This window comes from Carassius auratus, chromosome 34 (genome assembly GCF_003368295.1).
Source record: "Carassius auratus strain Wakin chromosome 34, ASM336829v1, whole genome shotgun sequence".
Classification (NCBI taxonomy): domain Eukaryota; kingdom Metazoa; phylum Chordata; class Actinopteri; order Cypriniformes; family Cyprinidae; genus Carassius; species Carassius auratus.
Genome location: NC_039276.1, coordinates 6,705,172 through 6,777,260, shown reverse-complemented (window position 1 = coordinate 6,777,260; position 72,089 = coordinate 6,705,172). Strand labels below are relative to the sequence as shown.

The window sequence follows — 72,089 nt, the reverse complement described above, 5'->3', positions numbered from 1 at the left end:
TCAAAACAATCATACCGATAGCATCTTTTTTTTTTATTAGTTCATGACAAACGTATTCATTAACCAGTCATTGTGCTTGCATCCCTCTTTGCCAAGCACTTCCTTTAATGTTCCTCTTCTTCCTTATACAGATCATCTCCACATTTCTGTTTCTAGATAATTGTGTAGAGTTATCAGATGCATTTTAATTAATTGGCCAAAAAACTAACTTTTCACAAAAAAAAAAAAAAAAAAAACCAACAACAACTCACTTTTTTTGATCCAAACACAAAATGACCAGCTAACATTGACTAATCATTTCGGCAGCACATGTGAAAATGTCAATGAGTACTAGTCAGGTGAAATCACTATTATACTAATTAGATTGTAAGAGAAAACTGATTACTTCCAATCATTGTGCTCATGTTAGCAGTGTGGTTACCTCCAAAGAAACACAGGTAATCACATGCAAGGAAATTGCTACAAAGAATAACGCACCTGAAAGAACCATTTACCAGATCATCAAGACCACCCATGTGTAGGGAAGGGAGTGGGCACTCATAATTCTGCCCAAAAAAACTACCATGAATAAAGAATGGCATCAAAACGCCCTGCAAAAGAGACTTCTTCCAACAATCCATGAGCAATTTGGTGATGATCCGTGCATTTTCCAGCATGATGGGGCACCATTTCACAAAGCAAGAGTGATAAAGAATTGAAAGTGAAGTGACATTCAGCCATGTAAGGTGATCCATACTCAGAATTCATGCTCTGCATTTAACCCATCCAAAGTGCACACACACACACAGAGAGAGCAGTGAACACACACCCGGAGCAGTGGGCAGGCATTTATGGTTTTGGCTCAGAAGCTAATATCCAGCATCCCAAAGCGAATTGCAGAGGTTATGAAGAACAAGGATCAACATTGTAAAAAAACGAATTATATTTGTTTGCCAATAAAAGCCTTTAAAACTTATGATATGCTTATCATTGTTTTCCAGTATACCATAGAGAGTCACATGATCCTTCAGAAATCATTTTATCATGCTGATTTGGTGTTCAAGTAATATTTCTTATCAATGTTGTATACACTTGTGTTGGTAAATATTTCAGGACTGAAAAAAAAAATTCAAAAAGATAAGCATTTATTTGAAACTGAAATGTTTTGTAACAACGCAAGTCTTTACTATCACTTTTAATTAATTAAATGCACCAATTTAACTTCTTTAAAAAAAAAAAAAATTAACAGTAGTCAGTCACTTCCATTTTTTTTTTTTTATAGTGTGGAAAACCACATAAAAGTCACCAGAAAAAATGTACTTCTGTAAAATGTTCATTTTGGAACTGTGATTATTAAGGAGGTCTGATATGATGGCTTTTGATTAAAGGCTGAAACGCAGATTTTTGCTGATTGAGTAAATTAGTTATTTATAATATGAATAGGCATACCAGTATGCAATTTGCCTGTCTAAATAACAATAAATAATTAATCTGAAGTTTTTTGCATAGGATGTGAATGCTGTACAGTAGGTGGCATGACTCATAACTTTTGCATGACATATTTTTCTTCAGTGTACCACAGATCATAATCCTTCGGGCATCCCTGGGGTGTGCCAGCGGTGAGTTTGGAGAGAGAAAGGATGGAGCAGCAGTGATAGAAACCGAAAAAGTGAACAACATGCAGTAGTTGTGTAGATGACAGACTTTGAGTGTCTGATGGCCGGCCAAAATGAAACGTCCCTGTCAGAGGCTTGTGGCTCCAAAGTGAGTTCTGGTTAATTGGGTTGTCCAGCCACTCTGATAGTGGCTGCTTTACCCAGCACTCCTGGGAACCATACCCCTGCCCCTTTCACTCTACACCATGCCAAAAAAGGGGAACGAAATAAGAAAGCAGCGAATATCTGGCCTTCAAGTCTTTGTGGATAAAATTAGAGATCCTCTTCCCTCGCCTCTCTCAGTGTTTGCCGTCTCTCTCTCTCCATTTTCCAAAAAGAATCCTGCATCAGCATTCCGTTCACCTTGCTGGGGGGTTTAATGTGTCTTTATGTATGTGTATCAGAGAGCAGGGGACATTCAACCAGCAGACACCTCAGCATGAAGCATTTACAGAGCAAGTTTCAGTCTCAGTCATGTGTGCGCGTGTAAAGGGTGAAACGAACCATTAAATCTATAGCCAGGTCGCTAGCAGGACTACTAGATTAAGCACCACTGTCCACAGTAAATAGTCACAGAAGGCAAAACTCAACAGAGATGACATTGCAACAAAATTGCTATACAAAGCCCAAAGTCCTACTAAACCCTGCAGTGCTGCCCTTCATTTTCTACTCTACCGAATCTCCTTATACTGAATAGGGATTTTAACATTTCTTTCTGTAGTTCTGAGGCAAAAACTAATTGGGAAAACACACATGCAATTCCATTTCCAAATGATGAAATTATTGCTAAATGAATTGCTTAATTCTTGCAAAAAGTCTGTTTACACAAATATGCTCAGAACTTTATAGTCCTTTTAGAGGCCAAAAAAAACAAAAAACAAACACAATCAGTCCAGTCCACTGACTATTGAATCAATAGTTTTACTGCAAAAACAAGCCAGTAACTACACAGACTTAGGTCTCACGAACCAAACAATTAAAAAAGTAAGCTGAAGCTCATAAGATTAGGCTCATGAGAATAATTTGTTCAGGAATCAGTTGGACTACATTGTTTGCACTTTGATTCACTAAGAAATAAAGGCTCATAAAATTTATTCACTTGAAAATCAGTTGGACTAAAAACAACATACAGTGAACCAGCGAATGTGTTATAAACCAGTGCGACCAATGATTCATTTTTAAAGAGTCATTCACACAGGAAATTTATTTATTTATTATGCAATGTTTGGTTCTGATTCACTTAAAAGAACCAACTCACGAGAGTCATTCAAACATCATTTAAGTTCCTGGTATTAAAAAGCATGAAAAAAAAAAAAGTTCTCTGCTTCCAACTCTACTATCTACAGAAGAATGAGCTTGCTTCAAAGACCATTCACTGGGGAAATTGCTCAGTATCACTTCCAGGTAAAACAGAGCTAAAAACAGACTTTCACAGAGAAAAATAACTCCGCAGACACAGACAAAGAGAGCATCTCTCTCCTCAAGTTGAACGACAGTCCTTGCTCAGCACATGGCTCACCTCTCCTGGAGTCAATCAGCCAGCCAAGGTCAATTGCCTATCCCCCTTTCCTCTCATTCAGTGCTTTATGTGCCTTTACGGCCGACTTTATTTCTCCTCTGCACCAAGGTGACTGCTGGTCCACAGAGACTGGCATAAACTGCTGGCCAACGTTAGAGATCAGCAGACGCAGCGCTGGCCTGACCCTGTAATTCAGTCTCATCATTTCCCTTTCCACCTTTGGTCATTTCATTTTCATATTTATTCAATCTTTAAATCATGCTATTGCTTCTTGCTTCACTTTCCCATTTATTTTCACTTCATGTTTCTCCATTTTACTCTCATAAATAGCATAAGCATTCACTTTTCTCTTAAGCACTTTCTTTTCAGTGTCTTTTTCCTTCCCTCTAAATCTTTCATTTGCACTCACATTTCCCTTTTCTTCTATTTCCCCTCTCCCTGATGTCTCCTTACAAGATGCAAAATCACCTATAACCGCTCATATCCATAAGCGCTTCATTAGTGGGGACAAAATGTGTCTGTTGCGTGCAGCACAATCAAAATCTAGCTCTAAGAGGGAATACAAACATTTAATTACACAGTAATGACATAACTGTGGGACTTTTGAGAAACGGATTGCCTTAAGTTATGTTATTTTTATTATGTAATGCCAAGGTAATTAAAACAAAATTGCAGTGTTATAAATGCCCATTTAAATAATTAAATAATAAAAATAGCTAGTTTTTCTAATTACCAATAACTGTGCAAATGTGTCATCACAGTCTGTGAAACAGGAATGAAGACATGTAGTATAATAAAGTAATTATTATTTTTTGCTTGTTTTGCTATCACCAGTCTGTAAAAAGGGTCCACAAATAAACTTAATTAAAAGACACGTACCAGTAAAATATTCAGCGCCAATCCATTCATCCACATATTTGACTGTTCTTCTGTTATTTACTTACACACATTAGCGAATCAAGATTAAGTCCAATTGTGTACCACAGTCATTTTGAAACAGTCAGTATCGCTAAAAGCCTTCCTGTAATTACATTGTAAATGCAGATTAGCAGTGAATATTTTAAAAAAGGATTACAGAGAAAGAATGCGAGGCATACAGAGAAACTGGCCCTTCAGCAGTCCCTCAAAAGAAAGAAAAACATGAAACGCTCATTAGAGGGAGGTGCATATCCTTTATAGCCAAGAACACGAGTCTGTAATTATTCTTTTATTTGTTAAGCTCATTATTCAGGAGTTCGGAAAAAGCAAAAGGGGAGGAGGGTGGGGTTTAAATAAGGAGAAACAGCTCACTTAGATGTCAGCGACCTCAGAGGGAACAACAAGGGGCAAAAATGACAAGAAATTGGGGATGCACAATTAATTCGGTACAATTGCTTTTAATTCCACGCGCTTCAGTAATGCGTGCGTTTTAGCAAAGATTAGGCCTATATCCATTGTCACACTAATTTCCTTTCTAATTTTCCTTTTGTAGCATGCACAAGAAAAGGGACGAAAGAAGTTGAAAGGAAGAATTGAAGCAGACGGAGGGAGAAGCCTGGAGAGCAGGATGACTCGGTATTAAACGATTGGTAATGTCAATCAGAGCCAATGTTTCGTTTTCTCCATCTCTGTCCTCAAGCAGAAGAAAATCCTCGGAATGGCACTTATTAACAGCCCCTCTGCTGTTCTTAATTGTAGGCTGACAAAGCCTGTCTTTGGTTTTGCGAAAGAGGGACAAAAGCAGCTCTCAAACATCACAGTCACGGACGTCTGAATAGCTCATGTACATCTGAATAGCACTTTGTATAATGAGTCAGAGCACTGAACGTTATGAATTTTGTCAGAGCGGAGAGGTTGAACTTGAGTTTGCGTGAAACAATAGCAAGTTGCTGTTTGCCACTGTACTGTTTATTGCCTGCTTGGCTGTCACTCTTTCACCTGTGTCACTTTAAAGTTAACAGAACTATTATTAAACTTAACTGTTCATCTCAACTCTGACTTTGGTAAAATGGACTACAATCTGCAAATCTGAAAATTTTAGCTAATGATTAGCTGGAATGTTTAAATTACATCAAACGGCAGTGTTGGCTATGACTTTTGGCACTTTTTAACTTGTTATTTTCCCAGACACGAATGAGACCTAAATTGTGTGGTTTGTCAAGAAGATATTCAGTTTTAAAGCAACTGTGTTGCAAAGTTTGCATGGTAAAAAAAAGCTGGGGGGGATGGGAAATCCCACAAACATTGAAATAGAGACCAGAGCCATATGAGGGGATCACTATGACTAGGGCCACCTAGCAACCACTCAGAATACCCTAGCAATTTCATGAAAACCTCCCAAAATCATGTTGGCTTTACTTTCATTCAATAAAACAAACAAAGTTTCAACACAAGTCTCATTTGACAGCACTTGTGTCACAGTGCATTTTATTTATTTATTTTTATTTTTTTGGTTTGCACATAAAAAAAAAGCTAATTACATTGAAAATTCCCTTACAAACCTTTATGTAGTCCTTAGCAAAATATTAATCTAAGTGCTAACATTAAATCCTTAAAAAATAGCACCATTTACTTGTGCCTCAACATACTCTGTATTATTATTAAAGAAATAATACTACATACGAATGTGGCCAGCCACGCCAAAGTGTCTCTGTTTTGGTCCATCTACACTGAAACACAACCCAGCAGTTTTTAAATAAAATGGGGTTTTAAACACACAAACACACACACACACACACACACACACACACACACACACGTGTAAACTCAGAAGAGAAATTTTTTTGGGAACAGAGTAAATCAAAAGTTACACAGAGATGCCCAAAAACAGACAGGTGTTGTCATGCTGTAATCATTCTACTGCCTCTCTTAGCTCAAAACAGTTCGATTCCAGCACATTCTCTTCAAGGTGAGATTGCTCTCGTTTCAATACATCACTGCTGAACTTGTGAAAATGGGAATCAAGAAAACAGCCACAGTACGTGGGGTCGATCTAACAATTACTGCTGTACTAGATAAAGAGAAAGCATCCCTAGCCAGCAGAGCTGCGCAGTCCGAGGTTAAATGATTTGAACTTCTGACTTAACGTGTAACTGACCAAGAAAGGAAAATAGCCGACTTCTTTCTGATGTGATTCTCTTGGACCAGGGATGCCCAACCCTGCTCCTGTTGATAGACTGCCTTGCAAAGATTAGCTCCAATCCTAATCAAACACACCTCAAGCAACTAATTAAGGTCTTCAGGCTCACTTAAAAATCAAAGGCAGGTGTGTTTGATTAGGGTTGGAGCCAAACTTTGCAGGACAGTCGATTGCAAGGAGCAGGGTTGGGCACCCCTGTCTTAGACACTCAGCGTATGGGAAAAGCTATTGTCAGAATAAATGTTTTGTCTGCAAATCATTTTGCGTTATGAATTACATATGAGTTGCCATGTCCTTTTACCCACGGTTTGAATACTGATAGCAGTTCAGTAATGCGTCAAAGCAACAAAAGATTGTAAACACAGCACGTGAATACAAATTCACACAAGAAAGGCAACATTATAAACACACTTCACATTCCTTCTGTATCTCTCCTTTATGGACACTGTGCGGTATCTGTAAGTGTTAAAATCCATGCTTTATAAAGGCATTTCACACTTCTTATTGGCACTAACTGTAACACAATTCTGCTTAGTAACTGCTAAAAGAGCATGTAATTTAATTAATTCTAGATGCTGAGAGGGGGAAAAAGGTAGTTTGATGAGAGTAAAAGAGGATTTTCTAGTGTTTTTTAAATTTTTATCATTATTATTTATTAATTGTTGGTCTTTGTACAGTTGTGTTTGTATATTATTAAATAGAGAAGCATGTATATAAATATGTGTTACATAAAGTATGTTCTATGTTTACATAATTATACATGGAAGAGCACATTTAGTGTTAATGTTGGGCAACAGAGTAATAATATATCAAAAATACGTGCCTCCGTGTGTCAGTTCCAGCTTATCAAGATATTTAATGCAACACATTCTGTGTGAACAAGACAAACATCATAAGAAGTTATCTTGCTAAAGAATTTTTAAAAAGGACAGTCGTTTTTCATTTACTTACCTTCACATTGTTTCTCCCACTGTGCAACACGAAAGAAAAATCTGTGTTGCTATATACAATGAAAGTAAATTTGACAGGATGTTTCTTTTTGGGTGAACTATTCCTTTAAAAAGACATCCCTGTGCCTCATAAAAATCTATCAAAGGAGCCAGAGGGCAGCTTTTGTTGGTTAAATCAGTGTAGAAATCTATGACAAGTCGAAGAGCTAGAGATAGAGTGACAGAACGAATAAGCAATGCGTTTTGAGCCAGCAGCGGGTCTACTATGATCAAATCCTCAAACAAATCATTGAATTCCCATTAGCCTCTGGAAGGATGAGGCGGCGCATGTACAGCAGCAGCAGCAGTCAGTCAGTGCAGCTCCATTGAGAGAAAGACACTCAGAGCCAGAGCAGAGAGCAGCACGCTGCGCAAGAAACCGCCTTCGCTTGGCAGGAGTTGGCGCTCCTAACAGAATCAAAGGCTTCTTTTCTTCCCATTGAGACACACGGGCTCAGGGGTTAGCCTGCCTTTCTTGGACCAATACATTTTTGTGAGACAATGGGTTATTACTGTGTGGGCAGGAGTTTGTAGTACTGTGGCCTCTCATTTTGATGAAATAAAAAAGGAGTGCGAGATGCTGTGCTTCGCCTGCGACGATAAAAGTAAATACCCTTGTTTGTTGATAGGGCTTCCTGTCTGTGCCACATCGTGAAAACATTTACATGAACTGTGCACTTGAGATGTGGCTACCTGAAAATAAATATGCAATGCTTTACAAACCAGTCTGTTATATCATAAGCCACAGACGGAGTTGCATTTTATAAAGGTTTAAGTAAACAACAGCATTAAAAAAGCAGCAATTAAAAAGCATTCCATTAGGGAAGACAGCAAACTCAAAATGCATTTAACAGACTGGTGAAACTTTTCCAGGAAGCAAGGGGGAAAAAGAGGGAAGATTCCCGTGGGATACTTTGGCCTCATATGGGACCTGTCAATCAAAAGCTTGAATGAAACCTTGAGAGGTGAGCTAAGATAACATACTTTCCCCACAGTCATCAAAAACTGAATATTCACATTCACAAATAAATACTAACAAAGAAATGTAAAGGCTTGATAAAAATATTACATTATAATAACCTAATATTTAACAAAATAATGCCTTACCTTAATTTAAACATGAACTTGAGCAAGGTTCTTTATGCAATCTACATAATAATAATAATAAAATGGTGTTAATCTAGTTCAGTTTGGCTAATATTTTTCTCAATATTAAGAGTATTATATGAAGAGAAACTAGTGTACACTATATTATTCACTTATCATGCTTGTTACACAGCTCCATTGTAACAGGGAATCTATCCAAGAAAAAGATCAGATAGCGAGAAGGAGAGTTAAATTGCTGAACGATTAATTTTATTCAGCAGCCAGTCTCATTGACGGGATTTAATCCAAAACTAAGCCGATTAACAAACTGATATTTGTGATCCTGCTATTCCCTACAAGTCTTGCTACTGGCACGGCTTCCTAAATGTCATGGAAGAAACTGATTTAAATTCACAGCCGTCTTCAGACAGACTGGAGCGGTAATCGATACAGACCACAATAATGAGGAATACAGCCAACTACACAACAGCACACTGCAGTGGTCAGATCTCTCATCATCATCATCATTAACCCTTTCATCAACTCTGCAATCAGCACTTCAAGATTTGCCCAAATTATTACCTGTAACTGATGAGATACAACAATAACTCCCAAAAATGAACATATTATTGACATATATATATATATATATATATATATATACATATATATATATATATATATATATATATATATATATACATTTTATTAAATTAAATTTATGCATTTAGCATATGCTTTTAGACAAAGCAATTTACAGTGCATTCAGGCTATCAATTTTTACCTATCATATATATATATATATATATATATATATATATATATATATATATATATATATAATGTTAGATAATAAGTAGTTATTCATACTATTAAACTATGTATTTATGCAATGACTAAAACTGTCATGGATATGAAAAATGTATACTGTGTGTTATATGCCAAACTTATATTTTTACCTTTACATGTTCTTTTATAATGCAGCCTTGCCGTGACAAATCTATTTTTACAAGTACTAAAATGTCACGTCTCCATATTAATATTGGCTCATAAAGCCTGCATACACAATAATCATAGACAAACTGGAAACATTTAGCCTACAACAGTTTTAGATTAAGCATACCATGTCAAACCACTACAGAACATTTTGAACTATACACAACAACAGTTCAGTCAGTGTAAAACAATTTCAGTTAAAATGGTTGTTATTTTTGCTAAGGTTAATGTTCTTTACACCCACATTTTCAAAACAGTTGTTCATGAAACTTAAAAAGAATGTTCCACACAAAAGAGGTTTTGCTACTGTAAAAGAAAACAATCTGGAGCTATACAGTAGGCTATACCATTTATTTTCAAAATAAATGTGTTATTTATGTACTTTTAATTACTGTAACTTTGCAGAATATCCTACAATGGTGCTGTTGTTGTTTTACCTGTAAACCCATTAAAATCGCTTTCCCTTCAGGCTTTTTAATTTATTTAGTCTAAAATAACAATTGGACCAGTATCTCCTCCGGCAGCGCAGGGGAGCACAGAAGCGAATGGCTTTGGCAATGACACCGATATCAGTACCGAACCATAAGAACTGATTCGTGTTTTTTTTTTGTGATGGAGGATCGGTCGCTATATACAGCATCATTTATACTACTAAATCAATATTGAGGTTTCATACTGACATACACATACATTCAGTGTGTGTGTGTGTGGGGAGGGGGTTTCATATGCCTTGCTTAAATTATTTGCATTTTAATTTATATTACATGGAACTATTGTTTTAATAACATTGTTTTTATGTTTTAAATTTGACATTATTTGCATGCATATACATAAAAACTATAATGTCAAAGTACACACACACAGAGAGAGAGAGAGAGATTGTGATTCAGACTATCTCGGTTCATATACTACCACCATGTGGAGATCTGAACACCACACTAATGTGTTTTCAGGTTATTAAGTCATAAAACAGTAAATCTGCCAATCGTGTTATGTGTTTTATTTTGTCATAAAGCTATTTGCCCTTCAAATACGAGAAGTCTGTTTAGCTGAGCAAACTTTCAATGAAAACACATTCGAAACAGACCACGAGTTTCCCACTAAAATTACACAATAAAACATCTTACATAAAACACTGTTTTTGCATGTCTACATCGAAAAATGTGAAAGGTAAGAAATGAAATATGGTGCATTTGATTGCACGCTGACATTTAAAGTTTAAGTTCTTTTCAGCCCCCGAAAAGTCAACTATAAAGCAGTCACACGCACAGTTTCGACTCGAGGCAACAGAAGTGACTTTTCACATGCATGGGGAGTAATGACCACTCAAAGTCTTTCTCAAACAGTGCACGGGCTGAGAATGACAAAACAAACGTCCAGTGAGACTTGAATGCCTCTTTCACTGCCACTTCAACAGTGCCATTCTGCTCTATCAGTGCCGAACACCACTGCTCCAACTGTATGCCAGCCTATTTCACACCATCACACATAAAGACTCTATGCATGAAACCTATGCATCAGTCTTGGTGAATGAATGGCACTCATTTACCATCACGCAACGCACATATACTTCAGAATTTTATTGTTAAGAGAGATTAACAGGGACCAAAATGGTTCCTCGCACTAGAGGATGGGTACTGCGAGAAGCTTCCACAAAAAGTAAGCAGAGCTTATGGGGTGTGTGCACGAGACGCATAAACACCAACAGAAGATGGTCAGTCGTTTACTCACCTTGCTGCGAGTCGCTCAGACGGACCGCCACAGAAGTGAGAAGAAACCCGAGGCAACACAGAGAAGATGCCAGCTTCATGTTTGAAGTTGCCCGTGTATTTCACATGTCCAACACCATATCCTTTTATTTTAAATGTCTCAAGACAGGAACGCAAGTGCGGTGGAGTGACTTCTCAAGTGCTGCTGTTGCGTGACAGAGTAAATAACGTAATAATACGTCCCGTTTAAATGGTAAAATAGTCCTCGGGAAAGAGTGTAAAAGTTCAGGTGCGAGAAATTCGCTGTACGGTACTTTGACAGGATCTCGACGCAAGGCTCATGCCATTACTTCAGACGCTCATCAGCGCTGCGACGGCACAAAGCATAAAACACGCCCCCAGCGAACAACGCACCTCCCTCCGCTAATCTAATTGGTCCAAAGTCTGTATAATTAGGAAAGTGCCCGGCCTCCCACCCTCAGCGTACGTTTTTCATTGGCTCAAGAGGCGCTCGCTTCTAAATACACCTGTCTTGATCTGCATACGGCGTCTTCTTTAACAGGGCGTTTGTTCTAATTTCAGGAGGTTTAAAAACACCTATCATGAATTGTCAGAGAATGCATGACGTCGTTATTTCGAATAAAGCTCATAGCCTACAGAATCTGTGTGTAGTAGCCTACACTTAATAAAATATATTTAAAAAAAAGTATAGTACTTCCACGGGTTACCATCACGGTACAATGGTAGCACCTGTTTTTTTTTGTTTATTTATTTATTTATTTATTTTTATAAAATACACTTTTCGTTTATTTGTAAATATGGTAAATATATAAACCATACAAGCTATGTACCTTTTAATGTCAGATTTCAATAAATTTACACGTGTTGTCCATGACTTGTTTTGTTTCATTTAGATTTTTTTTTTTTAAAGAAAATAACAATATATAGTCCTTGCACTCAAAAAGAGCAAATATTTACTTCATTAAATATTTTAGTGCATAATCATGCACACTGTCTACAGAAGTTTTGCGACTTTTAAAGATTAAATGACTCCTCAAGAGCTGGAAATATTCTTGAAATTGGCTGATATTTTACAGGTTTCTATTACTCCAGGAGCCATTCCATGTTATTAATGAAAGGAACCATATTATGAAGTTTTTCAGAGAAAATCTAGCATTATTAATTAGTAGTCCCAGAGTTGGTTGAGAAACCATAGGTCAGTTTAGGTTGGAAAACTCCTGGTTCGGCCCACTAAGCTACCATCTGACACTCAGCCAGGTCCCTTCAATGACACACTCCACGCTCACCCCTGCTATCAAGACAAGGGCAGTCAGATGCAATAATAAGCATCTGGTATGCTTCACACACACACCCTCGTGTAAACTGGTCACACAGCCACACTACTCAAGAGCAAAAGAAAGATACAATAACAAAGTTTGGATATTTTATTATTTTGTGTTGACTAAAACTGCTGATGTTTTAGTGCACCTCAATATACATTTGTTAATATTACACATCTCCGAAGGATTGTACAAAACTGAAACATTATATCCAGCCCACAGATGTATACATACATACATACACACACATATATATATATATATATATATATATAGAGAGAGAGAGAGAGAGAGAGAGAGAGAGAGAGAGAGAGAGAGAGAGAGAGTCATATTATACAAAGTGTATGCATATACACACATACATACAAGTACATATATGCATGTGTGTATAAAGTAATTTTATAGATTTTACATAACCGTGCTGTTTGGTGATTACAAGAAACCAGGAACTGGTCGACCTAACATATCTTATTAACATTTTCACTGCATCCTTATTCCTGTAAACTATTTTCATGCTTTTCACAGTCAGTGTGACAGCTCATTCTGATGGTGTGTGTCATAGCTGCATAGTTACTGTAGTTCTGACCTTTCACCACAGGAGGGAGTCATCACCACACCTCTGGGGTTACCGAGGGTCAGAGCCAGCAGGAGATCAAGCTGTTTCCACCCAACCAAATGACATGGGCTTTTTTTCCTTCTTATCATTATATGCAGACGACAAGCTCTTTTAAAGAAGTAACTAAGTTTTCAATTTGAATAAACATTATAAACCATCGGCTGTCACTTAACAAGACTCTTTCCTGTTCTCATCTGTCAGCTCGAGCCCAAACAACACAATTAAGCGACAAAATATTTGAATGGGCTTTTTTGTTCCTTTAATAAATCTCTCAGAATGGTATGTATGACAATATCTTCCAGATGCTCTCAATCGCATAATTCATTCTCCGGATTAGGAGAGTGAATAGCAGAGGTTTCGCTGGTTGGCAAAAACACCCTTGATGCCGGGTGTAGAGCTAATCTAATACATGACTCCATGATTTGTTTAATGGATGAGAGTTAGCTGTGCAAGGACCGCAAATAAAACCTGAGCCTCCAGAGGCCCTTCCATGCATAATGATTCCAGACACACAATATCCAAGTAATGAAGCGGCTTTATCAAACTAGGCAGAGCTTATTTCCACCTAGTGTCCTTCTCTCCCCTGCCATCGCCCATTACACTTCCTGCATTCAAACGGCATTGACGCTCAACAGCCTGCCACAAAAGACCAACAGCAACGTATACCAGAGAATTGGGCTAGTTAATTCAGGGAAAAACTTAAAAGATTTACATTCTGGAAATACTATTTCCTGACAGACTATCAGAATCACTAGAGATTATATCAGACTGAATGTATTATAGCTACATGGTTCAGAGCACAAACTGAACTAAAATAATAACTCAGGTGTTAGTTATCAAAGCAAAAGAAAAGCAGTCCTATTAAAGTATCAATCCATGTAAAAACTCATTGCATCACATAAAACAATGTCTTTTAAATATAGGCTGCACATGAAGCGGGGTTAAACTCCATATAGCAATATGTTTGCATTTAATTTCATGTCTGAACAAAATTTCACTCTTTACAGGAATAGTTCAAAATTAAAATGTACTGAAATGTAACTCACCTTCAGGCCTTTATCGATTATTTCTTTATCGAAACAGATTTCAATTTAGCATTACATCACTTTGCTTACCAATGGACCCTCTACAATGAATGGGTGCCGTCAAAATGAGAGTTCATACAGCTGATAAAAATATTGCAATAATCCACAAGTTGTACACACGAGTCCAGTCCAATTATTAAAATTCCTTGAAGCCAATGTTGCGTGTTTGTAATAAACAGATCTATCAAGATATTTTAAACTTCAAACTGTTAAAAAGTTGTCTCATCTGAATCAGGAGAGAAAAATGCACAGATCAAACACAATTTACAACCATTCTAAACAATTGTGGATCTGTGGATTTTGATGTAAGAGAACAACAGGGACTTTTTCACTGGAAACATCATTTTGGATTATTATTATGGATTATGGACTAAAATGACAGTTTAAAGTTAAAAAGTAATTTGTTTCTCACTTCACAAGATGGTTATTGATGGACTGGAGTGGTGCGGACTACTTGTGGATTATTTTTTATTATTTATTTTTTTTCAGACGTTCGAACTCTCATTCTGACGGCACCCATTCACTGCAGATGATCAAGTGATCTTGGATGACCTGAGGGTAAGTAAACTTTCAGCATTTTTTTTTTTTTTATTGTTGGATAAACTACTTCTAGTATATCAAGTAAACTCTATAGAGTGCTATGGTTGTGTTTAATTTCCTGTTTAAACACACATTTGACTCTTTAACTGAACTGAATCGGTCTTCAATGAACTGCAGAGAACAAATGATCCATTTTAGAGAAAATAACACAGACACAGAATTACATTTACTATCTCAGGCCATAATCAAGATCAATACATCACACTGTACAAATTACCAACTTATGACATAATTATGCACTTTTGAATGAGTCTGCATTCAGTTATCTAAATCTGCTTTAAAGTTTGATGATCTGTTCCTTTTTTAATGGCCCGGAGTCAATTGACAAATTGTTGTCTTTAGGCAGCTTAGATCTGGAGTCGCTGAGCAATGAGAAGCATTAGTGAAAAACCCACACACCATTACGTGTCCACTGCCATCACTAACCACCCTCATCAGAACGTAGAAGAGGATTCAGTGACTGTGTAATTGTTTTCCATTCGGTGAATGCTCTCTGCTACCATCCCATTGCGAGAGATTTCTAACTCAGGTTCACACAGTTTTCATCGGTGCAGACTTTTCATAACAAACATCTACCCACAAAAGCACATACAGAGACATATGAATGTATCACAGTGTGAACAAGAGAGTGAGAGTCTTTGTTTAGCTAAGAGCTGATTACTAATAGCAGCCTGTGTGAAGATGTTGTCAACTGGGTTTAAGTTACTCATACATTTCACTGGGACATCTCATATGACTAGAGTGGAGTTAGATTTCAACAGAGAATGGAATCATAGGCTAACAGACTGATGAAATATAATTGTAATGATGCGTACGCCTTCTCATAAAATTTAAGTGGGCTTTAACAGCGATCTTGAGACTCCAGACCATTAAGATGATGGCAAGCATTTGCTATAGGATGCTGCCGTCTTCAGGACCACAGAGGCACTACAGGGAGTGTGATAAATGTGGCTCAAAGTCAGTAGAAGATGAGACAGTCCACAGATAAATACTTAACATTTAAAGAACACTAATTTAGTGTACTTTCCACTGTTAAAATGTTTTACATCCCCAAAAAAAAAGAGATATAGTTACTTCGAAAATATGTATAAAAAATGATTAAGACTCCATATCAAGTCATAGCAATGATAAAAAAATAAAAATAAAAAAAAAATGTGTAGGTTTTAAGAATAATTCACCCCCCACCCCCCAAAAAAAGAAGAAGAAGAAAAAAAGGAAAGGTTGAGAATTTCTGGCCAGAAGCAATGGTTTAAAGTTAAAATTCATGTTACAATGAACAAACAAACTCATCTACATCTTGGATGGCCTAAAAGTGAGTACATTTTAATTTTAGGTGACATTTTATTAAAACGATGTGTTCAGGGAACCATAACACTAAGTCAACTTATATTTTATAAAGAAATTATATTAAAAAAAAAAAAGTTTACATGACATGACATACTAACAACATAAATACAGAGACATGATGCACAGCAAATAAATATGATATTTTATCCTTATCCACTCGCAAAAGAAATCTAAAGAAATTTCTAAAAGCTAAGCCCCAAAATCTTGCTCTGTGCCTAAGCTCTGAAATCTCATTTTAAGCATTTCATTTAGACATAAATAAATATGCTGTGACATGTTTGACATCATATATGCAAAAAACAAAACAAAAAAACAAAACAAAAAAAAAACATTATTTCTAAATAAGTTTTCATCAACTTATTTGCACATAAAGGATAGAAAATTATGGAACTTAGACTAATTTACCTTTTATTAAATAATTTTCAATAATATATAAATATTTAACTTTGATCTCAAATTTCAGTGATTTTCACACATAGGCGATCTACTTCAGAAAAATAGTGCAATTAATTATATGGACAATTTTTTATTTTGTCTTCCTTGCAAAACAAATAGCAGCAAACACTAAAGATTCCAATAAAATATTGGGACAATGTAGACCCTTTAACATCAACAGATCATGTACCCACCTTTTTATATGCCACTGCTTTGAAAACTCCCTTTTTGAGCCTTTATTTTTTTGTATGAGAGTGAGTAAATACTGACAGAACTGTCTTTTTGGATGTTCCTTCAAAACACTATGTGCTTCCATCTTGTTTTTTGAAATGATGACATCTGCTGGACACTTGGGAACAAAACATTCCACCAGTTTGGTAATGAAAAAAGAAAAGAAAAGGCTTCTGCCACTTGGAGGCAGCATCAGTCTTGGGTAAACTGAGTGTTAGTACATGGCTTCAGCTTGTGTGAAAACATGCACTCTGCATTTTGAGCAGACACAAAAATTGTACAGTGCGAAAGACAGACACAAGTAAACAACGAAAGTTCAATTCCAGCTTGTCACATAATTACACCAGTTGCTTTGTTGTTAGGGTAAAGCCATGCACATTTCTATTTCTCACAGAAAAAGGTCTGAGAAACCCGCTCTGAGTCTCTATAAAAAGACAAGAGCGCAGTCCTGCGGTCTCGAGTGGCTTGGGGTATATGGACCTGATGGTTCACATTCACAGCTATCACTATTTCTGTACTTATAGAAAAGGAGGTTCACACCATGCACATCATGTGTGAACTCTCTCATGCGATGATCACAAGCTTGACTTTTTATGTATGGGTATGTATTAGTAAGCGTGAGTATGTTTGCACGTGTGCATGAGTGATTTTGTCCATGCACAAGTGTCAGTTCGTTGCTGTACACTAAGACTTTCCACTATCACACAATTAAGTCACTCCCACCACTTAACCACCAGCAGAATCCAGTCTACACAATTTCCTAATTATTCAACCTACATCTGTTGTGATGAAAGGCCCACGGCCACAGAAAGAAACTTACAGTCATGCTCATACAGTTAATTCCTTGAAGCGGAGGCCATGGTTGAAGAAATGGAGTTACCAGCTAACAGCACATACAAACCACAGTCTTCATACTGTATGTTCACCACAAATCAACTGTTCTTTTATTTTATAATGAGCATTATTTATGAACTTGTCATCATTATTGAAACCAGGGAATGAGCTACAATAATCAACACTGACTCACGTATGAATGGGACTCAAAGGCCATACAATTCAACACCTGAAACTCAAGTGAACTCAGATTGTCAACTATGTTTTAACTATGTGTAGTGAGTCAAATAATCTGGTTCTGGGTTTATTTTACCTCAAACCCTGAGTATCAAGTCTCTGCAAATGTCTTAAATGCGCTATTTTACATTTCATAGACGCTATACATTTCAGGAAAATGAACGATTAAAGTTTAAAAATCGCAAGCTGACTAAACATAAACTCTCCTTTCAAACAGTAGCCAATGCAGATGACATCATCGGAACATTTGGAACATTGTGATTGGTCATTTTCCTAACATCTATTTACATTTGCATTACATTACATTTATTAATTTAGCAGACGCTTTTATCCAAAGCGACTTACAAATTAATTACTGGATTGTGAATCGCTTGTCCCCCTTCTTTGTACTTAAAGTCCCCATGAAATCTAAATGATTATTTTTTTATTTTTTAGTATTTTTTAATGTGTTAGTATCAATATGTTAGTCTTAAGGTTATCTATAAGGCAGTGTGCTCCAAAACAGTAACAAAATGTACATTAAGAAGATATAAGCACTCAAAGTTTGCAGTTCGTCACTTCCGCCGATTTTTTTTCTTTTTTTCTTTTTTGACGTCACATCATACTTCATCTTCTCATCAAATCTTCTGACCAATCAAATGCTCTCTATAATCAGAAGCACCCGCCCCCTGCACTATAAATAGATGCCGAAGAGCTGGCTGAGATCTGTCACTTGTTCACAGTGTAGTATTGCTTGTACAGTGAATGACTCATAGTGCGCAATATAGGTGGTAGAGAACGATTCAGACAGTGTAAATATGCTTTCAATTGGTGCCAAAAATGTCTGGTTTCACGCGAACCGTGGCAGCGCACACAGTCTATGTCCCGCCCACTTTACCTGTTTCAGTTGAAATTACGTCACCACACAGAATAATCCCGCGCACTTCAACGCACTTCAGGGGACCCTTACGCAAACTATTTTGTTCGGATAGCTTATTTCATAAATCGGTTAAAAACGATTTGCCGGTTATTTTGAGTCAACAAGGCCAATGCCATTTATCGTTGTATTTTATATTTAGCACTATATTTTATCCAAATTGACCATAATCAATTATTAGTTTGTTTCTACCTAATGGTTTTACTCCCTTTACGGCTGCAGGCCGTGTATTCAAACTAAACAAAGAAACAAAGGTGTAGTTTGATGAGGCCAATGACTGAGTGTGGAATCATGGGAGTTGTTGTCTTCATCCCCACAGCTGAAGCGTAACGATGCCGCTGAACAAGCGTGACACTTGGCTTGAAAGCAGCGGAGCTTTTATTATGCCACAGTCAACTGCTTTCGCTCCTTCCGGTCGTGTGTATGTGGGGGGAAAATGTGGCACTGTTTTATCCAACTAGATACATTTGAAAGTTCTGTTGTAATGCTACTCTGTTCGGTCATCACCAGTCTATTAAAAAGCACAACATAATAAAGTGTCTTTGGTGTTTCAAGGGGAAATCAAGGGGTAATGATGTCATTGGCAGGTGACACAATGACACTATGGACACGGACCGTGTCACTAGTTAAAATAGCTTTTTTCTCTGGATTTAAACATTCTTCAAAACATTTGGGATCATATAAGTACAAGTGGTCAGCAAAATATATAATACTGTTCTAGTGGTTTTTGGATATTTGAATAATAATAATAATAAAATCTTACATATTGTGCCTTTAAAGTGCACAAATCTTTTATCAGGGTGACCATACATGCACTTTTTCTCGGACATGTCCAAATAATGTGTCTGGCTGTGATTTCTAAATTTGCTCAAAATGTCAGGGATTCGGATTTTGCTTTAATGAGCTTTGACCCCGCCCCTCTATTCCAACAGGCTCTCAGAGAGACTGTAACACACACACGAAGATGTGACAACTGAAGATGTCAACTGACTGGCTTAATTTAAACATTCAAAAGAGTTTAAAGCATTCAAACACAAGACATCGAAAAACTCAACAGAGTACTTGCGCGCTATGTTCAGTGTGCATGCAGAGATCCACGTCTCACGAACAGCCAGTGCTTTAAGTGGCCCAAAAGAGGTGCCGGTATCTATTATAGCCATTTGTTTTTATTTTATTTTATTTTCTGATAAAATGTGCAAAAGGATTTTGAAAAAATACCCTTAGAAAGAGCTACTGCATTACTGCATTCAAACTTCCAAACTGACTCAAATGATTCACGCTCCGAACTTCCAAACTGACTCAAATGATTCGCGAACCCGCTACGAACTCCCGAACTGATTCAAATGATTCGCGTTCCCCTAATTGACTCAAATGATTCGCGAACCCGCTACGAACTCCCGAACTGATTCAAATGATTTGCGATCCCCAAACTGACTCAAATGATTCGCGAACCCGCTTTGTACTCCCGAACTGACTCAAATGATTCGCGAACCCGCTACGAACTCCCGAACTGATTCAAATGATTCGTGATCACCAAACGGATGATGCGTGAACCCGCTTTGAACTCCCGAACTGACTCAAATGATTCGCAAACCCGCTACGAACTCCCGAACTGACTCAAATAATTCGCGAACCCGCTACGAACTCCCGAACTGACTCAAATGATTCGTGAACCCGCTACGAATTCCCGAACTGATTGAAATGATCCGCAAAGCCGCTCCGAACTCCCAAGTGACTCAAATGATCCGCGAACCCGCTCCGAACTCCTGACCTGACTCAAATGATTCGCGATCCCGCTGCAAACTCCCAAACTGGTTCAAATGATTCACGCTCCATACTCCGAACTAGGAAGCATTGAGAAGGGCACTCTGAAAAGCGGCAGCGCAGGCAAAGTATTAAAACCTCTATTAAAACAGATATCCAAATGAACTTACCGGTACGCTCCGTGCGCCCAGCACGTACTGGGCGCAAACATTTGCCTCTTCTTGCTCTAGCTAGTACCGACAAATACATACAAAATTATGTCAAAATAACCATCTTGGAGAGTATATAAAAAAAGGTCGGTTATATCTTAATTGAAAGTAAACAGTGTAGAAAGAAATCGGATGTGTATCATTATATTGGATGCATTGTCTCTTAAAGTGACCGCGCCTAATTTACTATCTGCTGAGTGTCGGTGTCCTTAATGTTAAGCCAAGAAAATTAAAGAAAGAAAATCACTCACTGCTCTTGACTGAATTACTTTGTAGTTTTAACAAGAATTTTCCCACAGTCAAACCAAAAATTATTCAGACACCAGATATAATAGTTGATTTTTTTTTCTTTTTTCTTTTTCTAGTGGGTGCAGGGCACTATAGTTTATTTATGTAAGTTAGTATAGCAAAATAAAGTAAACTGTGATATATTATACCCCAAAATTATTCATACAGTGGACTTCCAGTAAATTTATTTAAAAAACAAACAAACAATTGGGACCAAAAATTATTCAGACACTTTGACCTGACCATGTTTTGTCTAAGTGTTTTTTCTTTAATTGCTAAAGCAACCTTTTTACACCACAGATTGAACAAAATTAAACATTGCTTAGTAATTGGTTAACACGATATTAATAGTTGAGTAAATATTTTCATACTAACAGTTGTCTGAATTTTTGGTTGATTGTAATCCATTACCTTTCTATCAAAGTTATCTGACATTATCTATATAAATTTGTTAACTCTACTTGTCATATTTTGTTACCATTATGTAAAGTATAAATGTTAAAGGTGTCTGAATACATTTTGTTTTGACTGTATATTTTTTTTTTTACATTGAAGTCTAAGCAGTGCTAGTTTACATTTGACTATTCGGTTTCTGTACCTGGACACCTACTAACTTGAAGAAACTTAAATATTGTGTAAATAGCACAAATAAATAAATAGAACAAATATACAAATTAAACAAATGTATTGGTTTAAAACAGGGCCCACTGGTACAACCTGCACTGGGGCCCTGCAAACCCCAGCTACGGCCCTGACTATAATGCAAGGCCTCAGGATGCCTAGTAGGTGGTTGTGTATATGTATAGCCCATGCCATGCATGTGTGTTAAATTGCTCTATCCATCTGTCACTTCCAAGTCAGATCAAGTATCACGGTGACTATCTTTATTTTTATCTTTGTATAATCTTAAATAAATATGGAGTCTCTTTTAAACAGTGTTTAAACAATTAATTGCTTCATTAATTAATTAATTAATTAATTTTATTTTTTACTTGGGCTCGGAGTAACATATATATATATATATATATATATATATATATATATATATATATATATATATATATATATATATACATGTCTAGCCATGCTTCTTCAAAAAATCCCTCTATTTTTGTAAATCACGATGTGCTGCTGACAGTACGACATCTGGATCATCCTGTCAGGGCAGAAACAATTGCTTTTAAATAATACTCCACCCAACCTGTGTGTGCCTGTGTCATTTGCTCAAGTGTCTCACATCTGACCTGCCATAACCTCTCATTGATCGCACCATTCACAGGCAACCCAGCCCACACACACAACTTTATCCACAGTTACATACTAACAAAAGTCTTCCTACTCATTACAGTACAGTGGAGACACATCAGCCGCTGTGACATTTGGAGAAGGCGGCACAATGCCAAATGAAAGAGTTAAAGTTTGTCACACCATACGTTTATGTGGGCTAGACAGTACAAGTGATGTGATCAAAGAGCTGCATGACCAAAAGTTGGGAATTTGATCGAATTTACATTTCTTATGATCTTAAAAAAATCTTTGGATCTCAAGGCGTTTAAGGCTGTAATGTTTGAAAATAAAGAAAGAAAGAAATTGTACCTACATATGAATTTCTTAAAAAAAAAAAAAAAAAAGAAATGATTGAAAACACTGAATTTGATGCAGATAGTGAAACAAAAGCAGTCAATAAGTTTCAACATGAACTCCTTTGAAGCTCTTGATGAAGCATAGTCCACGATGGAACCAGGTTTATCATAGTTAGCGAAAACTAAAATAATAATGATAATATTCTATACATATTAACTTCAGATCAAAGTTTTAAGTAAATAAAATATAAAAAAATAGCTAGTTGCAAAGAAAACATTTCTTATTTTCTTGTAGTTAAGCTTGATGTAGGCTACGAATAATTAAAACTAAAACTGAAATAATAATAATAATAATAATAATAATAATAAACTATATACAACTAATAAAAAACCTACAAAAAAAACACAAACTTACTAAATCTTGACTAAAAATTAAAGAAGAAAAAAATCTAAATAGTAATAAAAAACTCATGTAGTATCTAATTAATACTAAAATAAAACTAGATCGATTTCATTAACTGATTTGAGAGAAGCCCAGAATGTTTAATCTAGGGGAAAAGTAGTGGAAATCTAAAAGCTAAAATACACAAGGTTTTATATATCACTAGTTTAATATTTTATACTATAAACATAATATATGAATCAAATTAGATGTAACTTTTAATTTATGATATGTTGGCATGCTTCTGGAAATGCTTCTACACTCATCGTTTTTATTGCTTATTTTTTTCACTTCTTTTTTTTTTGTTTTTTTTTTGACAAGTGTCTGGAAACGCTTCCACAGTGTCAGGGACATCTTTGAGATAAGGGTTTGCTGAGTAAGTGACACCACACTCCATACAGAGATGTGAGACCAGTGTTAGGCCTTTGGTTGTCACAGCTAACCGGCTCCTTCAGCTCCTCTGTGGTTACGTTCCACTGACCTTTTCAGTCCGCAACGCTCAAACGCCTGCTCAGGATGTGAGAGTGTGAACAGAGCAAGCAAGTCGCTAACACTCAGATTCTGAGGCCTAGTGTCTTCCTCATACCCGCGAGGAGGGTACAGTGTGATACCGCGCGCCAGGGGTCTATGTGATCGAACAGAGGTCAAAACTTCATGACATCCACCTATGAATTCTCACTCCTACTTACATCCTAAAATACCTTCTGAATGTCATCAAGGGTTTGTCAGATGTGTTGGGAGATGTCATCTTCATTTGTTTCCTGTTTTCACTTCAGCTATTGACAGCTGTGTACCCATTTTTATCAAACCACTGTTTCACAGTTTTCCTCCAGTTATCTGCCTCTCTCTCCCCACACATACAACTCCCTCCAGCCTTCTCTCACTTTCCTCCACCTCTCCACAGATGTCTGTTTCCACACATCTCCTTTCAGCCGGGCTCCACACAGGTGCAAACACACAAGCCTTGGTTGTTCTGCCTGTGCCGTTGAAGTTCATTCACTCCTCATGCGAGTGCAGAGTTCTCTGCAGGCTTTAGGGTACTGCAATCATATTTTTATGCATTTTTGGGCCTGTTTTGCCTAAATTGGTCCTGCTTTGGGAGTTTCCCCTTGGCAGTGGCTGTATGAATTTGGTGAGCGGTAGGAAGGAAAGTGGAAGCCCCCCCTCCCGCTCCTCCTTCCTCCTCTCGCTTCAGATTGTGACCTAGCCTAACCACAAACCAGCCAATACCCAGAGGCCTTTGCAGCAGACTCTTACTCTCTCTCCTACTGTCTGCTCTTTTTTTCTTCTTCTTTTTCTTTCTTTCACACTCAGCACAGGAAATAGCACTCCTCAGCCCCTTCAGATAAACCAAGATGGAGGTGTAGCATCCCCATAGCTAAGTGAAGGTGATATTACAGGGCAGAGATGGTCAAGCAATGAGTAGTTTGGAGGCAACAGTCCTCTGAGGTGCTCATGTAGCCTTTCAAATAACTTTTGGACTAAATATTGAAAAGCATTTACTTACCTTTATGATGTTGCAAGCAACACTGATGGTGAAAAAAGATGAAAACAGACATTGTCTGCATCCAAAATTACAGTGAAGCGATGCAAATGTCAAGACAATGACAACAAGCCCAATGGAATATGTCCAGATTAAATTCATTCTGCACATATTCATACTATATAGAACACACATATGTATATCTTTTTTTTTTTATGGACACTTAGTAATTACGTATTCAGAAGAAGTACCTACTCAGAGAGTACCAAAACAACTTAGATGATAAACAAAAATGATGGCGTGGGAGGAAAAAATATTTTTCAGTGTTTTTGCATTCTCACGCAAAAGTTGCGTTCCTCTTGTTCCCTAAGAAACTTTCGCAGGGGATGCAAATGTTTTGCAAGAGAATGGAAACACTTTACTTTTATTTAATTTGCATTCTTTTCTAAATATATTAGGCAACAGAGTATTGAACAGAGCAGTATTTCCAAAAGCAGTGTTTATAGAACAATAAAAAATAAAAATACAAAAAAACCTCGATGACCTGCCATTTTCAGTGCAGAAGTGCACATGTAATGAACACTTTACTGTCCCATGACACCCCTGGAGAGGATTTGTAAATGACAGTGAAGCGACAAAACAACTGATGCTGGTAGGTCACATGAAAATGACAACATGATGGATATAGAATGTCTGAATAATCATACTATTAAAAGAGAGAGAGAGAGAGAGAGAGAGAGAGAGAGAGAGATTATGTAATTTAGGACACAGACAGTGTTTTTCATGGGAATGCAAAAAGTTTTATGATAGCTTTGTAAGACGAACAGACCAAAATGTAAGATTAAAGCCGATATCATATTTGACCAAATTATTTTTTTTCATTGGTCACATGACATGCAAGAATCAATGCTGTTTGATGTTAACTATTATGTCAGTATAGGAAAATGAATACCGAGAACAAAAAATGATTATTATTTATATATTTTTTAATATATATATTTTTTCATTTATACAATGATTATAAATAGATCTTTTTAAATCTTTCTAAGATTGAAAGTAGTTGGCAACAGTGCCGTTGTCTTCCAGAGAGATAATCATTCACATTTAGAACCACACGAAAACACATAAATAAAGAAATACTTAAATTTTTACATGAATTTCCCTAAAAAATGTGGATGACAACCTGGCACATTACTTCTGAGACTATACAGCTCAACAACAGTAAAACATACAAAACATGTAATATTACAGTAAAATGTATACCTACAGTACAATTTGTTATGAATACCCTACAAAACCATTTCACACACCTTTGTAGTCCTAGTGAGTAACTAGAGAGTCTAATTTGATCCCAACCACAACGCATGTTGGGTAACCAGCAGTGTCACAGTAAAAATGGCCATCTACATTCATTGTATGGAAAACAGAAGCTCATATATAATGAATGAAAGTTTGATGTTATATAAGTTAATATTAAACATGGACTTAATTATAAAATGCTTATTTTCTGAACTATTTGTTAAATCAAGACTCAGTAGATCATGCACAAGTTTTCTTTTTAGTTTTCACTAAAGTGGCTTCAGGCACAATGTTGACAGCACATATTTTTCCTCTCTTACAGATATTCACCTCTCCTGAGTCTGTGTAGGATTACAACAGTAGCTGCTGGCACTTAAGATACTGGCCTTGGTTTCCTGAGGCTTTGTAAGAAAGGATACTGGCTGTTGAGACTCCATGACAGTGGCAGTAAACCGCCCACACCAGTGGAGCTGGATTCTCCGGACACTCCCAGTGCGAAACATTGAATAATAATTGCTCTGTTTTTCCCCAATCATTTTCATAACTCCAGTAAATAGACACCATGAAACTCGTGACACTTCAGATTTGAGTTCTGCACATTTTTCGCATGTTCTGTCATTGCAAATGCTAAATCCTGGCCTCTCACTGTGGAGGTGTGTGGAGCGTTGTCCGTATGAAGGCATGCATTTTAATAGGGTGTGTTCTCCAGTGCAATGGATGGCACAAAGGCCAGCTAAGACAACCCCCACACTGCTGGGCTGGAAAAACTGGAATGGGAGTCACCTGTGATGATTACGCAACAATCCTGAGGAAATTTCTCGGTCACAGTGATCAGTTTTTACCTACCAATACAACAATAATCATCCAAAAGCTGGAATGCTTCACTGGAGCCCTCATAAAGCTGACTCATCTGATTTGTTCTGATCATCAGAGAGAAGCATGAAAAGAGGTTGAGTATTCCAAAATATAAACCCTGTTCCACTGAATTCAGATGGAAGTTTCAAGAGATGAGTGACATCCATTCATAAACTGAAAAATGAGAAGCAATCTTCGTTAAACGACTCTAAATGTAAAAGATCATGCTCCATGCTATTCTGATTTATACCATTCAAAAGTTTAGGGTTGGTAAGATTTTTATGTTTTTTAAAGCATGCTGCATTTATTTGATCAAAAATAGAGTAATATTGTGAATATTACTACAATTTTCTGAATTTTTTGTAGTCATTACAATTTTTTTGAAAAAATACATATTTTGTAACAGAAATCTGTTACTTTTCCTCCATTGAATGCATCCTTGCTGAATAAAAGTAGTAATTTTGTTCAAGTGCACCATACTTTTGAACAGAAGTATACATTTATGTTATATATTAAGAATATCATTAAAACCCATCATCAAAACCTATGCAAGTCAAATTAATATTGCAGGGTACACGAAAGTTATATGGTTCTTTCCATTCTGATGCTCAAGTTGTGTGAGAATATTGAAGTAAGGAAGCAACAAAATGCCACAGAGTAAGTTCACACCTAGCTGAGGGCTCATTGTACATTTGCCGCAGCATGAGGGCTAAAGGCCAAGAGCGTTTTATGGCACAAGTCACACATCTGTTTCAACTCTCCTTCACACTGTGGTAGACTCTGGGCTGCAGCTTCCCTAAGATTTTACACAGATAAAATGTGAGACATGAACATCCCCACTTGTTAATGTACTACCAGCCTTCAGCATTAACCAATGCTGACAAGAAACTAACAAACAGAAGCAATGCTGCTCATTTATTGGCATAGATCGCACAAAAATGGAATCATCTCTTATAACTTACTCAACTTCATGTTATTGCGTTTTCGAGAAATGCATTTTTGTCCTTACAATGTAATTCAGTGCTCATCTGAACAGTTTGGTTAAGAACATTTTTCAAAACATTGTTGTGTTTCACAGAAAAAAAGAAAGAAATAAAAGTCATAAAGGGTTTGGAACAACATGAGTGTGAGACAATGATGAGAGTTAATTTTTGGGTTAACCTTTACCTATATTATCTATAGGAAGTAGCTCAATCTATTTGCAAAACAGCATAGCTTATCTAGTAAACATCTAACATCTTCTTGCACTCATTTTAATGCGACAGAATACTACATTGCTATTTTAAGGTCATATTGTAGATTTGCTGTGTTGCTTTGTAGCACAGTTAGCTTGTCTCTTATATAGCATTGTGAAATATATTGTATCGATTGATTTAAGGTACCGATTTTCTTGGCATCTTCTTTTTTATGTTAAAATATTATGTTAAATTCTGTTGTCAATCACTATCATCTCCTCAGTTATAGAAATTAAGGTGTTTTATACCTTTTGTAATTGTATTTAGTGGAAATTTATCCGTTCAATTTCAGTGCTGTTACCAAATGATTATTCATTCAAAATACTAATTTTTTAGTGCCACATTTCTTATTTAATGATAAATGACATAATATATAAGTTATTAGCAACTTTTTGTTTGTAGCTTTTAGCTAACAAGCTAAAAGATTAGCTTGTGAAGCAGGAGCTTCCCTAAGAATGACACTAACAGTCCTCAGAAGTTGGACTTTTTCTGTTATATAAAAACATTATGATATACTCTGATACAATATCATACGGATTGATTTACAGAAATGCTCCCATGTTGTTTGTCTTTAGAAGAGTATTTGCCTGTATGAGCCAGTGCATTGGCAGCACTCCTAAAATCAAAACAAAAAAATAAAAAAATCTGTTGAGGAGATAAAGCTCACCTTCACCGTTAAGGATATGAGTCATGTTCAGACAAGATCAAGCAAGCAACCTTTCAAAAAAAAAAAGAAAAAAGAAAAAAAGGAGATAGAGAAATACATTAGCAAACTGACAAAACCCCAAACAATAAGGAGGGCTGAGTGGAGGTTTAGAGATATTCTGTTGCAATCATGTCTTAACCAACACAGCCCCTTCAATGCAAGCATATCTCTGTCATCGCTCTGCAACTGCACGCATCTCTTGGGGGGCTTTGACATTGTGGGCACACAGAATCGAGCAGGACTTTGATGCATGTGGACTTTGAGAGGTAGAGGGGATGCCAGCATTGCTGCATAGAAGCCACAGACAAGGAGGTACCCACCGCCACCTGACATTTGGAGCATCACTCAAGAAATACATGAGCCAAAGCAAAGGTCACAGACTGTGACAAGAAGCAGCTTTTTTTAAAAATGCTGGTAGAGCCCCAGAAGGTTCATTGCTGTTAGAGGTCCCTGTCTAGAGGGCCTCTCAGAAAACATCCAGTATAAAATAAACAGGATCGCATATCTGTGTCCAGATAAATCATTTAAACGTCCTGTTCGAGCAAACATGTGCTGGTAGATAATACCTGGCCATACCTGTCAGTCAAACTAGTGTCAGTCAGAAAGCTTTGAAAGATAATAAATTTTAATTGCCTTTATAAGTAAAGGCAATTAAAATGAAGCAATAAGATACAAATGTGTTAGATTAAGTTTTAAAGAACACAGTTAAGCTTAAGAAACAGCCTTGGGGGCCTCATTGCTTTTTTTTTTTTAAAGGTTAATATTACAAAAAAAAAAATAAATAAAAAAATCGGGGACTCATTTTCTTTTCAGCACAAATGAAACGTAGACCAATCAGCGGTCAGGACCCCCCAAAATTTGGTTTATAATAACTTGTAAATATTAATTTATAAATTAATCTGTAAAAAAAAATCTAAACTAATTATCCACATATAAAAGCACAATCTAAATCAACCACATCTGTACCTTTAATGTAATAGAAATTAAATGTTGCCCGGAGAACCACCAAAAATACCAGCCGAGTGAGTGTTGACAACCTTTCTCTCCCTATTACGAAATCTCTCACTGTCAATGTTAATATTACAACTGAAAAAGATTCTATTGATTTCACAGCGTTGATTGGCCATGGGTCTGCATTGAACCTGATTCATCAAGACCTCATAAAGAAATTCAGTATCCCCACAGTACCCTGTGATCCACCTCTCAAAGTTAATGCTGCTGACAATAATCCCATTGGAAATGGAATCACTCAACAAACTCTGCCCATGAAACTTCAAGTAGGATTAATTCATTTAGAAAACACCCCATTCTATGTGATTGATTCCCCATGCCACAAAGTTATATAGGATACCATTGGTTACCTGTTCAAGACCCAGTCATCTCCTGGCATCATGGTGAGATTACACGATGGTCACAGTCCTGCTATTTGTGCTTTCTGCACTCCATAGTTACAAAGTCTTGTCTATCCACAAGTAATGAAAGCCCCAATTCCAAATCAGTCACCATCCCATCATGCTACGAGAAGTATCAAGAAGACTTCAGTAAGACTAAAGCTACTCAACAACCCCCTCATCATTCCTGGGATTGTGCCATAGATCTCCTACCCAAAGTGATGCCTCCCAAAAGTAAGATCTATCCCCTATTACGCCCGGAAACCCAGGCAATGGAGGAATACATAGAGGAAGCTCTTAGTTCAGGCTTTATTCATCCATCCACTTCCCCAGCAGTGGCAGGCTTTTTCTTCATGGAAAAGAAAGATGGAGGACTTTGGCCTTGCATTGACTACCGTGGTTTGAACAATGTCACAGTTGAACTCCATTATCCACTACTATTAGTGCCTGCTGCCCTGGAACAACTCAGCGAAGCAACAATTCACACCAAATTAGACCTTCAGAGCACCTACAACCTCATCAAAATCATAAACGGTGATGAATGGAAAACAGCATTTTTGACCACCAGGGGGCACTGTGAATACCAGGTCATGCCATATGGGCTAGGTAATGCACCAGTATCTATATTTTATCAAATATATCTTCAGGGACCTCTTAAACAAGTATGTAATTGCAAATATTTACAACATCCTTATCTACTCTAGGACAGAAAGTGAACACAGTGATCATGTCAAGACTGTGCTATCCAGACTGCTAGAGAACCAACTCTATGTAAAAGTTAAGAAATGTGAATTCCACGTTAAGCAAACATCTTTCCTGGTGTATAACATCAGCCATCAAGGTGTGGAAATTGATAGTTCCAAGATTTCTGCAGTCACTGAATGGTCCAAGCCAAACACAATGAAGATGTTTTAGTGCTTTCTAAGGTTTGCCAACTACTACCGATGCTTTATCCACAATTATAGCATGATTGCAGCACCACTGACCTCCCTGCTGAAAGGTAAACCTTCAAAGTTAGAATGATCTGAAAACAACACACTAGCCTTCACCAAACTCAAGGGCAGTTTCATGCACCCATTCTCAAACATCCAGAGCCCAACCTGCCATATTTCATAGAAAGAGGAATCGGTGCCATGATCTCTCAATGCCATGGACAGTCAGGATAGCTCTACCCATGTGCCTACTTGTCAAGAAAACTCACTGATGCTGAGGGCAACTATGACGTGGCTAATATAGTACTCCTATCTATGAAAGCTGCCATGGAAGAATGGAGAAATTGGCTGGAGGAATCCTAAGGGTAATCACAGACAATAAGAATATTGTTTATATCAAGAGTGCTAAGAGAATAAATTCTCGTCAAGCATGCTGGTAACTTTTCTTCACAAGATTTGAATTTACTGTAACATACCAACCTGGCAGTAAAAACAGTAAGGCCAATGCCCTATCAAGGGAACATGATCCTCCCCAAATAGAATCCTGGGGTATAACATCATCCATCAAGATGTGGAAATGGATAGTTCCAAGATTTCTAGTCACTGAATGGCCCCAGCCAACTACAATCAAGGAACTTCAGTGCTTCTTAAGGTTTGACAACTTCTATTGATGCTTTATCTTACATTATCCATGATTGCAGCACCACTGACCTCATTGCTGAAATGAAAACCTTCAAAGTTAGAAGTGTCTGAAAAGACCACACTAGCCTTCACCAAATCTCAAGGACAGTTTCACGACTGCACCCATTCTCAAACATCCAGATCCCTACCTGCCATTTGTTGTAGAAGTTGGCACTTCAGATTTTGGTGCCGTGCCCTTTCAATGCCACGGAAAGCCAGGAAAGCTCCTCCCATTTGCCTACTTCTCAAGAAAACTCACTGATGCTGAACGCAACTATGACATGGGCAATAAAGAACTCCTATCTATGAAAGCTACCATAGAAGAATGGAGACATTAGTTGGAGGGTTTCACATGGTAATCATAGACCATAAGAATCTTGAGTACATCAAGAGTTTCAAGAGACTAATTCCTTGTTAAGCACACTCTTCGCACAAGATTAACCTGCAGTAAAAACAGTAAGGCCGATGCCATACTCAGGCAATATGATCATCCCCAAACAGAATCCAAGCCAGAATCCATCCTGATCCTATCAGTTATTATTTTGCCCGTTACATGGGATCTGATGGATGAGATCCAAAGCGAGCTAAATAATGAACCCACAGCACAAGGCCGTCCCCACAACAAGCACTACGTACCCTGAAATCTTTGATTAAGGGTCATGCAGTAGGTCCATACATCACTTTCCTCAGGCCATCCAGGTATCTCAAGAACACTCAATCTAGCATTCTGGTGGCCATCAATGATTAAGGATGTGGCTAACTATGTAAAGTCCTGCTCAGTTTTGTGCCCAGTCTAAAATACCCAAAGAATTAACTCTTGGTCACACCTATCTATAGACTTTATCACAGATCTACCTCTGTTGAATTAATTCACTACAATTCTAGTTATCACTGATTGCTTTTCAAAAGCTTGCTGTCTCATACCTATGAAAGCCCTCCCCACTGCCATGGAAAACACTCTAGCATTGTTCCAAAATGTCTTCAGAGCTTATGGCATACACAAAGATATTGTTTCAGACGGAGGAATACAGTTCACCTCAGAGGTATGGAAGGCCCTTTACAGACAGCTGATCAACTTCTGGATATTATCCTCAGTCTAATGGTCAAGTGGAGAGATTGAACCAAGAAATTGTCAGGTATTTATTGTCATACTCTGGTCATGAACAGTATCGTTAGTTAGAGTTTCTACCATGGGTAGAGTATGTGCAGAACTCTTTTAGACATTCTTCAACTGGTCACGCCCTATTTCAATGTTTGCTTGGATATTAACCCCCCATGTTCTTGTAGTCAGGAGAACCATCTATGTTACCTGCAGTCGATGACTAGATTCATCGTAGTGAGGGGGTGTGGGATAATGCTCATGTATGTCTCCAAAGGGCTGTCAGGAACCAGGAGATCTAGGCCAACAGGCAATGTGGGACCTCAAGCTGTGGCTACCAAGCAAGAAGCTCAGCCCAAGGTATGTTGGCCCATGTAAAATCATAAGACAGATTAGTAAGTGAAGTGACATTCAGCCAAGTATGGTGACCCATGCTCAGAATTTGTGCTCTGCATTTAACCCATCCGAAATGCACACACACAGAGCAGTGAACACACACACACACACTGTGAGCACACACCCGGAGCAGTGGGCAGCCATTTATGCTGCGGCGCCCGGGGAGCAGTTGGGGGTTCAATGCCTTGCTCAAGGGCACCTAAGTCGGGGTATTGAAGGTGGAGAGAGAGCTGTTCATGCACTACCCCCACCCACAATTCCGTCCGGCCCGAGACTAGAACTCACAACCCTTCGATTGGGAGTCCAACCCTCTAACCATTGGGCCACGACTTCCCCACAAAGGGAAGGTAAGGTTACATACCAGTTGGAACTGCCTGCTAATTACCGTGTCACTCCATCCTTCCATGTTTACCTTCTCAAAACGGTCCACCTGGGTGCTGACCCCAACGTCGAGAATCAAGATCCACCTCCACCGTTGGACATTGATGGATCTCCTGCATATGGGGTAAAGGAGTTGTTGGACTCCAGACAGAGAGGGGGACTATTTGGTGGACTGGGAGGGGTATGGACCTGAGGAGAGATCTTGGGTAGCTGCTCACGATATTTTGGATCATTCACTCATTGAGGACTTTCATTGAACCAGACCCGATCGTCCAACACCATGGCCACAGGGACGTCCTCGTCGAGTGCCAGGAGTCGCTCCTGTGGTAGGGATTCTGTAATGCCTCACCAGCAGAGGGAGCCCTCACCCGAATATTGACTGTGTTCCGCTCTCTCTGCTTCTCAGGTTATTTCTTGTTTGTGAGATATTTATAAGGGCCTTGCTAACAGGCCGTTGCTAAGTATTGCCTTACTGAACATTCTATTACCATTGCTTTGATTATTCAATGTATGATAATGCCTTGATAATGCCTGCCTTATTCTGTTCATGTTTTTGGATTATCCCTTGCTTAGTCATTTGGATTGGAATTCCTTCCTGTTTACGAACTATGTCTGTCTCATGTTTATGCTATCTGCCTACCATTTTGGACTTGTTTGCTGAGGATTTTATTAAACAACTGCACATGGATCCTAACTCCTAACTTTTTTTTATTAACTTTGTTAGCTCTTAAAGAAGTAAAGATTTATTCTGCAGTAATAAATTAATAACTTACTGATTTATATTACTTTTTATTTTATTATATATATATATATATATATATATATATATATATATATATATATATATATATATATATATATATATATATATATATATATATATATATATTTTTTTTTTTTTAATTATATGTTATTTCTTGTAACAGCATCCATTGGAAATACACATACTTTTTCAAACTTTTTTTTGCATATTTTTTCAAAGTTTGGGGTTACTTACATTTTATTTAATACTTTTATGCTCACCAAGGATCCATATATTTGATCAAACAGACAATAAAAAAATAGTGTAAAAAAACAATCTAATAATAATACAATAATAATAATAATACAATAATACAAAATAAATGATATTTTGTATTATATCTTAAAATGTAATTTATCCATGTGATGATAAAACTTAATTTTCAGCAGCCATTAGCCTACTCCAGGCTTCATTATCACAGAATCCTTCAGAAAGCATTCTAATATGCTGATTTGGTGCACACACACACACACACACACACACACACACACACACACACACACACACACACACACACACACACACACACACACACACACACACACACACACACACACCCACAACATATTATTATAAATACTGAAAACAGTTGTGTTTCTTATTATTTATGTGGAAAATTAATACACATTTTTTAAGCATTTATTTGAAGTATAAATCTTTAAAATGTCTTTACTATAAGTTTTCAACAGTTTAATGCATCCTAGTAGAATTAAAGTATAAATTCCTTTAAAAATTCTACTGACACCAAACTTTTGAATGGTAGTGTATATTACATTGAAATAATTAATCCAAATTAAAGTAATTACTGCTTTCTTTATCACTCAGTAATAGTATTATCAGTCTCTTGCTGTTTTTTCTGTAACACTTCATGTGTTTGTTGGTCTGATTTTGACATATGCTCTCTCAGGCTGCTGAGCATATTTGAAAATTGAGAGAGGCAATGGAAAGAAAAGATATGGCCTTTGACTAAAACCACAAGTCCTTCAAAAAAAAAGAAAAAAAAAAAGACAAGAGAAGAAAAGAAAAAAAGGGGGGCCTCGTTCTATACAAGACCACATATCTATTCTCAGTACAAGATCGAGATATTCACACAAGCAACAATATAAACATCACATAACCTTGTGAAAACAGTTCTGCGTGAAAATAAGAAGGAAAAGAGCGGAACAGACAGCAACAGGTTCAGATGATGACAGTATTTAATGCAGAAAAGACCAAGCTTTACAAACCAACATAGAATGACACACTTTCCTTAAAGATACCAAGGTTACAAAAGTCAATCTTAGGAAGATTTTTACATCAGTAAACCTTGGTCTTACTTAGAATATTTATATCTTTAAATATATATATATATATATATATATATATATATATATATATATATATATATATATATATATATATATATATTATTTAATTTATTAAAAATCTTATAAGGCATTTGTATGGAACTGATGGAGAGATTTGAATTAATATTGAATTGTCTAGTACTATTTGACTTGAAATCCAAAGTCAAATAGTACTAGACAATTCAATATTAATTCAAATCTCTCCATCAGTTCCATACAAATGCCTTATAAGATTTTTGACAACACTGTACCTGAGAAACCCCCCCAAAAAGCAAACCGACACACAGCAAAAGATAACCCCCTTTCAACATTTTTACCAAAATATACTGTATATAATTCATCCATTTATTCACTTATATAAAAATACACTGCAATCCCTTGGTCCACAGTGAATAAGAACAGTTAAAAAAACACTTTTCTCTCACAAAAAAAATATATATTCACACAGATGAGAAAATAGCAGTCCCATACACTTTGAGATAAAAAGTGAAACCTGACTCTAGAGTGCCTTTCTTTTAATTTCAAGTACTCTCCAGTGCCAAAAGTGTGGACGCATCGTAAGAACACTTTTGCTCATGTGCTCTTGTTCATTCAGGTTGTAAACATAGTCTTACATCAATGTTTCCTTCACCTTTTTCCTTTTTTTGGAGAAAAGAAAAATAATGTCTAATATACAATAATCTTTAATAATAATTATATAAAATGCCCTGGAATTGTGGAGCACATCCAATATCATTCCTGCATGTGGCACCAAAAAAAAACATGATTCTCATTAACAAATAAAATTCTTCAATATGTTTTAGGTGGTGTTTGTGTGTGCGCTTTGTGACATTTTATGGAGGTGAAAAAAGGCAAAGCTATATTTTAAAGAACTATAAAATGGCATGTTCAAACAATATGAATGCATTTCTATCAGTGATGTTCGGCCTTTAAAGTCTTTTTCCTCATAACGTTTAAAGGGCGTATTCACAGTTTTTTATTTTTATTTATTTTTATTTTTTTTGGGACTTTTTCTCAAAGCATAAAAGACAAAAGCAGAGCTTTTAAAAACAATAGGTACAACAAAGTCTGATAGTGATGTAGGGCTCTTTTAGCGCTGACATAAAAGCCCAACAAATGTGCAAGGGAGGTTCTGAACGTTGTGAAGGCTGTTTTTGTACATTTTGAGCCGTACACATCGATTAAAGCTGGATTTATGGCTGTGCTACAGAATGCTTGATGTTAAAATTCAACAACATTGAATACAGAAAAAAAAAGTTTGAAAGAAGAGTCTTTATCTTTTAAAGCTCTTGTGCAGTTCGGGTTAGCGATGAAATCTTGACGGCAATCTTCTAACATCTATAAAAGGCGTTGTTTAATTAAAAGATCTGCCTTGTTCTGCTACCAGGCATTATTGTTTTTGTCAATTATCACTGTGTAAAAGGTTATTTATTTATTTTCTGTCCAAAAAAATAAATAAAAAAAGTAAAAATGAATTAGCTAACTGGAGTCTAACCAAAAATGCATATGCAGTGCATATATGTGCATTTTTCAGATCTCAGCTCTTAGAAAGCCCAATAACAAATGCATAGGTCCATTTGTTGACTGAAAAAATAAAGTAAATCTAAACTCTTTTTTTGAGCTTGTGCTGTAACACTCAAGACAGTAAGAGAAGTTTGACTGAATGAGGCATTTGGTCTTTAGGCTGAATGAAATGAACAGATTTCAATCAAAGTATGGCAACCCTCTTATTAAAGCATGTTAATATAGGTGCAGACTTGTTCCCTGTTGAATCACGGATGACAATATACTAGCTAAAATGCACACTGACCTTTTTTCGCTTTATCAGTAGCAGGGAAATAACATATTTTCGCCCAAGGCCTCAAGCTAATAGTGCAAAAACAGGTTTATCAAGGCATGTTGCAGTGCTGTTTTCAGCGAAGTGCATAAGAACGCAAGAGATGATAGTAAGTGTGCAACAGCAGCAAAACACAGCATGGAAAACTAATCTGTCCTTAGCATGGCAAAAGTGTCACTGTCTCCTATTAAAATCTACAAGATTGTCATCAGCACTTCATTAAAATGTGTCTGAAAAGATTTGTGCCAACCTACAGGACTGCTTTTGTGAAACCAGAATAGCACCGATATAAGGACATTAGAACGATTACTGAAACTTCAACTCATACGCCCTGGAACTTCATCAAAAGGGTGCAAATGATGAGAAAAGCTGCTAAAAAGATAGAAAACACTCCATAAAAAGCTAAATCGTTCAAAACATCAGCAAGGCACTAAGAAGCCACAGTAGCAAGAAGCTATCAATTTTTTTTTTCGTCTTTTTTTTTTTTGTATGCAAAACTAAGCTCTGCTTGCTCGTATTTCCTGTAATATTGATCAAGGTCCATGAAACAAGAATGACAGCATGCATCGAGGTAATACAGATGACAAACAAAAAAAAAATAAAAGAGAAAAAAACTTCACAACTTTAGATAACACATAGCTGCTCTGTTGGAAGGTTCAGTACATATATAACAATAATCTCTGTGTGAGGTGAAAAAAATGAAAAAGAACTTTAAAACAAACATATTCATCCCCTCGCCCAGAACAAAAATCTTCAAACAGTTCCAAAGTGAAAACTTTCTATTGGACCCAAACCTTCATATATCTGCCGATTGGTGCTCTTGTAATGCTTCAGCAGTAAACTGATGGTGTCTGCGGTAAACTGACTGCAAGAGTGCGTGGGATTCTTAACGAAAGGTGTGTTCTCCACGGACGATGTGCGAGGAGAACTCGTAGCGATCTTTGCTGCAGTGGCCACAGATGTTGCACTCGAGTGGGTCTCTGTAACCATGGCAACCCATGTGGATGGTGTACATGACGTGATCCAGGAACAGGATGCGGCAGTGTTCGCACTGGAACACCCTCAGCTCCTGGCCTTCGCGGCCAAAGACGCGGATGCTGTCCCTGGGGGCGATACGGCTGGCGTCTATCGCCCTGCCTTCCTCTGCCCGGGCAAACCCCGGGCTTGATCTCGTCCTGGGCCCGGTGCCGCTGAGCTTGTCCTGGGGGCTGCTCCGTGCCGAATCAGCCGAATCCTGTCCACTGTTGCACGGGGACCCATCTCGGGCCGCATGAGGATTCTTGTGCCTCACCAAGGAGATTGCGCCATTGGTGGGGTGAGAGAACTCTGGGTTCGGGTGGGGCAGTGGAGGAGCCTCTCGACTGCTGGGACGGTCCATGCGTGGGCCGAGCGGGTACATCGGATGGAAGAGCGGGTTCACCATAGGCAGCACTTCAGCCATGGAGAGGGATGGGTGATGAACCATAGGCCTCAAGGAGTCGGAGCCCAAGTAATCCATCAACTGCGCATGCATCACCTCAGCTTCCTTGTCATACTTAGGGCCCATCTCATAGCTCAACTCGGGGTACGAATAGCGAACCATTTTCTCACCTTAATAGACAATGCAATAAAAGATATATTAGGAACAGTCCCAAAGTACTTTCCATAATGATTGAAAAATAGACGAACCTTGCAATTTACTGTAAAAAGTGGATTTAAAATGCTGTTACTATGTTTCTGTTGCATTAATGATGGAAAGCCCCGTTTGGAGACTGAAGTGAGAAAATTTAACCCCTGCATAATATGGATGCGGTAAACTGCTCTGGCGTAGTCAGTAAAAGCAATGGCAAAGTCACAGGTGTGCAAAAACCACAGAATAAAAAAAAAAAAAAAAACTCCTACTCAAACCCATTTTTTCTCTCTCTCTTTCACTTTAATACTTAGTTTGATTTCCGCAGATATTGTCATTACAACGCATGTAATGAGTTTCTTTTCAAATAATGTTTAGAGTTAATGCTTCTTATAAAGTCGTGCTACTGTGTACATAATTTCTCTCTCTTAAGAGATCTTATATTACAATTGAACTCTCTTTATTATTATTTTTTTTTTAATGTGAGTTCTGCTCTCTGTTCCTTCATGTGGAAACTCAGCGCTCATTAAACGGTTGCATGTGGTATTTCAGCGCCAAAACCTGCATGTTACACACTAACCACCGGCACTCCAGTTTAACCAGGCACTAAATACTCTGAAACAGTACTGTGCTGTATTTAAATAAGTCACTGTCTTTATTTATAAGCACAAATACACTTACTTTCTCAAATAGATCTATTATAGCTTCTTCCTAATTCACTAAACCCCACCCTATTTGCCTGACACAATTACTGTTGCTCCTATAGAAAGTAGAAGACACTAGTTTTTATTACTAAAGATTTTTTTTTACATTTGCAATTATTTTGGTGGAAGTAATCTAGAAGTGATGAATAAATGATAGAAAAGTCAGATACTTGTGCTTTAGAATAGCTTTCTTTCAGCAACTTTCAGCAGTTACCTGATTTAAACGCAATGCAGACATCATTTGCATTTTGCATTATGCACATACAGGGACTTTATGTGTGAGGTTGAAAATGTTTCTTGCCTACATTACACCACTAGAACTTTGAAGATCAGTATGTTGCATACAGTAGATTCAACCACATTTTTTGCTGAGGTGACACTCACCCACAAACTTTTGTGGCGTGGTGCTCTTCCGTTTACCCACATTCCCCTGCAGTCTTTCAATTACAGGAGGGCGGTCGAAAGCCACCATCCCAGTTGACTCTAGTGGCCTCTGCTCCTTTGGTACCTCTCCTGGTAAAAACAATAAAACATTTCAGCATATCAACAAAGCTGGTCCAAAATACTATTTGTTAGCATTCCCATTTATCTCAAAATAGGTCAAATAGGTTTTGCAGGCAAATTGGTTCGAGCGGTAAATTTTATGAATCCAATTTGTCAAGACAACAATGATTTTAGCTAGAATTATAATTTTGAATGAGTTTCAATCGAGAAAGGAGCTTCTTGCTGTCAGATGGTGTGGTTCGGACCATCTACCAATAGAGGCTTACCATGCTAACCAGCAAAACCCCTTGGTGTCAACAAAATGTACCCCATATATTTTCATTGAAGCAAATCAATTTAAGTAAATCATGTTTCATTTTATTTTTAATTTTTTTTTTTGTGTGTGTGTTCAAGAAACATGTGGAACACCATTATGTCATCAAACACCGTAGATAACACAGGGGCTAATTAGCAAAACCTTGACCACTTGGTGTCAACAAAATGTACCCCACAAATGTTACGTGAAGTAATTCTTTTAATTTTTTAATTCCGAGAAACATGCAAGCTTGTGGAACACTGTTGTGTCACCAAAACGTTTCCACAATAATTCATAATAACACTAGATCAATGAGGCGGAAACCATCATCTTACATTCTCTGTGAAGTCATGAGACACTAACCTGGATACAGTCCAGGATTGGAGGTAGAGTCCATGCCGACGCTCTGCAAGTAATTATGACACCGTTCTTTGTGCTCCTCCAATGACGTGCGCTGCTTGTAGCTCCGCCCACAGTAGTTACACTTGTGTGGTTTGCCCACTAAAAAAGACATCAAAGAGTAGCAAAATAAGTATTAAAGGGGTCATATGATGTGATTTCAATTTTTCCTTTCTCTTTGGAGTGTTACAAACTCGTTGTGCATAAAAAAAGATCTGTAAAGTTACAAAGACTTAAATCCAAAGAGATATTCTTTATAAAAGTCAACCACACCCTCCTAAAACGGCTCATTCTAACACGCCTCCACGTCCACGTCACGATGTGGGAAGATTTTCATAATGCCACCCAAATGTTCATGCAAAGAAAGAAGGCATAGCTTTTATTCTTGCTGTTGCCACCGGCGCCATGTTGTTGAGACGCTGTTTGTTTTGTTGTGAAAGCGAAGCTACTATGTTTGGCTTTCCAAAAGAGGACACAACTAGAAATCAGTGGTTAGGTAGTATTTACAGCACTGTTCCAGAACAGTTCACCCCAAATATTCAGATGTGTGCAGCGCATTTTTTGGAAGAGAAGAACTGTTCCCTGTGAGAGTAGCCTACAATGGCCGTGTCTGTTTCTATAAAGTGGGGCAATTCCAACTTTGCAAGGACAGTCTGGCTTAAAAATCAACGTGTTTCAGAAAGGCGTGGAACACAGGAGAAACAATAATGTACAGTATTTGGAAAATAATGTGTTTTTATACCTTAAACCACTTAAAAATATTGCATTACCATAAATATACAAAATTATGTTCTTTTCAGCAATGTCATATGACCCCTTTAAGATGTAAAATAACTCATTCAGACCGCTCACACAAATGAGTTTCAGTCTCCAGTTAAGTAGGTGAGAAAGTGGGCACAGACAGATTTTCGTGATGATGCAATCACCACAACATGGTGAGGGGGTTAGCTCCATAGAATTACGTACATTAGTAGTAGTATTCGATGTTGATTTATCATCATCCATCTGTTACTGGCGCCAAAAGTGATGACTTGGAAAGTCTCTTTGAACAATAAACAGTAATGGAGTGAGTGTTTCTCCTCAGCCGGATAAGGTGTGAAGTGATTCACAGTCAGTTCCACTAAGATTAGGTCAGTGCAAGGGTGATAATGGGACAGAACCTCCCAAGAAAGCTGCAAAAGGAACAAGAACCTTCACAACAAGAACACACATCGTGGGCAGAGGAGAGTAGGAGGAGGACGATGCTTAGCCTCCAGAAACAGATGTGAGTTTTCCAGAAGCTAATGGAACGATTCGTTTATTGATTCATTCCGAGCTTCATTCATCAATTGGTTGAGTCATTCATTTAGCTGTCATGTTTTTCTTATTCACTCATCAGTATCAAATCGGAACATAGCCCACCGTTACATCTGCGCTGTTCTGTTATGTCAGCTACAAACCTAATTGAATTTGAGACAGGGGCTGCTTTGAGCTCTGTGGTCAATCCACTGGTAAAAGGGACTTTCAGAATTATTCATAAAGAGTGTGGCAGTGAAACAAAACAGCCTAGTGAATTGAGTCATACTGTATGAACATAGTTAACAAGCCTCTTACTGCACGTGAGAAAATAATGAAAATTCACACCTGTTACTAGCAAGCATGTGGGACTACCTGTAAAGTGTGCCAATTGTAAAAATACCCCCTACACTTTTTGGTAACCCTTTTCAAAGTGACATAGTGCTTTCAGTCTGAAGCAAACAGTGAAAGTGACACAGCTACTGACTGAGATGCGTTGAAGTGACCTTTTACGTGTAGAACGCATGTCATACAACAGAGGCCCTGTCACTTTTGTGGGAAAGGAAGGATTATAGTAACAGAAAACAAAATTGCTTCGGTCTGCCTTGAATCCAATGTATCCTAAACTTGTGTGTTTTCCTTACTCTTTGGAGTGTTACTGGCTGTTTGTGAATAAATAAGATCCCTAAAGTTGCAAAGACTAAAGTCTCAAACCCAAAGAGATATTCTTTAAGTTAAGACTCATCCACGCCCTCCTAAAACATCTTGTTTAAACATGCCCCCACATGTCTACGTCACTGTGTGGGAAGATTTTCATAATGCCGCCTAAATGTTCATGCAAAGAAACAAGGTGTAACCTTGATTCTCACTGTAGTATTGTTTGCTGCCGCCACTGCCATGTCGTCGATACATTGTGAAATCGAAAATACTTCGCACAGGACACAACTAGAAATCAGTGGTTAAGTTGTATTTACTACACCGTTCCAGAACAGTTCAACCCAAATATTCAGATGCGTGCAGTTTCCAGGGAGAGTAGCCTACAATGCCGGTGTTCTGACAGATAATGCTGACTCACAACATGTAATTAAGATTTCATATTTAAAGGATTTGCCACTGACCATTCAAACATTTTGAGCAGTGTAGAGCAGTGCTAATTGTTTGTCGTTTCTCCCATAAATGCAGACATGGTTTTATGTTTACACGGTGCTATATGCAATGCAACACGTAAAAAGAGTCCTCACTGGATGCAAAAAATGCCTTGTTTGTAATGGGTTTTATTGGTTTTGTGTCGTCGCACCAGGACACAGCTTCACAGTATGGTAAGGGGTGTAACATTTCCGTCACACGCTTGAGGTATTCGGGCAATTACAATGCACTGGATAGCTGGCCAATCAGATAACACCTCGCTTTTCAGAATGATGAGCTTTGTAAAAATGTACGCATTTTTAGAAAGGCTGGGCATAGAGGAGAAACAATAATGAAAATAATGTGTTTTTTAAACCTTAAACCGCATAAACATATTTCATTACACCAAAAACTGAAAATAATGTTCTTTTTTAACTACTTCACTGAAGTTTTAGATTCAATGGGTTGAAATTGTTAACAGTGTAACTAAGCTGTAATTTAAAGATAAAACTAAATATATATTTTTTAAATGTTAAAATATGAAATTTCAATAATGTGTACAGTAGTATAAAATAATTTATAATCTTTATTTTATTAATAAAACCACATAAAGTGTTTTATAATATTATTTTCTTCATATACAAATGATTATCAATTGAAATATTAGAATATATAATATTAGAAGAAAAAAAATATATATAATAATATAAACATACACATACTATAAAAATATATATGCTTATATAGCATTCACGTGAACTGTCACACCATGTCAACTATGAAGAATGCCTAAATTTGCTTATTATTATTATTATTATTATTACATTTAAACAATCTTTCATAAACATTGTCTTCATGTCAATGTGCAAATGTCAGGTAATCAAGGGGATCTAGTGCAGACATTTATACGTCAATATTCTTGTGGTCTTTATATGTCAGTGGGTGAATGTACAGTTTCACCTGATGGGACAGCTCTGAAAATGCCATTTTTTGTCACACTTTGAATATTTATAATAATTTTAATTGTGCGCATGACAGCACATCAGAAATGACTTGGAGCAGACATACAGGATATAGCGAATCCACACTGACAAATCTATGCTATAAATGGAAAAAAAGAGAACTGAATTGTTTGGTTCAATGAACTGTCAAAAACACCTGCAAACTGTAAAGTCTGGGACAGGCAATCATGCTAATATGCGATGAAGAGAAAGATTCCAACTCGTACAGTGTGAAAGAAATGCAACCAGCAGTTTTATCGATTAATAGCATCTGTTCAAAACCCTATGAGTTCCTGTAGCAAAGTTTGGACAATTCAGAAAAAAAAAAAAAAATTCCCTGTCTAAGCACTTTTTCAAATGCAAATTCATGCACATAATGCTGCATTAAAGCCCTCTAAACCGCATCCATTCGGGTTGAAAACAGGAAACAGTGAGATGAGGATGACATTTCATTTCAAGTAAATGCCTATCAATTGTAGAGCATCAGCAAAAGTGCTCAAGTTACTCAACTGGTAGTTAAACAACATGAACCCAGCTTAAAGCATCCACTACCTGAATCAAACACTAGCCACTCACATCACATTTCTTATTTTACTAAGCTGACAAAAACATCCAGAGCAAAGTCACCAACATTATGACACACGCCTAAAACTGTGGTGCAACATATGCTGTTTCAGTTTCATCTTTAAGAGCGCGTCTGTGGTCTGTGTGCATGCATATGGATTCCAGTGACAGGCGCTTGTAAACGATTGGATAGCCAAAGCTTTGCAAGATTTTACTTCCTCTTCACTTAACTTTCCTGGGCTGTTTTCCATCAATCCTCTTGTTTCCAAGGGCCAGAAAGGAAGAGGTCCTTCATGTGGCACCCCCTGCCCAAGACCTCATCAGACCTTCAAAGTCACTCCCATTCTGCTCCAACTGAAATGGCTGGTGGGAAGGCAGATGGGAAATGGACTTATGGCAAAAAGGGCGAGACCGCCCTGGGCAGCATTGCTCCTAAAGTCCTTGAATTACTCATTAAAATGACTCCAGCAACAACTACATGTCTCACACTGTGGTAGAACAAAGCTTTCTTGTGGCACCTCCTCACAATGCCTATAGAAAAGGATGTGCAAATGAATTAATGACTCTCATCGGCCACAAACGTTTATATGCTGAGGTAGTTTGGTGCGTGGGCTTTGGTGGTAAAAGCTCTCACACTGACATTTGATATCAATATGATAGACCACAACACACACACACACCACAAATTTTGCATAGTTAGCTGGTTAGTTATTAAATGATTGAGAATCAATACTACCAGGCTGGGTACAACTTCCCATTCTCTATCATGACTATGATTAAATAGTCATCACAACTATGAAATTAGACAAACAGAGGAACTTAGTGACCTTTTTTTTTTTTGGACATTTAAATGTTTTGCAAAGAAATCAGCATATCATAATGTTTTTTTAAGGATTATGTAACACTGCAGACTTAAGTAATGGCTGCTGAAATTTCTACTTTGGATCACAGGAATAAATTACATTTTACAATATATTAAAACAGAAAGCAGTTATTGCAAATTGTAATATTATTTTACAATATTAATGATTTAATAGTATTTTTGATCAAATAAATGAAACAAAAACATTTTATAATACACAACGAGAATTTATTTAATACGTAATTATATCAATTCCAAGATCAAAGGACCCATTTCAAATATATTTAAGCACATATCTTGGATCAAATGGTTTATAAAATCATGAGAAGCAACTTCAGTCAATTGCGTGAACAAAAGCATGGTGGTCATCAGCCCTAAAAAGCCTGTGACCATCAGCGCATATGTGAAACCAAAATGTAGCTATGTCTTTAAGAATTATTTCATAAATTCTGGCCACAAAAACAGGACACCACAGACATCAGCTGCATGGCCTAAAAACTGTGCTATCCCTGTGCTGTGATTAGAGCTGCAAAACAGGAAATGACAAAAGACGAAAAAAGGCAGCAAAACACGATGAGAGTGATAGGTCGCTCCAGCTCTCCCTGTGCGTTTTAAACAAGCCGTCCCTGAGTGACAGCTCGTGAAGTTCCGAGCCGAGCGCTGATGGTATCATATGACCCGGATCTTTAATGATGAGGACTAGACAACTGATGGTGGGCTGATATGAAAGTGGGTTAGAGAGTGATGCTTCACCAAAGCGACACTTTCCTTTGGTTGACAAGAGATCATTTCCTTTGGTGAAGCGCAAGACTTGCAGGCAACACAACAGCATGTCCTAGGTGGCCTCACAGCAGTGTTTGCTCTATGCACGTCCCTTTTTCCAGAGCATGTCACAGAACCACAATTGTTTTCTAGGCTATGGCACACATTAATACCACACTACTGCCCATGCATGTGTCTTCTTATAGTAATTGCATAGAGCTGTGGGAGCCTGACCTGAGTGTGTGCGCAGATGTCCGGTCAGGGCGTCACGGCGGCGGCAAGCGTAGCTGCAGAACGGGCATTTGAAGGGCTTCTCTCCCGTGTGGAGTTTGATGTGCCTCAGTAAGTTGCCCTTTTGAGTGAATGAAACCCCACACTGGTTACACTGGAACGGCCGGTCACCTGATGGACAGAGGATGAACAGAGTCATGAACAAGAGACACTTGCTGATCACTTGTAGAGTTAATGTAAAAAAAAAAAAATTAAAAAAAAAAAAACTTTTAAATACTGCAGTGTTCAATATCATTTGTCATCCCCCAAAAGATTCACAAAAAAATCTCAAGGCATTTGCATAGACACATACTGCTGGTTACATAGGTTATCATGTCATAAATTAAATTAAATTAAATTAAATTAAATTAAATTAATGCATTTAGCAGACGTTTTTATCCAAAGCGACTTACAGTGCATTCAGGCTATCAATTTTTTACCAACAGTATCATGTGTTCCCGGGGAATTGAACCTCCAACCGCGCAATGCTCTACAAATTGAGCTACAGGAACGCTAAATAAATAAATTCTAATAAAAAATAAAATACATTACTTAAAAATTTAAAAATGTAAATTTCACCCTCAAACGTATAACATTGTAAAATATATTCAAATATAAAACCTATATTTTAAAATGTACTATTTCACAATATTATTGTTTTGACTGAAAATATGTTACATATTAATTTTAACATTTAAAAAAATCGTACAGAGAATTTGGAATGATAATACATTTAGTTGATTGAAACATGTCTTTAACTTGAAAGTATCTATATTTTTATTGTCTTTTTTTTCTTAATTCCACATAGATTTTGAGTTTACTTGGTTAAAATTACTGTTTGGTTAAAATAATGTTTGTCAGATTGAAAAGATTCATCTTGAGTAAATATACACAAATACATTTTAATAACTTTACAAAAACAAATTATATATATATATATATATATATATATATATATATATATATATATATATATACACTAAGGACCTAAAGAATTAAAAAAATATATTTTTTCACAGGTATGATAAGTACCAAATCTATCTGATACAATTCTTTTTTGATTATGAACCTAATTATGGTGAATTAATTGGATTACTCATGCATTAGACCTGCTCTAAAAATAGCCTGTGATTTTAAAACACGTTTGATGGCAACATAAAAAGTTTGATCATCGGTTTTTTTCTAACCCCAACTTGAGCACCATGATGTTGCCATGGCTTGATTAAACCTTTCTCATTTCTGAGCGGATATGAACCTGGAAAACCGAAATATGACGCTGTCCTGTTAGCGTGTTGTCTGGCAGTGTCAATGTCAGCCCTGGGCTTGGGAACAGGTTGTGGAGGATTCCTGTGATGTTTTCCCTGAGAATAATTCCTAGTCTTAACTATTGTCTTCTTACAGAACAGCTACCCGCTCCACACCCTTTTAACACTAAAAAAAGGAAGAACGTATGAGTGACAAGCCTTGGTCACGAAAGGGCTTTGCTATTTTAATGGGAAGTCAGTGAAATGTGTTCTGTCGAAACTTACTTGAGAAGTGTCACAATGAATTTAGGCAAATAAATTGCACTTTGAATTGTGGGATTATGGTGCTTTTTCGAAAGATGGACTTTTATAAAAAATAAACATTGGCCTTCTATCTTTAAAAAAATACATAATGCATATTTAATCGTCTAAACCTCCATTTTATTTAAGGTTACCACACTTTCATTTCATTATATGTATTCTGACTGAAATATATTCTGGCTATAAGCACACAGACACACATATCATTGATATTTGGAATTTGGAAAGTTACTTTGCTAAATATTTTTCCTATTATTTTTTTTAAATTTGATCATATTTACCATTTGGCAGTCTAATCCCGGTCTCATTATGCCCTTCTGTTCCTGGCCCAGCATCTTGTGAGTTATTTGGGCTGTCAATCATGGGCTCCTCCAATCCAGAGCCTTCTTCACCGCTGTGACCCGCCTCATCCAGCCTTCTCTCTGTCTCCTCCTCAGTACCTTCCTCCTGTTTGATTGTGCGTGCTGTAAGAAAACGTTCAAGTTTTAAACAAGCTTTCAACCGTTAAACACAAAAGTCAGTCTCCATCGCCCACTTACAGGAGCTCCAGTACTTTCCACACACGTGATCGAGAACTAAAGGGTGAATTAATACTCTTTTGAAATCACTGGTTACTATGACAGCACAGTGACCAAGAAATCTGTCCTCCAACACGATAACAGCATCGGGATGACAGCAAACAGGAAAGAAAGGCAGACGCAGCTGTAGTCTCTAGTGTAGCGAGGCAAACGGTGGGCAGGTGGAGTTCTACATGACTGACAGTGGGAGACCGTGTAGAGGAGGTGGGACAGTGCTTTGGTCTGGATTGAGCGAGCCTCTCCATTTATCGCAGCACACAGGCTGTCATGCACCTCCAGGGAGGCCACCCCCACATGCGCAGACACACAGAGCGTGACAAAAATAGACATGCAAAGGGACGCATAAACACATAGCGACACGTAAACACGCGACAGCCTGGCCCTCAAGTTTTCCGTCTCAACCACGCACACTCTCCAGGTTTCACGACAGGTGGAAAAAGAGCAGGCAGCTTTCTGCGCCATCCAGACAAACCTGTTTGTAATTTCACCGCGAGTTTAATCTCTGGGCAAGAGTTTAAGACTAAGCTTTGAGTCACCTCCGTCTTTCCCGTCTGTATGAGTGTTGTCCCTCAGGCAAAGCGCTCTTCTGCTTCACTAGGTTTGAGTCACAGTCTAAGAGTATGACTGAAATCTCTCTGATCCCCCTAAAAAAGGTCAGCAGCTCCCAATCTTTGCAGACGCTCACAACAGAGCAATTTCACTCATAAACGCTATTCGGATGAGACTCGTTTTCCCTGCTGAGATAAATATGTGTTTCACAAACTCTGTGATTTTATTCTTGTCAGAATTGCATTTTTTTTTTTTTTCTCATACAATTTTGGTAAAAATTGTGAAGCAAATTACCCACTGTCTTCGACTTCTCCTAAATTTGTATTAACTTTGGAATACTGTAACTAAAGCTAAATTTGTCATTGTGCACCCCGGTGCAACCTAATTATAGATTTTCCTTTTTGCCAACTTGTAATTGTAGGTAAAACAGCTGATGACTCAAGTAATCATCATATGGAAAATTGATAAAATCCATAAGAAATGTCTCCATTAATTCATATATTATATTATAATTCATAAATATATTATATTATATTGTAAAAAATAAAATAAAAAAATAAAACAGTTTATTAAATTCTAATAATATTTCACAATAGTTTTTATTGTAATTTTGATCAATTAAATGCATGGTGAGCATGAAAGACTTCTTTCAAAAACATAATAAAAAATAAATAAAATTAATTAATTATTCCAAACTACTAATAAATGTTAATTATAAGTTATAAATCTTAAGTATTCCAAAAATATTTAGGTATAATTTGTAATAATTGGTATAAAAAAATAAAATAATAATAATAATAATAATAATAAAAACATAATATAAATATTTTTTTAAATGCCACATTAGAGCACATGACCTATTGAAACGCCCAAATCAAATAGACACTCCCACCCTGGTGTTAACTAATAAGACCCCATCCCATTCGTATTAGTTACAAAAATCCCTTCCAAATAAAGCTATACATATAAGAACAATGACTGTCAAAATAGAAACGGTTTACACACAATAACATGCAGGTTCACATAGCTATGTGGCAGTGCCACACGATAACCCTCACTTCACCCGCTGGCACTTCCAACGAAGTATTACAAGCGCACAAACTTAATATTGCACAAGCGATCTCCACTTTCAAAGGAACACGTATGACTCGCATGGCGAATGGCAAGCCTCGGTGCACAAAATAAAAACTTGCTCAATCTATACCCACAAATGCAAATGTGGTGCAATCCTGTCAACGCATCACAATTGAACAAAATTACCTTATTGTAAAATATATACATTTTTCCAATTTCTATGTCCATTCTGTCAATCACTGAGGACAGAAAACAGCTGCCTGTGGTTTAACTATATCTAGCATACACGTTATGGAGTGTTTATGATGGCTGCAGCTGAGTGAACTTGAAACGGTTGCCGGGACAACATACAGAATCATCATCAACTGATCAAAGGAAATGAATGAGAACAAAACACTCAGTGCTGAGGATACATACACCCAAGCCAGCGACTAACAGGCTCACATGACAAAAGCAGAGTAAACCGACATAGATGCATAAATAATGTGTCAGGTCTCTTTCGTTTTTTCTATTAAATTTCACATTTGCTGAAAGTTCTTATGTCAAAATGCAATGTCTAACCCTTGTATATGATATTATCCTTCGAGTACTTTCTGCACAGAATAATATATTGGAGTCTGTATCCCTCCACCTCCATGTGCAAGCATGGGGTTAACTAAACCAAATGTGTAGATTAAACTTCTCTTTACCCAGTAACATGTTTCTCAACGTCCTGTGCAACATGACCAATAAATTATCTAGAAGAACGATCTCCATCTGGGATCATGGTCTGCACCTCCATCCTTCAGTGGCAAGAGCTTCCCTTTTCTCAGTATGCACGCTCATGCTGACGAGCCCTCCATCAAACCAGCAGTTGATTTTGAGGAAGGGACATGTCACAGACTGGGCCTATCCCGTCAGATCACAGATAAAGCTGCAAGTGCAACTTCTATTTTTTTATACTGCAAGATAAAGGTCTTTTTTTTTATACTGCAAGATAAAGGTCCTTCCTCTGTCCCTTGCAAGCTGATGCGCACTCATTTCTCCTTTTTAAGATCTTTTGCAATAAAAAGTGAGATACTGTACTTCTTATTCTTAATGCTAAAGGGACGGTTAGCCAAAAATGACAATCCTGTCATCATTCACTGTCTTATTTCAGGCACTAAAAATATTCCACATATGACACGAGTGCCATATTTAAAATGTTCTGAAGCCATATAAAAGCTTTGTGTGAAAAACATTTACTGATAATCTTCCTCCCTTATTAAGCTGTTAACATGACAACTGCTGCAACTAAATCTAAGAGTCAATGAGTTGATAAAAAATCATTCAAAACAAGTCTTATGAATGTGGTGCGTTTGTGAGAGATGTTTTCATTGAATAATGACTGAAATTGTGTCCTTTTCCTCACATAAAGATATTATATCATTTGACAGACATAAGATACAGTCATATGGCCTACATTTCAAAACGTTGCTTCCTTTTTGAAGCTTAAAAGGCTCCAGTTATGATCTTTTGTGAGGCACGAAAGGAAAGAAATGTCATACAGGTTCGGAATAAGGTAAAAAGCTGTCACTGGAACATTACCCTAAGGTACAAAAGCTAAAAGCTCTTTGTACCCCCCACCAAATGGTATATATAAGTACCTTGAATGGTACTTTAAAAATAAACCTTATAAAACACATATGAGTACCTTTTACCTTTTGTACCATAGGGTAATGCTTTTGTCTGAGAATGCATGAGGGTGAGTAGGCTTCATGATAATAGAAACGAACTATCCCTTTAAGATAATCTAATCAATGCACCACATCTAAGAAAGTCAAATGAGAACATGCATTGCTGGGAGTGGACTTGTTAGAAGACGGGCCTACTCACCAGCAGGGGAATTAGGACTTTGGGAACGCTGGCCATTGGGTGTGCTGGTCGACAGGTCCACCAGCATTCTCGAGTTCTCCTTCCTGGGAGAGCAGTTGCCGTTACCTAGGAGACAGACAGAAACAAGTGCACTGAGGACATCGCCTTGCTCCAGGCGGCGCAGCTATTGTGGCTAAATGAAGCTCTGAACTCAGATCTATACAAGCAGACAGTTCAAGGAAGACATTTCATAATCACTGCACTTGGAGATTATCAGTTATAAAAGAAACTGAATCAAGGATAACTCTTCTAGATGTATTTCTTACTGTCAATTATTACTCAAATATACTTTCAGCTGTACTTTACTGTTCAAAACTTGAACACTGAACTACTGAATACTGTTTTGTTATATGTTTTAAAGGGGGGGGTGAAATGCTATTTCATGCATACTGAGTTTTTTACACTGTTAAAGAGTTGGATTCCCATGCTAAACATGGACAAAGTTTCAAAAATTAAGTTGTACGTTTGAAGGAGTATTTCTGTTCCAAAAATACTCCTTCTGGTTTGTCACAAGTTTCGGAAAGTTTTTTTCGAGTATGGCTCTGTGTGACGTTAGATGGAGCGGAATTTCCTTATATGGGTGCTAAGGGCGCGTCTGCCGGAAGAGCGCGCGCTCCCGTAGAGCAGAGCAGAGAGAGGCTGTGCACAGACAATCACTCATCACAGTGAGAGCGTCGCGAAATGTCACAAAAGGAGTGTGTTTTTGGTTGCCAGGGCAAGACAACCCTGCACAGATTACCCCCCCCCCCCCCCCAAAAAAAAAACAGCATTAAGGGACCAGTGGATGGAGTTTATTTTTACAGAGCATCAACGGAGTTGTGCAAGTGTTTGTGTTTGTTCCCTGCATTTCGAAGATGCTTGTTTTACAAACAAGGCCCAGGTTGACGCTGGATTTGCGTATCGTTTATTTATTAAGGATAATGCAGTCCCAACGAAAAAGGGTCACGATCGTGTGTTGGAATCGCAGGCGGTGAGTAAAACTGCTTCAAATATCTCTGTGTTATTAACTTAGCTATCCGCGTGTAAGCACATCAAGTAAACAACATGCGAGGTTGTCATCAAACTGCACGAGTAAAACTGCTTCAAATATCTCTGTGTTGTGAACTTAGCTATCAGCGCATAAGCACATCAAGTAAACAACATGCGATGTTGTTATCAAACTGCACTTTCCACATGTACAGCTTAAAAAAAAAAAAAAAAAAGACAACAAAGTGGAACTTAGTCATTTTCCAAAACCGCTAAGCAAATATATACAGTTTCAGTACATACCACATAGAGAAGCCTTTGCTGATGCTGCTCTTGTTAAATTTCAGCCTCTGGATCTGTGTCACAGCTTCCAGACTCGCTCAACACAAAATCCTACTGGCGCTCGTGATTCTTTAGCTCCGCCCACACGTCACGCCTCTAGGCACTCGTGTTTTTCCGGGAAAAATCGGTACAGACTATCTTTCTCTTATGAATATAATAAAACTAAAGACTTTTTGGAGATATGAAGGATGCAGTACTACTCTATAGGTACTCAAGATTAACAGGATATTGAGTGAAAACGAGCATTTCACCCCCCCTTTAAAGCAATCTACTGTTTACAACTCTATTACAGTTCTGATCGGAGATGGTGATTGGCTGATACAGTGTTCACACAATATATCAAGTGAAACACATTTACTTAGTCACAGTATTTTGTATAGTCACTGTTTAAAACTCAAATCTACTGTATTCTGCATCCTACCACTCTTTGTTCACTACTCTAGAACATAAATATATAATATATAATATAATAATGTAAACTATTAAACTAAGAAATGTGATTAACGTTAAAGCTAATCTAAATTAACTGATTTATTGAACTGATTTTTAATTGTATTATATAATACTGACACATAATGTAATAATGCATATAAAATATTTATATAATACAGTTACTGAATTAAACATTTTTCAGGTAAGATTAGATTCCATCTAAATAAATGGATTTAATCATAAAAAAATATGATAAATAATGAAAAAAATATGAAAAAAATATTTCAAATAATATTTACAAAATAGCAAAATGACTGAATGAACCTGACTGATTAATTCACACAACAACGGCTTCTATTCAGTTTCTGCACTTTTTAATACTTTAAGAGACATCCATTTAAAATGTTCTATGATCCTTCATTATACTCGTTGATAACTTGGTAAAGGATAGCAACATATCCAGTGGTTTTAAGGTAGTGTATACACTAAACGCTTTTAATAGCACCCATCTCTGTTACCAGAGCTGAAATGTCTCTAGGGTCAGGTAAACACTTCAGTTTACAGAGACAGTGTGCCATCATCTCATGTGGGGAGAGCTTGTTAAGCTTTCAGCCACATCCTTAAGATTCAGATTGGATTTCCTCATCTCTCAGCACCCGCCACACACCGGCTTCGAGATATAATATGGCTTCAGCACGTCCACTCAGGGGGAGCAATTCCTGCTCCCTGATCCCATTACCCACTGACCCCTTCAGAGCCAAACACTCAATACAACGACAACAACATTAGACGGCTCTTAATGTCTGCATTATGCATACACCTAGATCATTCCTTGAACTTCACAATTATGTCTGGAAAGTACCTTGGATGTCACAGTTACGCTGGCTGTTATATCTCTAACCAGTGTACTAAATCTAGTCAGTCCCTCCTTCAAACAGGTTTGTTGGGTAGCAGAGTCAGTCTGCTAAAGGGCTTTAAAACAGTATTCATGGCTTTTTTAATGATTCATTTGCCTGGGTTTTTTTGTGAATCAACAGGTCCTTTTCTGATTCCCAAACTATTTTAACTTTCATGTCCTTTAAAAGTTTTACATTTGTGATAAAAGTAAATGGATCAGTAAATGAGGGCCTTTGAGGTATACCAGGCGACAGATATCTATGCGGTCATGCTGGCAGACAGACACTGTCATTCTGACAGGGAGAGCAACTCAGGGAGACGCAGCCAATGACACAATCCCAAAGCACGTCTCTGGTTACAGTGCCGGGGTTGAGGGAAATCTCAGGTAACCTGCTGTCCCTTGACAACGGGAAACAAGCAGCCACTCCGATTTGAGCGATGGCCGGGGGGAGGATTTTCCATAACAGAGCGCTGTGTCTGATGGCCCCCCGGCCTGAGAAAGTTTCTCAGGATAAGGGATCTATGAGAGTAAACTAAACTCTTGTACAGTAGCGACTGAAACCACTCTCTTATCCCACATCTAAACTCAAACATGATAAATATCATTTCTAATGTCAAGTGCACGCTACAAGTTTATTACCCTGTGCATGTTTAAAGACTCACAGTTTGTCTTTAAAACTTATACACACACACACACACACACACACACACACACCATATATATATATATATATATATATATATATATATATATATATATATATATATATATATATATATATATATATATATATACAGAATTTTCAGTATCATTGCCACAGTCTTCATTGTCTCATGATCCTTCAGAAATATGCTGATTTACTGCTCAATAAACATTTATTATTATCAATGTTGAAAACAGTTGTACTGTCTAGTACTTTTTTTTTTTTTTTTTTGGAAATGCTGATACTTTTATTTCAGGGTTATTTGATAAATAGAATGTTTAAAAGAGCAGGAGTTATATGAACTAGAACCCGTTAATAGAAAACATAATAAATGTCTTTACTGACACTTTTGATCAAGGCTCTGCTATCACATGAACAATCTCTGTTGCACTTTAATATGTGGATTTCAAAGTTTTACAATGATTCCACGTTGTTTAATTTGTTCTACAAACCACACTGACATTCCCACACATATGATTGTTGATGGGCCGAGAGCTCTTTTGTAATGACGGCCTACAGGATACAGTTTATATTAATAAAGCTACCATCTTCCCCCGTGAAGTGATGCATGCTGAAAATCCGTAGGCTCTTTGGAGACTACTGGAGTGACTACAGGTCTGGCCTGTGCCACTGCTGAGTCAGAATCAGATCCCGATTCACTCATTCGCTAAAACTGTGTGTATACCAATCAAACAGCAACCTACAGAATGGACTGTTCCATGCACTATTTTTTAAGTGGATCAATGAGGAAAATAATTGGGGGTGTTTTCAATAGTGGCCCACGGGTTAAAGTCAATGGGAAACACAACAAGTGTGACTTTCTATAATATCTTTCTATAATATTTATATATATATTCATCATGTTTTGTTTGAAGCATAAAAAGTGGATGTTGAATAATGGAAAAAGTTCAATTTAACTAAAAATTTATATATTTGAATCAAATGATAAAAAAAAAAAACATATTAATATGGTCTATTTAGAATTCATGTTAACTTTAAGTTCTGGATGACACTGAAGTGATTCGTGCATCATGTTTGCCGGCGGCTCTTTTCCAGTAGCGGGGGTGGAGCTTGGAGGCAGGTTCTGTGTCAGAGTGGCGATACTAGACCAAAAAAGAGGAGTTTTAAACAGGATCGCTTCTCCCAGGAAACAGAGCGATTGGTTGTGGCATGTCGTAGATGCTAAAGTTCGAGCGTGGATCAGGTTTATCCTGTCCGTCCACACACCTCCAAACCATCCTTCCACATCAAACACAAAACACATTCCCCCTCACGCTCCTCACCACCTGCCACCACTGAATTGCTCTTGTTTAAAAGGACAAGCTGAAGTGGACAAGGTCTTATTAGCATATCAAAGCCAGTTTACTGTACAAAAGGTGGTAGTATTAGCCTGTGATCTGAGATGGACAATCTTAAGACTCAAGTCTTTTTTAGGAAATAGAAACCAAGGTGCTGTTCAAGTATTCCCAAATTTTGTAAAAGAAGATTAGTAAGCGGTTATAAAGAAAAAAGTAAAATGTGTAAAAACACACAGTTTAACGCCATGCACACGTTGTTATCTTTTACTCTAAATGTGATAATGTTATTCAAAAACAAGGTGTGGATCAGTATTCAATCGTGTTTTTAAATATAGCAAGCCCTTTAAGAAAGGAAAAAAGCCTTTCAAAGTCTATGGAACCAAGTTAAACTGTAAACTTTTCATTTTCCAAGACACCTGCAAGATTTTATTTTTTTTTATTTATTTTTAGACGAGGGACGTTTTATCAGCATGTTCCATCTGAGGGAATCTGTAGGGGGAGTGAACAGGCTTGGAGGTACCACTGTGCACCTGGTACTGAAGCCCCGTCCAGATAACCAAATTCAAGAGGAGCCAAGAGTCGATGCAGTTGGCTTTTAAACAGGATCTTGGGGGCAGCTCGAGTGCTTGACTACTGCACATATTCTTAAAGCAGAACTGGCTTACAGCTGCAAGACAAACTCCCACAGTGCTGCTGGATTTAGACAGCATATCTAAAATAAATCATGTCATCAATAATGCACCAAATTATGTCTGCATTGCAAAAAATGTAAGCTTTTAGTTGACCAGTATATCGAACTCAAAAGCATTCCTCGATAAACCTCGATCCAAATATGTGAAACTCATTTTTAAGGAATCAGAGAAAAAAGACATAATCAATGCGCTCAAGTCTAAGCCCAATGAAGTGTGTGCTATACACAAACCCAGCATGAGAGAAGCAGGTGATATGATAAAATCTCTGTGATGGTGGAACTGCTTGAATATTTTAGGTCTGTATGTGCTCTGATTGATTACAGTTAAACTATTACTGTGCTATTATTTTTCCGTTTACGTTTCAATGTCTTCCGTTAGCTCTCCCATATAATAATTATATAGCAGGCAACACTGAGGAAATCTATAAACAAATAAAACTCAAAATACATGCAATAGACATAATTCATAAAGAACACTCTCCAACGTCACATTTTTTTACTTTAACCAAAGGTAAAAGAAAATAAAAAACATTTTTTAATTAACATGACAGGCATGTGAAATCCCTCAAAAATGCCTTTTAAGATGCTTTTTATGTGCTTAATAAAGGTTGCTTATATTTACTTGAATATGGCAATATGCAAAAAACCGTACTCACTTGCAATATAGCCATTCGATGCCTCCATGTCCATATTCAGGGGGCAGAACTGTGGAATGAAGATGAGTTATACATTAGATTCTGTATTATTCTGCATCACTTTATTGTAAAATTGGTTATATGACAAACATTACTGGCACAGGTTTCTTTAAGTAATTGTTGTGAATATCTAAATATCTCCTGAAACTGAATGTAGAGAATAAGAAGGTATTTAAAAAGAAAGGAGTGACTAAGAAATTATATAAAATTTTTATTTGCATCTTAAATTATATAACACCAAGGTACAAACTCTAGGCGTTCAAAGTCGACAGTTTTTGTGATATATTTTAATTTCCAAATCAGCAAACCAATATCACAGGGACATAAACAAGCTGCTGTGCAAACATACACAAATGTACGATTCCTCATATTCAACTTTTCTGTTACAATTTTTAGCTCTTCTGAACTGTATGCAACCGTATTACTGATGTGTATACTCAAAACAGTTAAACATGTTTTATATAAAACATTTCTAAATTGTCTTGTAAAGCATTAGGGAAGTGACAACTTCCTGGTTAGGCAAAAAGAGATACATGCAAAGTGTGAAAATGGTCATGTTTTCAGGTCCTTCTATTGAAATATATGTCTTAAATTAAATGCCTGGACAGAGCAAGTGAGCTGTGAAAATAATGTCAGTAATGCCTCATCGAATGAATAACGTCCATCAGGTCATATCAAACTAACCTCACTGCTGGACAGAAACACGTTTAGCAAAGATATAACATATTCTATAACTTAAACAGCTTGAATTAAAGTAAACAAAAACAATAAATCTTAGGCATACATTAAAGCACAGTCATTAATAAAATAAAAATCTTTACATTTTTTCAAAGACAACTGATCATACAGCAATAATAATGCGTTTACTGGTTTAGCACTCTAGAACAGAGTTGGAGGAATGTCATTTTTAATAATGGTGACAAATAAAACGAGAAATTCCATGACGTTTATTAGGACAGTATCATAAATAAGAGCTACTGCACACTGTTTGTGTTTTGCTGATAGATGGAAAGTGCACAAATGGCTCATAATGTGTACAAAATCTATGGACCAAGACCCAAATTATCCTTACAGAACCTCACTTATGTCAGAGTAGGGAATTTACAAGCACTGGATCAGTTTTGGAAATGTATTTTCTATATTAAACAACTTTAAAATGTTTAATAACTAATTATGATTTAGCCCATAAAGCACTGACGTAGTATTTGTACGAACAAAATTCAGTTGGAACAGTATTTCAAAACCTATTAAGGGAATGTCAACCAATTAAGTAGCTTTATATAAAAAATCTAAATAAATGCTCAAAACAGAAAACAACAGTTTGAAAAATAGAATAATACAATAATTTCTCTGCTCTGCACTCTTACATAAGTATCTATGCAAAGCATAGCAAATCATTAATAACCCTAATTTACACATATTGCATTAAAAACCAATACATCAGTTAACTATAAAAGTAGTGTTTGATACCCAAACAGCCCTCATTAAGTCCGGAATCACACGATATCATGAACCATCTTTCCTGAAATTCCATAAATCATGAGGAATAATCTGACATTACACAAAAATGCACCTGGATACTCTGACCCTGATCAAAGTTTATGAAGTAAACAAGACACAAATTAAAGTTTCTTGATATGGAAATACACCCAAATTGTTAGATGGAAATTAACCTTCAAATTAAATGCATAAAACAACAACAGTGTGATGAAATGTCATGCAAAGCATCAGGAGTGAAGTTGGTCTTATATATGGTGCCGCACTTCTCCAGGGGCCTGAGCACACTGATCACGGCACGCGTGTGCACACAGCCTTCATCCAGTGCTACAGCATTACACTACCAACCCCTTAATTCCTCAATATCAGCAGACGACATACAAGTAATATCTGTTTCCTAATTTAAAAAATAATTCCTAATTACACTCCTTTGAGATTTAATGGAAGTTATATATGTTATATGGGTCAATAACGAATAAGGACATCTGCAATTATATAAAAAAAGACAACTGTTAAAAATCAAATGGAAAACACATTTTATTTGTTCTTAGAAATTTAATCTTTGGAATTATGTTGGTTGGATGTATTAAACAAAATAATATTTTGACATTTTTTAATTTTTAATTTTTTTATAATAGTCATGTGGTATAACCATCAAGTAAACACTACTAAAATACTTTTTCTGCACCACATTTTCATTATTTTCACTGAAGTTTTATAACATTTAAAACTCCAACCTATATTCTTCCAAGTTAAAATTAAACAAAATTGAGGAATATCAATAAGGCAAAGCAAACATCAAATGTAAGAAGAATAAACGATCCACAGTTATGAGGGTCTACAGGGGTCTCTGCTTTATGATAAAACAAAATGGCTTCCTGCATGTTGGTTATGCCACACTGACTTGTTGTGTTAAATAATATTTAATATGATTTAATATTCATATTGAATATTAATATTATTTATTTCTAATAATTTCATTTTTTATAAGAATAATTAATAAATACTAATAAAAGGCTTACCAAACGAATTACACCAATGATTTCAAGAACGTTGATGACACTTTCTAATTATTATTATTTTTTAATTTTTTTACAATCTCTTAAGTTTCATTATATCAAGAAAGAAAGAAGGAAAGAAAGAAAGATTACTTAAATTAAAACACTGAAAACATGTTCCTCATAGAAGATGTGTACACAAGAACTGTTGATAAAGTTATTAGACCCAAGCAAAAATGAGAGTCGCATTATTGACCCATAAACGGATATTAATACAGATTTGATATACATTTGTCACTTTAGCTATGTAGCAGTATTAATGCACAACGACAAAATGTATTTAACTGTCAGCATTATAATACAGAAAAATGTCTTTCCGGACTTTAATTAAACTACAAGACGTGGTATTAACAATAAAATATGAAAGCTTTACCTTTTTGTTTTGGTCTCCCCCCTGTGAAAGCGCAAATAAGTGTCCAACGAAATCCTTGCGTAAAAACAATCGATTATCTCCAGGTGACAGAGGCTTGTCAGTCTCTGCTGTGGTGTTGAAGTCCTCTGATGACTGTCATGTTCAACTGGAGTACATATTGGTCACAAACAGGGGACGATCTTGCACCAAAATGAAAAAAAAAAGAAGAAAAAAGTTAGGAAGCAAGCTTGGGTTAGTATGATTTGGTGACTTCCTTTACGCTGAACAAGCCCGTCAGCTTTTCCATTTCACACGCGTCTAAGCGCGTTTCCCCCGACTATTAGATTTCTTCCTCTGATCTGAAACTGCTTTGACATAGTGAAGTGAAACCTGTGCCTGTTCAACACCTGGGTCAATCGATGTCAGGCTCAGGCGATTACTCAACTGGATCCACCGGTTCCAAGGGAATTAAGCCATAAATAAGGAAATGATGGGAACTGCCTACAACAGGCTTAGAGCCCAATATTTCCACCTGTCTGACACTCCGGTAAAGGTTGCGAGATGACTGTGTGCGAGTTTGCTATATGCTTCATGTGCCACATAGCCGATAGTAAGCTAATTCACTTCAGTTTAAATGCATACTCTTGGCAGACGCGTCATTACTTCTAATGCGCAAAGAATGCTGCAATTAATTCGTTCATCTACAAATACGAGTCATTAATAGGTATTGATAAAAGTGCGAATTATAGGGGTTTATGGTGTCATCAATAAAAATAAAAATGAGGGAGAGGGTCTTAAAAGTATTTAGCTGCTGCTTTCCATGCAAGTAGCTAAATGATTCAAAAGCCTTTTAAAGTACAATGTTACAGTACACGTTACTTCGAGTGCGCAACTATTTAACCTATGTTTACATTTAATTTTTGCATAAAACAAAATCATAACAAAAGCTGCTTGATCAAAAATGTGCAATTATAATTTGTCACGTTAATACAGATGTACCTATGATGTATATAGACTACATATAATGTATTTATTTATTGGGATGGGAGAAAAAAAAACTCTTCATAAAATTTTGAGTTTACGATTATCTGTAACGTCATGTGCGCTAGAGGCGCCAAAACCCGAATCTCAAATTATTCTTTATTTTGAACAAAATGAATCCCCCTAAATTTCAGCAGTTGAATTCCCACAGATAGCGACTAATATTTTCACAATCGCAGACCAGTGTACGACATTTTCAAGTCATGAATAATGACAATATTTATGTTTTGTGCAAGCAAGCACCTGTTGCTATGGTTACCTCAATTAGCGGCAGGGCTCATTTCTGTTCGCAAGCAGAACGTTACATTTAGGTCACTCTGATTTGTATTATACGCTCTTGGAACTTGTAATATAACTTTTTGGTTACTGAAACGTTGTTTGAAAACGCTGCTGAAACACACAGATACACGTAAAAATAAGAAACACTTTCTTTAACCTGTGTTTTGGGGTTCAGCCCTTTAATAGGTGGGGTCAAACGCCCCCATAATTCGCACCCTGGTCCGGACGCGTCATGGACCAGTCAAAACACAGAATACACAGACGCATAAACCCTTTAAACCGAGAAAGGAAAACCTTGGCAGCTCACCTTTAGCAGTGGAAGGGGTGCCACACATCCATCTCATCTGATATGGAGTTCCAGACAGCGTCTAAACACTGTGTATCCGCTGCAGTGCGATATTCCCTTCGCCTGCTTCCTCCATCTTCAGACGGACAGCAGCGACCGGCTGACTCAGAGAAACGGATCTAGCAGTGCTACTCGGTAATCGATTAGACGCCTTATCTCTGCATTTTAAATGCATTTGGCATGATCTCCAGTATTTAGGTATCTATAGGAACGCAAGAAAGAAGAGAAATTGGAATTAAACCTGTTATTCCAAACCCCGTGGCATGCTATAATATATTCACACCTTATGTTATAACAAAGTACTGTAAAATTATTTACATTACAAGTCTTTATTACGATTATTTGCTCTATTCTAGATGCAATGACCCTTGTTGGGTTGCTGTCCTTATGCTTACATCTTCACTGGTTTCTTAGACTATATATTAGGCAATTTTTTTTTTCAAACACATTTCTAATGGGGTGGAAGAAGATGAGAACGAGTCACTATAATTCAATGATTTTTTTTTTTTTTTTTTATGTTAAAAAAAAGATTCAGGGTAGGCATTAATTGCTAGTCATTCTTCTCTTGGACCCCCTCTACTGACCGGAGAGAGAAATACACCACTGACCTAGTTGGAATCCTGTCAACTGTAGACAGTTGGTGATGTCAGTAAAGTACTGAGCAAATTCTAAGGAAATCACACATTATAAAAATTTGTATAAATACAAAAAAAAAAAAAAAAAACTTTAAGCAGTATTTTCAGTAAGTATGCAGTCAGCAAAACCAGTGCCACAAATGATGTTGTCATTATCTGTATCATCCTTGGAGAGTGAATCAGTGCGGTCATTAGGATCTGCATAAGAATGTCACTGAGATGTTTCACTGAGATGAATAGATGAATAATTTATAACAGACGGAAATTAAGCAGGTCATATTAGTCATGAAAGGCTTCCATTTTTGCATTGTTTCTTTTACAGTAAATTGAAGATGTGGTTATTAAAATGTATTACTGTAAGAGGGCTGCATTTATTTTATTCCCCAAAAAATACAAATAAAATAATTAAATTAAAAAAGCATTTCTGTTTCACTAATCACTCTTTCCTTGACTATTTGATGATGTGAACTGAAACATACCTGTTCAATGCCTGGATGAATGTCAAGTTTTGAACTTTAAAATTGTTTAAGAATTTGTGCTATGTTTTATATATATATATATATATATATATATATATATATATATATATATATATATATATATATATATATATATATATATATATATATATATAAAGTTTAATCTATATTTTGACAAATCAAAATTAGAATCAAATCAGGTGATTTTTTTTTAAATGATAAGAGTAAAAAATAAATAAATAAACAAAGTTGTTTTGCTTTGAACAATTTAACGAGGTCACCATTTAAAATGGTTTGAGAAATTCTGCTATTGCTAATACTGTACATACATAAAAGTGATCTTGTGGAAAATGAACAAAAGTTGATTTTGCTTTGAACGGTTTAATAAGGTCACTCACTGTTTATATGTGTTCAACGGTGTTCCTTGAGGCCGCACTGTTTGTTTACTCTACCATCAACTCTCTGGTTTGTAGAAGTATCCTCAGATAAAAATCAGTTGCTTTTGTTCAGAAGCTGCTGGTTAACTTTCCATGGTTTAAAGAGCACTGTTTGATGTAGAGGGGAAACCGTTAGACGCCCCCTCCTCTGTCACCCTCTCCCCTACCTTTCTTTTATGTCTTTATTTATTTTTCTTTCTTTCTTTTTTACATTGCTGTCTACTTTTCTCTCTTCTTTAGGTTTCAGCAATCTATGAATTACCTCATTCATTCTGTCATGGTTTCCACAGTCATACATGATCATACATTTAGTGCCAGTAAAATGTCTCCCCAGACACAGTCCCAAACAAGGATTCTCAGTTAAGTGTCAGAATCATTTCATTTTAGTAAATAATTTAGGCTGTAACTGGACTTCATTATTATAAATTAGATGACTAAAATTAAACTCAACAGATTTGATTTATAGGCTCATCATGGTCATGCTATAGTAACATTGGAATTAGAAAAACAAATCAGACACACAATAAAACAAAAAGAATATAAGAATTAAAAAATATTATTTCCATTGTGCTTATAATATGAAAACAAGATTGAAAGATTTAGTTGATGATATGAAATGCTCTGTACATTCTGTAAGGGAACATACTGACAATAGAAAAACAAATGTGCTAACTGAAGCATGAAGTTCATTGTGCATCCTGTGCTGGTTTAATCGTGGGTAACGAGGTTCACCCAATGTATTCAGAGTTTGTTAAATATTCTGCATAAACTCAGACAATATAACTTCTTATATTCACATTTGAATTTGGCTTTTTAGTCTATTCTGTATTTTTAAAATGTAAAAAACATGAACAAATTGTTGCATGTTTCCCACTTACTGTAGGTTATAATAGAGCTAAACAGAATAGTTCACCCAAAAATGAAAATATGCTGCAACTTTAGTCACCCTCAGCAGCTATTCTGTTCAGCTCTTCCGTGTCTTGTTTTTGGATGCTTTAATGTTTCAATCGACAAGCGGTAAGGCTTAAAAACACGTGAAAAAGATAAGCTTTTGTGACGATGCGCAGCAGTGGCCGTCCTGAGTATATTTTTAGGCTGGCCTCAGCCTGGCGGTTGAGATCGTTGGGCCCCCCCCCACAGCCGTGGGCCCCTATAATCATCACCACCTTTCACACCACGAGCGACGGCCCTGCCCTCAGGACATCTAATATGTAGATGAGTGTTTCTTTATCGAAACAGATTCTGTAAAATTTTGCATTACATCACTTGCTTATCAAGATTCTCCAGTGAATGGGTGCCGTCAGAATGAGTCAAGACAGCTGGAGGACTAAAGTTGTGTTGATTGTGTCAGATCAATATAGAATAATAACAATTCACAATCACAAATATGAGATAAGAACAAAAATCTTTTTTATGGTAGGGTGTGGGTTCTCAAATGTTTTCAATTATTCAATAAATACTGAAATATCAGTTTAATCACCTTAAAATTTGGTGCAACAAATGTATAAAATTTTTATAATTATAATTAGCCACATATGATGTAAATCAAGTTAACTCAAAATTGATATTTTGTTCTTACATTCCAGTAGAGTGATACATAAATGTAGCAGTGCATTACAACAGCAGGTGTTTAAAAACATGCTGTTGCTTATTAGTGTTTTGATACACACACACACACACACACACACACACACACACACACACACACGTGGGCCTTAAAGACCTTTAAGCCTTTTATACTCTGCATATATAGAGTCAATGAAATTGCACACCCGTCAGTTGATTTCTCTCCCTTGAGATGTTCATTGTACAGTAATAGTAACATTTTGGATACCTACTGAAAAAAAAGGAATCATAACTCACTACCTGCAATCAGTCTTTTCAGCTCTAGAATTAACTTTCCAGTTCATTACTGCAGTGGTTTATCTCACTTCTTTCAATATTGTTACTCTTAGGTACCCTCTGTTTTTCTCAACTAGATCCACTCCAACATAAATCATATAGATCAAATATGATTAAATGTTCTCTGTCTATCAGGGTAAGACAACAGAATAAGTATAAAAAAAAATAATAATAAAAAAGCCAAAAGATGTCTGAATTAGGATTTCTCTGAAACAATCATCTGCCTTGACTTCAGTATGATTCAAAATAATGTCACAGATTTATGACGAATGATTTTACATTGAGTGTGGTATGAGTGTGGTCTCTTCTGTTTTTAATAATCAGAACTATTCTGTGGCATGAGTCCTTATGTCTCTAAAAGCACTTAATTATTCTTCATTTGAAAAAAGTTGAGGAGGATACATCGGGAGTGAGAGGTCTCAAAATAAGAAACACCCAAAGAAATCTGACAAAAGCATGGATTATATAATTGAGCTTGACAATCACGATTGCAAAAACATTTAAAACATGGTTTTAGACAAGAAGTGAAGTGAATCTTGTTACCTCTAAACCGAAACGAAGGAATTTGTTTCATCTTTACCTGGCATATGTTGTTGCATTTGCGTATAACAACATGCAACACATATTCAAGCTTAAATGTGTCACAAAACCACTGATTAGAAAAACAGCCTAAACCACAAGCCTCGTTTTCCTCATATTTTAATTATGAAGGTGTTTTTTTTTTGCACTCACCTCCCCCAGTTCCAAACCTCTATACCCCAAAGTGCACACACATAAAAAACACAGATATGTATGAACTACAACTGTCACTGTAGTCTTTCTAATGTTTTGCACTGTATTTGTGCTCTTTATATTTGATGTAGCTACTGTTTTGCTCCTCCAGTTAAAAAAAAATCTAATTAGTAAACCTTAGCCTACTCACAAAAAACAAAAACAGAAAAACATGCAAAACCAACTGACTTGAAAAAAAAAACAAAAAAAAAAAACAAGTGAGCTGAAATAAGATTATTAATTTGTACTAACAAAGATTTATTGTTGTAAACTTGCGTGCAAGTTCTGGTAACTCACTCTTTCAACAACTAAATGATTAAGTCCATTATACCGTGTATGTAGTTCAAACAACTCAATTATTTAATAATTTATAACACGCACAATTGCGCTTAAATTTAAGGTAGTGACATTTCAAAGTTAAATGTAATGTTTTTCAATGTAGTTTTAAATTGAATTACAAACATTTTGAAACCAGGCAAAAACAATCTGATTTGGGGATTGCTTGTAAACAGTGGAGGCAGCAGTACGATGAGTTTGGCTCTGGGTTGGTCACATAAGTTGCCAACATAAGTCTTTTCTTTCTTTTCCTAGTCAAGCATCACAATGTAAGTGTCCTTCACAGGTAATGGGTTGAAATGTAGCAGTAATCCAAACTTACAGTAGCACATGGCAGTCCGTAAGCAAATGGTTGAGGGAGACCCTGGAGATTGCTCTTTGCAGTACTACACTGAATAATGATGGTAGAAGAAACAAGGTCAAGGCAGAGAAGATTTGGAGAAGTACTTCATCTTTAATGATAGTCAGGACCCAAACAGACAGAGCCCAGACTGCATCAACATCAGACACCTGTATAAAACCAAATAAAAACAATATTAGCAAGGACAAATGGATGATGAGCTGTCAGTGTTTTCTATCCTGTCTACACTGCCATGTCATTGGGTTAGTTCACCCAAACTTAATATTTATGTTATCATTTACTCAGCCAAGATTTTTGTTTATTTTCGGAACACAAATGAAGACATTTTTTAATTAATCAAAACTTCAGCCAGTTGATCATCTACAGCAATCATGTGTCTTCAGAAGACTTGAGCTGCTTTTCCACTGTTGGGCCAATTCTGTATTCTGTGTTGATCCAGCCTAAGCCGATATTTAGTTTTTTCCACTGTTGGGCTGTGAGAGCTCTTTGAAATGCAACACAAATGTGTCAGCTGTTGCCTTGCAAGAGTTAAGATACAGTAATATTTATTTAACTTTTTTTCTATTAATTTGTTTACTTGTTAACTTGTGGCTAGGCAAAAGATAAGCGACCAATCCTGAGCAGCAACATCACTACAGGCATTTTACAGCACAGTTCAGTGTGTTTAAGAATTCTGGATCAAGAATGCTTTGTAATCAGATCATTCCTATCCAAATTTAAGTGGAAATATAACTGAAACCGCTCCTAACCATCACTGAATAGTTTGGCCCGAAAAATAGATTAAATGCTTAACGATGAACGTTGAAGCTCCAATCATCTGGATTTATTTTATGGTTTCTTTAGGAACATTTTGAAGGGTCAAAGTTTTGATTTAAATACCTTTATTCGTATGAAGATGAACAAGTTTTATGGGATGGAATTACATAACGAGCTATAGGGCCTTATTTTAACGGTCTAAATGCAAAGCGTAAAGCGCACAGCGCAGGAGCACTCAGGGCATGTCCAAATCCACTTTTGCTATTCTAACGACAAAAAAACTGTTGACGCTCCATGGCGCATGGTCTAAACAGGTTGTCCCCATTCTCTTAATGAGTAATGGGTGTTTTTTGGGCCTAACGTGCAATAAACCAATCAGAGTCTCATCTTCTATTCCCTTTAAGAGCCAATTGCGCTCGTGCCATGGCAGATTTGCTATTTACACGGCGGAATTTGGCAGGCGCAAACATAGAACGCATCTCGGAGATGAAATGGAGCTGTTCGTGTGCGAGCAAATAGCCTAATTCAGATACATGTGATGACTATCCATTATGACATGTAGGCAAAAAATCGTATGCATTGCAATCCTTAATTTTTTTTATATTTGGCATGTTTGTGTGCTGCTGTGCATCCCTGTGTTTAATAAGCAGCGTGTACGCTCTTTAAATAACAAAGAAAAGACATTGCGTCAGACTTTAGACCAGGTTTGAGTTGGTCTATGGCGCAGTCTATTTTAAGCTCCTTAAAATAGCAATGCTCCTGAACACACCAGCATGCCCATGGGTGCACAAATGAGCGTAAATGCATTTGCTAATTAAACGACATGGCGCTGGACGGGAAGATGCAAATGGTGCCAGACTGAAACTAGCAAACACACTTGCGGTGCGCCTTGCATCGCATTGCGCCGGGTGTATGATAAGACCAATAATGGCATAATTTTCATTTTTGAGTGAACTAGGTATATAGCCAACAATCATCTTTATAGAAACATTTAAAATAGAAAGCAAATTTTCTCGCAGTTATGTACTTGTTTAACGTGTAACTATAAGAACTTACAAAGTGGGTTAGTAGAAGTATCTGGGGTAAAGTAAAACAGGTAGGGCTCAGATGGGTACAGTTTTGTAAGTCTGGGTTCAAGAAGTAAAAAGAAAAAGAGATACAAGTAAAGTTTAAGACATTCAAAATATACAGTACAAATATTTGTCAAAGTGTCGAAGTCATCCACATTGGTTATTTTAAAATACTGAATACAATTAAGGTCGAAACATACATTTCAAGGGTTGTAGGTGTGAAATGTCATCTTAGATCTGCAAAAAAACATACAGGTGGACTTCAAGAAGGGAGGCCTGTGAAGAGACCACTGTTTAGAGAAATCAGTTGCCACAAACACTTGTGCTAAATAAGAAAAATAATTATCCGGTCAAAAGCAAGTTCCACTAGTGTTGTGGCTAATAGATGTGGCATCACAGTGTTATAAATGGGCTGCATGTGCATCTTGTCAGTAAAGCTGGTTCTGTAATAAGCGAAAAATCTCCATTACCTGCACGCTTTCACATGGAGCAGCATTAACTACACAGAGTCTTTGTTCACTGACAAGCTGCGCAAAAACACACTGGGAGCGATCGTTGACCCATCATGTCGCACCGCAACAGCTAGAATCTGTCCACACTAGACACGACGAAGCGAGTGTTGCAAATGACCGCATCTAGTGAGAAATGAATCCGATTCTACTGTCAATTGTCTTGCTTCCAGTGCTGACAAGGAGTTAGACATTAAAATTAGTAGCACGAAGAAAAATACATTAAACCACAATTCTTTTTTTAAACTTACCTTATTATTATTGTGTAGACTTAACCAGTTTTTGTCCAGTGGTAAAAATACAAGCTGTCGTTCTCATTCTTCCCAGTTTCTGCAAATTCACTGCACAGATTAAAATGTTGCTTGCGCACGCATGCTCTAAACTTCCTTATTTCTTTGCACCATTGTCTCCAACTAGTGTATTAATGTCACTGGTTTTGTTGTGGCTACTTTAATATTTTAAGTAAGGCTTACTAATAGCAGTAAGTAAATTGTTTTACTCACTTATAATTATAATTACTAATAACTTAATAAACCTAGTAAGTATAACTACTAGTTAAAGGTAACTTATTATATCTAAGTTAGGTAAACTATTGGATTCTACATGTGTACACAAGCATGTAAACCGTACACTCACAAACCACCCTAAATAAAGCTTTTTGCATTTTTTAATGAAGAAAAAAAAAGTTGTTTTATATAACTGAAGATATCCAAAAGTGAGTTTTATGCCACATTTAGCATGCACAAACACATAATCAGCCTGTATAAATTCACCACACAATACTTGTGTCACCAGACTTATAGTCTCTGCACACAGAAAGAGAACCAAAGCAAAACCTCAGATAGGTTTGAGTTTCAGACACCCACACGGAGATCACATGTACTGAGGTTGGATCTCTGCACAGCCCTGCACCTAAGGATGGATGGCCATAGATGTGAAAATGTTTGAAAGCATGTGAAAGTGTGCAGGGTGCACATCAGGGTGCACTTCTCTCACTGTCACTGACGCACTTTTAAACAGGAAACATCTTCATACCCAAGACTGGAGCACAACCCAAGGTCTTTCACAGGAGAAAGCCATTTCCTGCTTTTGACTAAATGAGGCATCTTGAGCATATTAATGTTGCACATAGGAAACTTTTCACTACCTAGTTGTAAACATATATACATGTAAACTGTATAACAACTGAAGTATTTCACTAACTAGTTTTTTCTTTTTTTTCTTATGTTGTAGTATAAAAAAACAATATATTTTTCTAATACTTATAGTAGGAATAATAATCCACTAGTGCTCAAGAAGTTTGAGTTTGGTAAAGGTTTTTTTATGTCTTTGAAAGTCTCAGTACTGTAAAAGAAATACAGTAAAAGTAATATTGTGAAATATTGTAACTGTCATTTTTTTTATCAATTTAATGAATCCTTGTTGAATAATATCAACCATTTCTATATATAAAAAAGTAAATATAAATATGGTGTGCATATAAACTTTCAGGTCTCAAGTACTATGTTTGACAACAAAACAAAGTGCAATCACCCATGCAGCACTGTGATAGCAGTGCTATTCTTTATTAGTGTTTCACTACAGGAAGGCCTGGAAAACTCATAAAGATAAAAGAAAGAATAAATCAATGGAGCACAGAAACATCTTGAAATACAACTGAAATCCTGCTGAAATCCACATAATCACTGGGATTCAGAGGGTGAGTCGTCATCCAATGGGACAATGACCAACCATTTACAGGATATGCTGGAGTGGCCCAGTCAAAGCAAAGACCTCAGTCCAACT

The 72,089-nt window shown here is 36.8% G+C and overlaps 2 protein-coding genes across 4 annotated transcripts in view; both read right to left on the bottom strand.

Annotated features, from left to right (window-relative positions):
• The window catches only part of LOC113053030 (receptor tyrosine-protein kinase erbB-4-like), a 300,154-nt gene extending 288,586 nt beyond the window's left edge, over nucleotides 1-11,568 (bottom strand). Inside the window, exon 1 of the mRNA XM_026217631.1 lies at nucleotides 11,074-11,568. Within this exon, the coding sequence (XP_026073416.1) occupies nucleotides 11,074-11,152 (79 nt within the window). The 5' untranslated portion in view covers nucleotides 11,153-11,568. The remainder of the gene's footprint in view (nucleotides 1-11,073) is intronic.
• Nucleotides 11,569-37,053: 25,485 nt separating this feature from the next.
• LOC113053029 (zinc finger protein Helios-like) lies at nucleotides 37,054-63,416 on the bottom strand. Of its 3 annotated transcripts, XM_026217628.1 has the most exons (10): nucleotides 63,367-63,416; nucleotides 63,010-63,250; nucleotides 61,404-61,582; nucleotides 58,437-58,485; nucleotides 52,412-52,516; nucleotides 48,638-48,820; nucleotides 46,756-46,923; nucleotides 40,897-41,034; nucleotides 40,119-40,247; nucleotides 37,054-39,011 (listed from the first exon to the last, which is right to left on the bottom strand). In XM_026217628.1, exons 4-10 carry the CDS (start codon nucleotides 58,468-58,470, stop codon nucleotides 38,308-38,310), a joined length of 1,461 nt encoding a protein of 486 aa, XP_026073413.1. In that variant the 5' UTR covers nucleotides 58,471-58,485; nucleotides 61,404-61,582; nucleotides 63,010-63,250; nucleotides 63,367-63,416; the 3' UTR covers nucleotides 37,054-38,307. The 3 variants fall into 3 exon arrangements, with proteins under 3 accessions (XP_026073413.1, XP_026073414.1, XP_026073412.1); XM_026217629.1 differs by lacking the exon at nucleotides 63,367-63,416 and having other exon boundaries at nucleotides 63,010-63,273; XM_026217627.1 differs by lacking the exons at nucleotides 63,010-63,250; nucleotides 63,367-63,416 and having other exon boundaries at nucleotides 61,404-62,021.
• Nucleotides 63,417-72,089: the final 8,673 nt, after the last annotated feature.

Excerpts from the sequence above, each read along its gene's own strand:
- LOC113053029 (XM_026217628.1), bottom strand. The coding sequence starts at position 58,470 with ATGGACATGGAGGCATCGAATGGCTATATTGCAA. Across the intron at positions 46,924-48,637 it reads CGGGATTAGACTGCCAAATG|GTGACCGGCCGTTCCAGTGT; the intron begins GTAAATATGATC and ends TCTGTCCATCAG. Across the intron at positions 40,248-40,896 it reads CAATCCTGGACTGTATCCAG|GAGAGGTACCAAAGGAGCAG; the intron begins GTTAGTGTCTCA and ends TGTTTTTACCAG.